Source organism: Lactuca sativa, chromosome 8 (genome assembly GCF_002870075.4).
Source record: "Lactuca sativa cultivar Salinas chromosome 8, Lsat_Salinas_v11, whole genome shotgun sequence".
Taxonomy (NCBI): Eukaryota; Viridiplantae; Streptophyta; class Magnoliopsida; order Asterales; family Asteraceae; genus Lactuca; species Lactuca sativa.
In genome coordinates this window covers 92,992,932-93,065,020 of record NC_056630.2, presented here as the reverse complement: position 1 = coordinate 93,065,020, position 72,089 = coordinate 92,992,932, and the positions used below count along the sequence as shown (strand labels likewise).

The 72,089-nt window shown below is 34.7% G+C and overlaps 4 protein-coding genes and 1 pseudogene across 4 annotated transcripts; 4 read left to right on the top strand and 1 right to left on the bottom strand.

Moving 5' to 3' along the window:
* The first annotated feature begins 23,352 nt into the window (after positions 1-23,352).
* LOC111908364 (heparanase-like protein 3) lies at positions 23,353-26,134 on the top strand. The gene is made up of 9 exons (XM_023904187.2): positions 23,353-23,859; positions 24,178-24,214; positions 24,297-24,480; positions 24,572-24,720; positions 24,812-25,042; positions 25,125-25,314; positions 25,394-25,519; positions 25,606-25,705; positions 25,775-26,134. The coding sequence occupies exons 1-9, from the start codon at positions 23,632-23,634 to the stop codon at positions 26,108-26,110; spliced, it is 1,581 nt and encodes a 526-aa protein (XP_023759955.1). The 5' UTR covers positions 23,353-23,631; the 3' UTR covers positions 26,111-26,134.
* A 3,626-nt stretch (positions 26,135-29,760) lies between these two features.
* LOC111908331 (uncharacterized) lies at positions 29,761-36,846 on the top strand (annotated as a pseudogene).
* A 781-nt stretch (positions 36,847-37,627) lies between these two features.
* LOC111908365 (protein SRG1) lies at positions 37,628-39,414 on the top strand. Its single transcript, XM_023904188.3, has 4 exons — positions 37,628-38,040; positions 38,133-38,380; positions 38,472-38,799; positions 38,868-39,414. Exons 1-4 carry the CDS (start codon positions 37,774-37,776, stop codon positions 39,102-39,104), a joined length of 1,080 nt encoding a protein of 359 aa, XP_023759956.1. The 5' UTR covers positions 37,628-37,773; the 3' UTR covers positions 39,105-39,414.
* Positions 39,415-40,051: 637 nt separating this feature from the next.
* Positions 40,052-41,820, top strand: LOC111908367 (codeine O-demethylase). The gene is made up of 4 exons (XM_023904189.3): positions 40,052-40,378; positions 40,672-40,919; positions 41,007-41,334; positions 41,423-41,820. Exons 1-4 carry the CDS (start codon positions 40,145-40,147, stop codon positions 41,657-41,659), a joined length of 1,047 nt encoding a protein of 348 aa, XP_023759957.1. The 5' UTR covers positions 40,052-40,144; the 3' UTR covers positions 41,660-41,820.
* A 117-nt stretch (positions 41,821-41,937) lies between these two features.
* LOC111908368 (pyrophosphate-energized vacuolar membrane proton pump) lies at positions 41,938-45,521 on the bottom strand. The gene is made up of 7 exons (XM_023904190.3): positions 45,015-45,521; positions 43,959-44,533; positions 43,496-43,875; positions 43,015-43,432; positions 42,546-42,956; positions 42,411-42,470; positions 41,938-42,337 (listed from the first exon to the last, which is right to left on the bottom strand). Exons 1-7 carry the CDS (start codon positions 45,259-45,261, stop codon positions 42,131-42,133), a joined length of 2,298 nt encoding a protein of 765 aa, XP_023759958.1. The 5' UTR covers positions 45,262-45,521; the 3' UTR covers positions 41,938-42,130.
* Between the last annotated feature and the right edge of the window lie 26,568 nt (positions 45,522-72,089).

Sequence of the window (72,089 nt, the reverse complement as noted above, 5' to 3'; positions counted from 1 at the left end):
TCCCATTAAAAGTATAACGCTATTAAAGAAAGTACTAAAACACTATTTTTCAAAATCCCAACTCTAGTTACTTTAGGAAAATGTGAAAAGTATGCTAATCCATGAAATTGCACATTATGCTTTATTGGTCGTTAGTGGAGCGTGTGTGGTTAACCGGCACACTAAAAGGCACTAATAAAGAGTAGTAATGGGTATCTTATAATTATCATTTTGATGGAGCGTGTGTGGTTTACCGGCACATCAATAGTTAATGATAAAGACAATAAGGTTACCAAGCACATTTGCAGGGTTATTCACATCTAGTTTGTGATCCTCGGTATCCCAGTCAAAAATAGTAGAGCATAATCCGAGATTAAAACATGCCATTAAATAGTTTTAATGTATCTCAAAAGAATTAGGAATTTCACTTCGTTTATTTTGTCTAATGGTGGAATTGGTGAATCGTCATTCACCTACCTTTATGAGATTTGAACTTGGATCTCGGCATCCCATTTCTAATTTGTAAATCGTCATAGTTGGGTCCTAACCTTGATATGATATCTTTGGGTTATTATATTGAGGTGTCTTGGAATCTAACTAAAACTATCTTTCTTTTCAGATGTCTACTCCTGGAAACACTTCTGCTTCATCATCCTCCAGCCACAACTTCTCTCTACTAAACATCTGCTCCAAAGTCGTTATGGATGGCTCCAACTATAACGATTGGATGCGTAACATCAAGATGGCGCTTAGATTCGAGGACAAAGAGTATGTCCTTGAAAAGGAGCTCAAAGAACTTGATGAGTAAAAAATCACTCCCTAAGAGTATGCTGCCTACAAGAAACATTGTGATGATGCTACCAAAGTGACATGCATCATGGTTGCAACCATGTCCCCAGAATTGCAGAGGTACTATGAGGACTACTGGCCTTTTGAGATGAACAAGGACCTTATGGAAAAGTACCATAAGCGAGCTCGTCAAGAAAAGTTTGAGGTAGTCAAGTCACTCATGGCTTGTAGGATGAAAGAGGGGGAATCGGTTGTATCTCATGTGCAAAGAATGCAACGCTACATAGAGCGTTTGGTCAAGCTCAACATTCACTTCGATGAGGAATTGGCCATTGACATGGTCTTGAACTCGTTGCCTGATTGTTATGGTCAGTTTATCTTAACTTACCATTTGAACAACACTGAGCAGACTTTGGCCCAATTGCACAACTTGTTGCAGACAGCTGAGGCAGGGATGAAGGGTAAAAGTATACCCTCCACACCTGTAAGTGACCCTGTCTTGGCCATTAGACAGGGAAAGGGGAAGAAGAGGAAAGGTCCTCCCAAGCAAAACTGGAAGAGCAAGGCTCAAGCTGTGTCATCTAGTAATGGCCCGAAGGCTAAGCCCAATGGTTACACTCCCCATGTTTCTTATCCAAAAGAGGCCATTTGCTTTTACTGCAATCAAAAGGGGCATTGGAAGAGATCTTGCCCACAATATTTGCAAGATATCAAGGATGGCAAAGTGAAGCCATCCTCGGCAGGTATTTACACTATTTCTGCTAATAACTCATTATCTTCTCGTTCATGGGTCCTTGATACAGGATGTGGATTTCATATCTGTTCTGATTTGCAAGGGCTAAGGGAAAGTGAGGAGATAGAGCATGGGAGAATAAACTTGATCATGGGGAACAGAAAGTGTTCACCAGTTACCAAGATCGGAGTTTATCAACTTTTGCTTAGTAATGATGTTAGATTAGATTTAATAAATTGTTGCTATTCGTTTGAGATGACGAGAAACATTATTTCATTTCATGCATTGTTCAGACAAGGTTTTAAATATTCTTTTAATGATTTGAATGGTTCAATTTCTGTTTATAAGAATGGTGTTTTTGTGTTTGAAGCTTTACCTTGTGATGGTGTGTATGAAACAATGACTTGTGTTGATAGCTTAGGAAAAAGTGTACTCAATATTGACTTGTCTAATAGTGTAGACAAGGCATGCTTGTGGCATTGTCGTCTTGGACACATTAACAAGAAACGCATAGCCCAACTACAAAAGGATGGAGTGTTGGAATCATTTGACCTAAAATCAGATGATATGTGTGAATCTTGTCTTTTGGGAAAGATAACAAAATCACCATTCACAGGGTCTTGTGAAAGAGGTGAAGGTCTATTGGATCTCATACACACAGATGTGTGTGGGCCCTTTAGATCAACCACAAGGGATGCTAATCGATTCTATGTGACTTTCACTGACGATTATAGCAGATATGGTTACATCTACTTGATCAAACATAAGTTAGAAACCTTTGAAAAGTTCAAAGAGTTTAAGCATGAAGTCGAAAATCAATTGGGCAGAAAGATCAAGATACTTAGATCTGATAGAGGCGGGGAGTATCTTAGTACCGAGTTCAACGACTATCTGAAAGAATGTGGGATAGTCTCACAATTGACTCCTCCTAGGACACCACAGTTAAATGGTGTAGCTGAGAGGCGTAATCGAACCTTGTTAGACATGGTTCGTTCTATGATGAGTCGTGTCTCACTTCCTATTCACTTCTGGGGGTATGCCTTAGAAACAGCCGCCCACATCCTCAATCTTGTCCCTACAAAGAAGGTTGCCAAAACACCTCACGAAATGTGGACAGGGAAAGTTCCCTCGTTAGCACATATTAAAGTCTGGGGTTGTGAAGCTTTCGTAAGACGAGAGACTCACGACAAGCTAGCAGCTAGAAGTGAGAAATGTGTTTTCATTGGTTACCCAAAGCAGTCTTTTGGATATTTGTTCTACAGACCTAGTGAAAACGTGGTGTTTGTAGCTCGAAGAGGAGTCTTTCTGGAAAGAGAGCTCATATTCAAAGAGGACAATGGGAGTACCATTGACCTTGAAGAGATTCAAGAGTCAACCAATGAAGGAACCTTATATGACACTAGCACTCAACCAGAGGAAAAAGTTCTTGTTGAACCGGTTGATAAATCATTACCTCTTCAAAGATCCACTAGGGTGAGTGTGCCACCTTAGTTGTATGGTTTTCATATTACTTCAGATGGTGACACATTCATAAGTGATAGAACAATGGTAAACTTAGATGAACCAGTCACTTATAAGGAAGCAATGGCAGGCCCAGAGGCTTCCAAGTGGAAAGAGGCAATGGACGGCGAGATTAAGTCCATGTATGACAACCAAGTTTGGAATTTGGTTGATAGTGCACCAGGTTGGAAGACAGTTGGGTGCAAATGGATCTTCAAGAAGAAGACAGACATGGATGGGAATGTGAATACGTTCAAGGCTCGACTGGTTGAAAAAGGTTTCACTCAAACCCCAGGGGTTGACTATGATGAGACTTTTTCGCCGGTGGCTAAGATTAAATCTATTAGAATATTGCTCGCCATAGCTTCCTTTCATGACTATGAAATCTGGCAGATGGATGTCAAGACTGCCTTCCTTAACGGGAAGTTGGCTGAGGATGTTTACATGAGTCAGCCAGAGGGTTTTGTTGATGCAAAGTTTCCCAATAGAGTATGCAAGCTTGAGAAATCCATTTATGGATTGAAACAAGCATCTCGCAGCTGGAATCTTTGCTTCCATGAGAAAGTCAAAGAGTTTGGATTCTCTAGAAGTGAAGATGAGTATTGTGTGTATATCAAGGTTAGTGGGAGTATAGTAACTTTTCTGGTGTTATATGTCGATGACATATTACTCATTGGCAACGACGTTCCAACCTTGAATGAAGTTAAGTCTTGGCTTGGAAAGTGTTTTGCCATGAAAGACCTAGGAGAAGCCGCCTATATTCTTGGGATTAGAATATTGAGAGATAGAAAGAAGAGATAAATTGGACTTAGTCAGAGCACATACTTGGATAAGGTACTAAAGAGGTTTAGTATGGAAAATTCCAAGAAGGGAGAGCTACCTATCCAGAGCAATACCAAATTGTGTAAGACTCAATGCCCGAGTACAAATGAGGAAATAGATGACATGAGTCGTGTACCTTATGCTTCCGCTGTCGGATCGATCATGTACGCTATGACATGTACTCGCCCTGATGTGGCATTTGCTTTGAGCATGGTCAGTCGCTATCAGGGAAACCCAGATAGAGCTCATTGGATAGCCGTGAAGAATATACTCAAGTATTTGCGAAGAACAAAGGAATGGGTCCTTGTACTTGGTGGCAATGATACTTTGAGAGTAGATGGTTACAGTGATGCCAGCTTTCATACGGATAGAGATAACTTCCATTCTCAGTCAGGTTGGGTATTCTTATTAAATGGAGGAGCAGTTACTTGGAAGAGTTCCAAGCAAGATACGGTGGCTGATTCTACTTGTGAATCAGAGCACATAGTAGCAAGTGAAGCGTCGAAAGAAGCAGCTTGGTTGAGGAACTTCATCGGAAATCTCGGAGTTGTTCCAACCATCCAGGAGCCTATGGAACTGTTCTGCGATAATGAAGGAGCGGCTGCCTTGACAAAGGAACCGAAAGATCATGGTAAAACCAGACATATCGACAGAAAGTACCATTTCATCTGACATAGAGTAGAATAAGGCCATCTTATAGTGAAGAGGGTGTCATCTGAGGATAACCCAGCAGATCCCCTCACAAAGGGTTTGAGTAGGGCTAAGCATATTCAGCATGCTCGGAGCATAGGACTGAAAGATGATATTAGTTTTAGTAGTTAGATTAATTTTCTGAAACTTGTAACAAAGTAAATGTAATTGACTTTTGGTGATTAAATAATAAAGTATTATTTATAAGTTTGGGTTCTACCTTTTGTCACTTGTTTATTATTGTGTTTCATTTTTTGCATGTTTTACTTCCCGAATAATAAGATTATTCAAACTCCACAGTCGCTCGTACTTTTGGAAGTAAGTAGTGAATCAAGACTGTCATGAACTGGATTGTAGATTGTCTAAGGATAGACATGGCAATGTATTTGCTGCAACGTTCATGAGTACTCAGAAATTGAGATTTGAGTATTGGATAAACCCTCGCTCAGAGTATTACTTCATGGAATTCATCACGAGTAATACTGAGACGATAATATCTTATAATCTTGAAACAGAGATATATGAGTTGTGATTTGCAAGTCGGCTATGCATTGGTGATACAAAAACGCATCGGTAACTTGGTGTTATAAAACGTATTATCATGTATGGTTTGATGAGTAAAAGATACAAGCATATAAGTCAATGTTTATTCGTTCCTTTTGCCCTAACGGGAAAAGCGATATATGTGGGGCCCTCGATGATTTGGTGTTGACTTGTGTGCTGGGCCCAGCCAGGACTAAATTGATGTGTTCAATTAGAAGTCCTACATCATCACAAATCGGGAATAGGGAAACATAGATTCTGGACAAAGAGGTTGATTGCATTCCATGTCTTTTGTCTAGGGATATCTAGCAGAACGAAGGATTATATGAACACTTATCTTAGGACACGTAACTGACTGGGTCAAAGTTCGGCAGCAGCTTTGTGGAAGCTACAATTTGCTGGTCAAATTTAGAAGGCATACTAGCAATTATAGTTACAGACTTATCCAAGTGGGAGACTGTTGGATTAGGTGTCTAAGCCCATAACTATAATTGGTATGTACTTGAATTGATAGCAGCACATTCCTTTTGGGTTGCCCTCAAACCTAGCAACCAGACAAGGAAATTATGAAATGAGAGATATTAATTTATTATAAGATTAATAAATTAATATAAATGAATTTATTAATATGTTAAAAGATTAATATATTAATAAGAAATCATTTTGTTTAATTAATTGTTAGCCAGAAATTAATTAGAATTAATTTTGGGGTTAAAAGAATTGATTATAAGGTGCAGGGACTAGTTTGCAATTATCTAATAGTTGAGTGGAAGGCTCTAGAACCCCCTTGGATAAGGGTGGACGAAATCTTTAGGGGGAAACCCTAATAATTTCGTCCATAGGGGCTTGGATAAGTCCCTTGGGTTTGCTTAGGCCCAAAGCAAAGGATAACTAGGGTTTCCCCTAAACCCTAGATCCCTCAGCTATATAAGGAGCCTCCTGGTTCATGTTTTGGTCACTCTCTTTCTTTTGAAGAAACCCTAAGGGCCGAAATTTTGCATACTCCCTCTCCCCTATCTCCTCTACTTTCCTTCTTGCTAGTTTGGGTGTGATTCCATTAGAGGCATTACACTTGTGGTGTTGAGCTTCCAAGAAGATCAAGATCAAGATCAAGGGAATTATCAATTGTTTACTATAACAATTGAAAGGTATGTAATTACTAAACCCTAGCTTGTTAATTTCGAAATTAGCCTCTCTCCTCTAGGGTTCTTGTTTTGCAATTCAAAGTTGTATGTTCAATAGTTAAAACATAGATCCAAAGTAGGTTGCATGTGAACTTAGGAATTGTTTTCTAGTTTATTTGTTTTACCTAAAACCCATCACATATTTCCAACTTTCGAATGTGATCCCCTTTGATGTCGAAATGGATAAAGTTTCCAACTTTATCCATTAGGAAACATCAAACAAGCAAGAGCTAAAGCCCAATATCACAAGATATCCAAACACACTTTTCTTCCTTCATGGAGTAAAGAAATCTCTTACACGCTCTATCTACTCCACCAAACGACCAAATATGAACCCAACATCAATCAAAAGCTCAAAAGTTCTCTAAACCTTATGCAACAAGCTTCAAAGGACCGAAATTCATTAAAATGGATCATAACACTAAATACTCATCGATCTAAAGAGAAATGTAACGTTTGGAACTTTATGACCTACAAAGGTCCAGAAGGTAGATGAAAATTAAGATCTTCAATTACCAAGCTTCAAGCAAATGGATATGCTATATTCTTCCGATGCATAGCAAAGATACCGTAAAATCAAACCGAACAATGATCCTCCAAGAAGACAATCCAGTTCTTCCCCACTTAGGGTTCGAACCACCGCCGACTGTCGTCCACAACCTCTAGGCCTCAGACTGGCTCAACCAGATACATACCAACCTTGACTCTCGGAATGCGCAACATAACACAAGACGATCCTCTAAATAATAATCAGCCAAATCTCAAGAAACTTTGCATCTTCGAAGGAGATCTAAGAACCTACTACCATATTGCCACCTCAATCTTATCAAAATCGACCCAAATACCATTTTATGGACGATGCACCTTACGAACTGAACCTTGCTCCATCAAAACTTGTATGATCCACAACTTCATCCTCCCATGAAGATTCAAAACTTGTATGATCCACAACTTCATCCTCCCATGAAGATTCAGAATAGAAGATATTATCGTTTTAGAATTACTTGTGATTGAATCCATGAAGTAATCACTAAACGTGGGTTTATCCAATACTTAAAATCTTGATTTTCAAAGTACTCATGAATATTGTAGCAATTCCGATTGCAATGTCTTAACCTCAATCGACAATCTACAATCAATTCTTGAAAGTCTTAATTCACTACTTACTTCCAAAAGTATGAACGACTGTGGAATTTTAAATAATATGAAAATTACTCGGGGAAGGAAAACATGCAAATTGAAACACAATAATAAATTAATTAACTATGGCATGATACCTATTGATTATAAATAAATCTTTATTATTTAATCACCATAAAAATTAGCAATTTATTCATTGTATAATATTTTGAGTAATCTTTATTATTTAATCACTCAAAAGTCCAACTATGGCTTAAAGCCCAACATATGGCCTAATTTTCCAAATTGGGCCCAAACCCCTACATGGACTTCCCTTAAGGCCCAATTGTTCAGTCCAGTCCAACATGTCTCATTCTAAGGGCCCAATATCATACAACCATCTAGGCCCAAACTATGGCCCAATTTTCTAAATTGGGCCCAATCCTTCATATGGGCCTTACCCTAAGCCCAACTAATTATTCTAGTCCATTTGATTATTCTTGGATGGCCCATTAATAAACCAATTACCAAAGCCCAATCGAAAGGCCCAACTCACTGCCCCAAGTGAAATTAGGGTTTCACATAAAATGAAGATTAAGGTTAAGTGTTTCTTACTTAACCTATTAAGAACTTAATCCATTAAGTACTTTACTCTACTAGATAAATGATATGGAGAAATTGGGCTTAATACACAATCCAATCTCAATGGCCCAAAAGTGGGTCCAAATAAGTCCAAGGCCCAAATACTCACAATTAGGGTTTTCCACCCAAACATGGCCCAATAGGCCCAAAATTAATCTTTAAGCCCATTAGGGTTTTGACTAGGTCCATTAGGGTTTTGCACCTCGAGTAGTGGTGGTCAATGGCGACACACGGAGGCGGCCACCACCTTACGGTGGTGGTTATGGTTCTTTTCATTAATCTTTTCTAATTACAATTACAATGCTAAATCCAAAAATAAACACACACACACACACAAACACAACCACACCGTGGTGGCCGGCGGTGGCGCTTGGCGGCAACGACTTTTTCCCGGCCAAATAAACACACACAACCCATACACACGTGCTCCTAATTTACGAGATGTATCCCAACCACCCACCTGGTGGTTCACGGAGGTCCGGCAGCAGCATGACGTCCCACAGCGGTACAACGACAAGAGAAGGAGGCAGATGTGGTGGCTAGGCTTTGGCAGCAACTTCTGGTGAAACAACCGCAAAGCGGCGCTGAAAATGGTTGTGCTAGCGGCAACAACGACGTCTACGGTGATGAGCATGAAAGGGAGATGCAACAGTGAACGACTCGACTATGGCCTACAACAGCCCCTGAAGTCGTCGATCTTCCAGTTCCAATATAGATGGAGGCGACATCGGGCTTGGCGGCGCAACGATGGATGAACTCGGTTGGGCGGCGACTGAGGAGATCCACAACCCTCTCGTTGACATTCCTGGCTCCGACTTGGTCGCCAATAGACATCCCGGCAGTAGAAGGAAGCAAGGTGGTCAGGCTCGGAGGTTTGAGGCTTTAGCAGCGGTGGTGGAGGAAGTATGGCGGCACCGGTGGGAGTCATAAGGTTGGTGGCTGGAGGATGAAAGGGAGTGGGGGTGACAGCCGACATCATATCTTTAGGGTTAGGGTTTGGCACCCGGTGATGTTGGGTTATATACCTGACTTACGAAACTTTGCCTCATAATGACAAGTTAAGCCCCTCCTTTCCCTCATTTCTTTCAAACTAATCCATATTTTACACTTTTAACCCTGCCTTCAAAAATCTTTACAACTGAATCCAAAACTTACCTTTTAAGCCCTTATCCCATAAATTTCTTTCATAATAGATCCCTAAATTACCAATAAACCCTTAAATCTTCAAATCTTTTTAATTTAAGTCCATAAATTACCAAACACACCCTGACCTCCGAAATCCTTTTCAATTTAGTCTTTAACTTACACTTTTAACTCCCAACTTTTAAATTCTTCACAAATTAGTTCGGGACTTACATTTACTAATTTATGTAAATAAACGGGGCGTTACACATTATAATGCATGCTTGTGATGTTTATTTTATGTTAAATGTATGTTATGTTTTATGTATGAAAATGGTTTTTACATGTCAAATAACATTTTTTTCATAAGATAATATCACTTGGAGTTTGAGTTAAAAATATTTAAAAGATAACATAAAATGTTTATAAATAGGTATTTATAAAAACTTTTTACCGGTTAAAACTCAATTTTTTGTTGAATATAGTTTTATTGTAAAACTTATAAATATCCAACTTTAAAATACTTGAAATGGTTTAAAAGATTTTTAAACTTTAAATAAACTCCATTTCTTTATAATAAATAAAGAGTTTTTATTAAAAAGACTAAAATCAGTTTATAACGTTATAACGGCATAAAATATCAGAGTAATCATACGAATGTGGAACAAAATAGTGTGTGCACTAGAATCACCCCGAACTCTTCCCCTTTGCACCTGAAGTACTTGAAACATAAACTAAAATCCGTAAGCACGAAGCTTAGTGAGTTTCCCCCAAATACCACATACCACACATATCAAACATATAATGGGCCCCGCCCTAACTCGCATTACGGACCCCGCCCACTAAGTATAACGGGCCTCGCCCTAACTTCCATAACAGGCCCTGCCCACTAAGTATAACAGGTCTCACCCTAACTCGCACAACGGGCCTCACCCAACATACAAACATACTAGTATAACAAGTAACAACATACAGAATAACCATTGATCCACGACCACTAAGCATACGAACACATACACATGCAAGAGTGACACATACATCTAGCACTAGGGGTGAGCATTTGGACCGGATCGAACCGAACCGAACCGGCTCTTGGACCAGACCGGTTATGGAGAATTTTGTGGACCATGGACCGGACCGGATGAGTCGTGTCCGTGTCCGTGTCTGGGTCCAAGTTTTCTAGTTTTTGTACCCATTTGGACCGATACAACTTTAATTGCATAGAGTATAAGTAATCTATATTGATGTATAATATTATAACTTGCAAAATTAATACGTTTCTGTTTCATGCATAACTAATCTACATTGATGCATACTATTATAACTTGCAATTTTCAAAAATTAATTTTCCGAATAAAAGCAACTAACATATAAATCAAGTTCACCAACAAAAGTTAAACAATTTTAAGACAAACATACAAAAGTATTACCGTAACAACAAAAATCATAGTTTAAACTTTAAAATCAATCAAACTAACAAACTTCATAAACTCATAATGAAATCTTCCATTGGCCTCTTCCCCATATCATTGTCATCCATATGTAACATATTTAAAGCTTGTGCAATCTCTACATAAACACAAATGAAAATGTTGTTAGTATTTAATAAAAAGTAATAATTGTATAAAAAAAGAACAAAGATTGTAATTTTTTTACCCAAAGCAATATCATCATCGTTCAGGATGTCATTGATGGGTTTTGAGCAAAACATCATTCCTATGGTGTACATGCAAACCCTAATAGCTTTTGGATCTAGTTTTTCTAATGAACATGCAATTGAATATCCAAAGCTATAAACCCTAGATCTAGCATACAATTAATCATATTAACATAAGATTGGGGTTTAGATCTTACCTTGATTGTTATGTAGCAATAACAATCTCAAATCCTCCTTTGTAATGGCTTTAGAAAGCTTAGAGTCACAAGTGTCACTCCTCTAATGGCTCACAAACACCAAGAGCAAGAGGATGAAGAATGATAAGAGATGAGGCACCCAAAAATGTGTAGAAACCCTAAGGAAACTCTTCACCACGTTTTTGGTGCTCTAGGAATCCTTAAATAGTGAGGTTATTAGGGTTATCTAACAAGGAAACCCTAATCTGACTGCTTAGGCCCTAAGCAACCCATGGACTCCATCCTTAGAGGCCTTGGACAATTTCTAATGGGTTTTCCCATAGAATTCGTCCACTCCATCCTCTATGGAGTCCATTAGCTTAATATTCAACTATCACACAATTGACAGTTCTAGTCCCCTTTATTTAATTAATCTCTTTTAGCCACAAAATTAATTCTTATTAATTATTGACTAATATTAATTAAACAATATGATTTCTCCTTTAATATATTAATCTCATAATATATTAATAAATCATAATTAATCCTTTCTCTCCATAATTCATCCTACCAAGTTGCTTTGGTGAAGGCAACCCAAAAGGACCATGCATAATCGGGTCAAGTACATACCAAAATAGTTATGGACTTAGACACTAATCCAACAGTCTCCCACTTGAATAAGTCTAATAACTATTCTGCGAATGGCTTCAGATCCTGATCTGCAATCGTAGCTTTCAAAAACCGTTGTCAACTCTGATCCTATCAGAAGCGTGTCCTTTAGATAAGGGATCATATATTCCTCCATTCTAGATATCGTATAGACTTGAGGCATGGATTTAAATCATTCTCTCTGTCTATGTGTTGTTTCCCGATTTCCGATTTACGACGACTGACAACAAACTACAATTGAACACATCAAATTAGTCCCGGCTTGGCCAAGCGCTTAGGTGCCATCACTAAATCATCGAGGGACCCACAGATATCGCTTTCATCCCACTTTGGATAAAAGGAACGGATAAACTTTGATTCAATGCTTTCTTGCACTCACTCACCGAATCACACACAACAATATGTTTTATGACACCAAGTTACTGGTGCGTTTACATATTATCAATGTATAACCGACTCGCAAGATACAACTCACACATCTCGGTTTCAAGAATATAAGATATTATCGTCTCACCAATCACTCGTGATAAAATCCATGAAGTGATCCAAGTGAGTGTGGGTTTAATCCAATGCTCAAATCATATTCATAAGCACGCATGAACGTTGTAGCAAACATTTGCTTATGTCTAATACACTTTAGACAATCCACACACCAATTCACGACAGTCTTCATTCATACCTACTTCCAACATATGAACGACTGTGGTCCGTTCGAATAATTTGATTGTTCTGAACCAATTTAATTATTTAGGAAGTCAAAACATGCAAAGTGAAACACAAGAATAATACGAATCCCATATGGCCCCAAACTCTGGGTATAAATAAAACATTTTATTTAATCACCATATTGATTACTCATTATTTGTTGTTTCGGGTAATCAACTTCTTACTTGAATTATTACTACACTTGTCCCATGCTCTCAACATGCACACAATGTTTACCTACGATCCTTACTTTGTGAAATAGATCAAATGAACACATTTCCAATCATACTCATTTCACAACTCCCAATCCTTATCATAAGTATAAGAATATCAAATTCTTGTTACTTATGCTAGATTCTAACATTTTTGCAATGATTCTTTCGTAAAGTCATAGCTCAAAATCATCAAGATTTGACTAATCTCTATCAGAAACAATTCTATAGATATGATGTCTCTCACTCAAATTACATTCCTTTGAACATCCTTCTTATATAAAAGTTTCTAATCTAGATATAGATTCTCAATATCCAACTCCCAATATGGAAACATTTCCATATTTGCCATATGACAATTCATTTTTTATAGAATCTTATCTATTCATAATAATGTCGATATGGTCCATCCAATACCATACTTCCAACTACTCACAAGCAACCAATCCTCAGCGAGCTTTGGATCATCCTTTGATAGTTGTTTAATTATCTTAGTCAAAAACCGATTCTTGTCCTTTTTCCCTCTTAATGAGCTAGACAATTGGAAAATTTTAGAATGGTCAAATTTTATAGCATCTGCAATCGATCCTTTACCCGAAGCGTATGGGATACGATACATAATGTCTTACATGCTATGTATCCTTGACTAAATTTATTAACATTCCACAACCTAATCCTTTAGATTTGAAATGAAGCATAATATTCTCTCCCTTAATTATAGCAAAAGAACTATTCAATCCTTACGATTTTGCAAAGTATAACTCTTGTTTTCTATAATCAATATTGCTAACATGCAATACTTGCCTTAATAATCATACAAGCACAACATTTATGCTCCCACTATCATGATCATTATTATCATATAAACATAACACTTATGCTCCCACTATCTTTGACATGTATTCAGATTACAACTTAACTTCAAGAAAACAATACCTATTGAATTTCTTAAGTTCATCTTTCTAATACCTAATGCTTTGATAATCCTTTATCTAAGCTTCTCAAACTTATACACATTTGCCTTAGATAGCTCATATGTGTGTCTAAACAATTCAGACTAATTGCCAAATCTCACAATTCGAATTTTGGAAAGGGATACCGTAACCATAATCGAATTCGAGAATACAGTTTTCACAATTACTATCTTCTTAAAATATCTCTTAGCAAAAGCATTTCCTCACAGTCATTTTCATGAAGGAGGGAATCTTATGACACTTAGATTTTAATGGTGTATGTGTTCCTATCCATGCGAATTTGTCAAAACCAAAGTTTGCGACAAATCCAAACTCATATGGACCGAACTTTCTCAATCTTGATTTCTTGCCTTATGGTGACACGAGTGCCCACCATGTCTTCCAAGTAGTTAAGCAGCTTACCCTTTCATATCAATGTACTTTTCATTGATCAAGGTGCTTGCCTTTTATGCGTTCAAATGAGAACTCGTAGAACTCACATGCATAATTAACTCAATTGGAATGGCACAGAAACAAAATAGTGTCAACACGATAGGTTGTAAACCTCAAGTCGTGTGCTAGTGATGATCGATAAGGTTTATTCTTGATTTGTTCTTGAAACCTTTCAAGACCATTGAGACTCCCACTGATTTCTTGACATATAAGATTCTCTTGTCAAGAAACATTCCAAGACAAAACAAATATTCAAGAGTTAGTGTAGTTCTTATCAAAACACTTCACATAATTGGTCCTAGTTGGTCTTTGTCTTATCCAAGACAGCATAACTTTGCAATTTCAAATGTACAAGAATAGGAAAACCTTTTCAAATTCCACATTTGATGAATGTTATAAACATTCTTAAGACTTGTCACTCAATTCACAATCATAACTCTGAGACTTGTTTTTGGAACGAAGTATGATTGACTTCTTGATTTAACCATTTCTTCAATTTTTTTGATTTCTCTTCTTAGACATACAATTGTACTAAGACTCACTTAGAGGATCAATTAAGATATGGTTCTTAATCATTAAGACCTATCATAAAACATAATAAAAGGTACTCTCCCTTCTTCTTAGAATAGAGAAACTTTTATCTTTTTGCCTACTTGATTCTTCTTATTCGTTCTGCTATTTATTGAAACTCTTTCAATCAATTGAGAATTACACTTAATCTCATAAGTATAATCATATTTACTTAACCTTAGTAAATCATGACGAATATCTTTGTTACTCTTGTGGTGGACTTGATCAACACACAACCTTGTGTACTTGATCTCCTAGTCCTTCACTTGACACTTTGTCAACGAATTAGTCTAATTTCCAAATATGTAATTTCTCATTTATCATGCAATTAAGTTGTACGATTCCAAGTTTCTATCCAATCGAAACTTGGGTGATGAGAAACTTTCCCTATTTGGTAAATTCTTGACCTTTCCACAAATAACATAATTAATAATCAAATCCATTATTGCTAATAATAGAAACTTACAAACATCAATTTTTCATACACGCCATTGCAAGGATAAATAAATAATATAAAACCAAAATTTATTTTATTGCGGAAAAAATTGTCCTTACAATGTAATTCAATTGAAAAACTATGTTAATACATATTTCTTAGCAATCTATTCTAACTCCAAGTAGTAGCTAATAATTCTAATCTTCAAGCAATGCGATCGAAATCCATTTCTTCTCGATTAGATTCAGCTCACTTCTTCCCTTAAGCTTCCTTTCTTTTCTTCGATCCTACAAAACATCAAAATGTAATCTTATCACATCATGTATTAAGAATCTAGAATAGGAACTTAAAAGAGTTAGTTAATGGATTTTACCTAAAGTAGAGCCATACGTTTTGACTCTCCCATCTCTTAGATCTCTTAGGTAAATAGGGCAGCTTCGTCTCCAATGCCCCTTCTCTTGGAAATAAAAGCAAACTGACTCTTTTGGAACAGCACACGGAACTACTTCTGACTTTGCCTTTCTCTTATGATCAAACTTTTCGATCATGGCATACCTTTCGTTGCCATTGCCTATATCCATAGAGGTCTGGAAGGCAGATCCACCAATCAACTTTGCTTTTCCTGTGCGCCAAATCATTGCTAATTCGGCAACAATAAGCATATAGGTGAGATCGATGAGGGTTATGTCGTGGTTCATCATATAGTACTCTCTTACGAACTCATTATATGAGTCAGGAAGTGACTGAAGAACCCAATCAACAGCCCGCTCCTCACAGACAACAGATCCCAACATTCTTAACCTATCAATGTGTGACTTCATCTTTAGGACGTATGCACACACTGACTTTCCTTCTTCATGTTTACTTTCCAAAAGGGCTTGAGTGAGTTTGAACTTTTCAATCTTTTGAACTTGTGGGTTAGGGAGAACAATATGAGGAGGTGGAGGAAGTGAAGCATGATCTCTTGTTCCCCGATCAAATCGTGGAATGTCATCTTCATGTGGAAAGCTTGTTCCACGGGATTTGGGAAGACCATAGTTGTCATACTTTGACATCTACAAAACGGGAGAAAATTCAAGATAAGTTGATTAGAATCCTCGATGTGACACCCAAATGAAACATCGAGGCTAGGATCCAACACAATACTCTACAACCTAGAAGAGGGATGCCATAATCTAGTTGTAGAATATTTGAAGGTAAGTGAATGACGATTCACCAATTTCCACCATGAAAAACGAAAAATAAATTTAAGTTTTAAATCTATTGAAAATTCCTAGATCTTTTGAGAATCATTGAACATTTCAATGGCATGTTTAAATGTCGATATGCCCCTCGATTTGTGACTGGGATGCCGAGGATCACAAAACAGGGTGTGAATAACCATGTAAACTTACATGGTGCCCCCAATGTTACAGTCACATATTCGATGTGCCAGTTAACCACAAATGCTCCACCGAACTATGACAAACATTGAGTCACCATTTGCTACCTTTGCTTAGAACCATTTAGTGTGCCGGTTAACCATACACGCTCCACTAACGTCTTCGCAAGGGCACAAAGTGTAATTTCATGGAATTGCATCAATTCACTTTTGCCTAAAGTAACTAAGATTGGGAATTTTGTAAAAGCATTTAGTTACTTTTGTACTTCATTATACTTATAATGGAAGGTTTCTGTCCTATCCTACCCGTTCGGCTAACGACCCTCCACTAGTCAAGAGTGCGGTGGGTAAGAGTGGATACCCATTCAATCGTCATTTTATAGTCAATTTCCTTAAACACCCCTTATAGACTTGCTTCATGAATGAGGCCTACTAGCGGTAAGACTGATTGTTTACTCATCCATATATAATACTAGACTTTTAATGTTATATATAGTATAGGGTGTATTTTACACTTTTAAAATACTAGGTGGTTTAATTTAATAAATTATACTTTTAATTTAATTAAATGTAAACCAAAACATTATGGGTTTATTAAATCTCTTTTAATTATACACCTTAATTAATTAATAAAACCATAAGGGTGTGATTTGAGCTTTTCAAAACAATACTAGGGTTTTAGAATTTAACATTTCTAAATTAAACTTTTTAATCAACTTTTAAATTCCAAAACTTGAGGGCAAGTTTTGAAACATTTCAAAACATTAGGGTTTAACTTATTTAACTTTCAAAAATAAAAATTTTAAGTTCAAATTTAAACTATAAAACCTAAATGGATTAATTTGAAACTTTTCCAAACTTTATCAAGAATATTCTAGATCACAAAATTTAAATAAGGCAATTAACAATTAATTGGTGGTTATCTAATTTGACCTAGTCCAAATTATTGCAAGACAATTCACCAAATAATTCAAATAATTAAATCTAATCATATAAGAAAATAATTATTTAACTAATATGAAGTTATCTTTAATTTTGGCAAAGATAATCACCCAATATCATAAAAATCTGATTTATATCAATAAAAAACGTTTTGGTAATTATCCCACAGCCAAAAAAGCACAAAATCTCGATTTTCCCTCTTTCTGACGAGCTGACTCGTCGAGTTAGGCATGGACTCGGCGAGTTAAGCCCCCAGAAACCCTAAATTTCGAATTTTAAGCAAGGATAATTCACAATAGCATCAAATACATCAAACAAACAACCATGGCTCTGATACCACTGATGGGTTTTGAACAAAAAATCATTCCTATGGTGTACATGCAAACCCTAATAGCTTTTGGATCTAGTTTGTCTAATGAACATGCAATTGAATATCCAAAGCTATAAACCCTAGATCTAGCATACAATTAATCATATTAACATAAGATTCGGGTTTAGATCTTACCTTGATTGTTATGTAGCAATAACAATCTCAAATCCTCCTTTGTAATGGCTTTAGAAAGCTTAGAGTCACAAGTGTCACTCCTCTAATGGCTCACAAACACCAAGAGCAAGAGGATGAAGAATGATAAGAGAGGAGGCACCCAAAACGTGTAGAAACCCTAAGGAAACTCTTCACCACGTTTTTGGTGCTCTAGGGATCCTTAAATAGTGAGGCTATTGGGGTTATCTAACAAGGAAACCCTAATCTGACTGCTTAGGCCCTAAGCAACCCATGGACTCCCTCCTTAGAGGCCTTGGACGATTTCTAATGGGTTTCCCCATAGAATTCGTCCACTCCATCCTCTATGGAGTCCATTAGCTCAATATTCAACTATCACACAATTGACAGTTCTAGTCCCCTTTATTTACTTAATCTCTTTTAGCCACAAAATTAATTCTTATTAATTATTGACTAATATTAATTAAACAATATGATTTCTCCTTTAATATATTATTCTCATAATATATTAATAAATCATAATTAATCCTCTCTCTCCATAATTCATCCTATCAAGTTGCTTTGGTGAAGGCAACCCAAAAGGACCATGCACAATCGGGTCAAGTACATACCAAAATAGTTATGGACTTAGACACTAATCCAACAGTCATCAATGTTGTCAACTATCAGATTTGTAGACTTTCTCACCCAATCTTGGGTGCATAACACAACTTCAACTATCGACGTCGATAAACTAGTCTGATACTCACTTACAAATCTACCACATGTGCTAAACGCGGACTCGGACGCTACACTTGAGATTTGTATCACCAATATGTCTAACAACAAAGAATTAAATTTTAACAACATTAATTTATAAAGAAACTATGAAAGACTAAAAAAAGTAATCACCTTTCGCCATCCGAGCAATTGTTGGGAACCTAATCGTGTTTACTCTCCACAACCCAACAATTGAGAAATCTTTTTTATAATGAACTATACTCTCTTTCAAATAAGTTCGTAACTCGTTATTCGTTGGATCCGAGTTGCTACCTCCCGTACAAAGAAAATCACCGAAAAAATCGTTATAATCATCAACATCAATGACTATTTGACTCGCTTCTTGTTGAGACGATCCATCGTTGTATAATCGTTCCAAGAAGGTCATAAATAAATTCTCCATCTTATTCTCAACCTCTCGTACCATTTGATGTGGTTTTATGGCTATGCGTGCGGGGGTCAATGACGGTTCCATGTACCTGATCATTTTTTTAAAAGCATGTAACAAAAAAGGTGATTTGGTGGTAGGATCAAGTAAAACCGCAAAGTACATAAAATCGTTCATCTTGTTGTATGCACCCCAATACTTGTCGTATTTTGTCTTCATATCTTTTACCATATCGAGAAATATTGGTTTGGTTGACCATTTTCTTAGATGTATGTCCACATCTAAGACTTCCCTGATAAAAAGAAATACCAAAGGTTTTGATGTAGCCAAAACAAGCTCCGTTTTTGTTTTGAATTTTTCAAAGAACTTCACCATTTCGGTTACAACTTCAAAGTCATAATTTTCCAGTACTCTACCGAGATCCCTTTCATATGATTTATCTGTGAAAGATACATAAAATTCAGAAGTATAGTATAAAATAATACTAAAAAGCTGAAATATTTCAACTTTGATAACTCTACTTTGAAGGATTGTAACTCAGTGAATATAATACCAAAAAAAATTATAGTTAAATTCATCTACAAACTATAAACTAAATCTTAGAAAAAACCGGAGGTCAATCCGACTTAAAACGAATGAGTTATGGGTGTTTAAAAAACGTCATATACTACAAAATCTTGATAACTCTACTTTGAAGGATTATAACTCAGTGAATATAATACCAAAATAACCAAAAATATAGTCTAAATTCATCTACAAACTGTAAAATAATTGTTGAAAAAAATCTCAGGTCAATCCGACTTAAAACGAATGAGTTATGGGTGTTTAAAAAACGTCACAGATTACAAAATCTTGTTGAAAAGCTGAATTTTTTCAGCTTTGATAGCTCTACTTTGAAGAATTGTAACTCAGTGAATATAATACCAAAATAAACAAAATTATAGTCGAAATTCATCTACAAAATGTAAACTAAATGTTGGAAAAAACCGCAGGTCAATCCGACTTAAAACGAATGAGTTCTGGGTGTTTAAAAAACGTCAAAGAAATTCGAAACATGTCCAACCGGTTCTAAACTCAGTAAAAACCGGACCGAACCGGGAAAAAAACCGGACCGGACCGGATATAGTGGCACCAAAATGATGTTACAGCTAGTTGCCCACACCTAGTGCTCACGAATCACAATAATTTAATTAAAGGGAAATATATATATATATATATATATATATATATATATATATATATATATATATATATATATATATATATTACAAGAGATTACAATACTAGGCCTGTCAACTGGACTGTACAACATTGGCCTATACAAATAAATACATGGCTAACTAATATACATCAATACACTCTCGCAACTAGAGGGGGATAGTGATTGCGAGTGCTTAAACTTGATCTAAAATCGGAAAATAAAGTAGATGGGAGTCCCTTCGTGAAGATATTTGTACACTAATGACTGGAAGTGACATGAAGAGCACAAATTTGTCCAGTAACCACCTTATCCCGAACAAAGTGAATGTCAATCTCATTATGTTCCGTACGTTGATGCCAAACAGGATTAGTGGAAAGATAAAATACGTTGACATTATCACATTAGATAATTGTGGAATTCAACAATAGACAGTGAAGCTCTCGTAACAAATTGTGAAGCCAACATGTCTTTATAACAACATTAACTATGCCTCTGTATTCTGTCTCGGCACTGGAGCGGGAAAGTATCAGCTGGTGTTTGGAAGACAATGATATAAGGTTGTTGCCAAGGTAGATACAATAGCCACCAGTTGAACGATGATATATTGGGCATCCCCTAGTCGGCGTCAGAGTATGCAATGAGGCCCACAGTGGAAGAAGGATGTATATACAAACTGTAGTCAAGAGTACCTCGAATCTACCATAGGATTCGATTTAGAGCATGAACATGAGGTTCTCTCATGTTATGTATGTAAATACATATATGTTAAACGACAAAAGAGATGCTTGGATGGGTAAATGTAGGATACTGCAAACCACCAGCCAGGCTACGATATAGCGTGGGATTTGAAACCGGAGGACCAAAATTATCGATCTTTGCTTGAGAGTCGACTAGAGTGTGGCAGGGATTACAGGTTGACATGTGAGATCGCTCTAAAATTTTCAGAGCGTATTTATGCTAGGAGAGAAATATACTTGTATTATCCCGAGTGCTTGAGATGCCTAGAAAATATGACATGTCACTAAGATCAAACATGGAAAGCTCATTTGAGAGAATAGGGATGATGCGCCACAACATATCGATCATCAGAGGAAACCATTAAAATAATGTAACCGACATATAAAAATAGGTAAGTCATGACATCCCTTTTGCTGAGGATAAATAGAGACGAGCTAGTCTTACTGTGAGTGAAGCCAATCCTGGTAATGTACTCAAGGACAAGAAGAATGAAATCCTTAATGTTAATGATTACTTAGGGTTTGAGATTTTCATTGGAGGTATTGGCATTGTGGACTCTAGCCATAATGAAAAACTAAGAAAAATAGAAGAAATAAGAAGAAGGACCGACGAAGAAGGAGAGATGTGTCGGCGTTGATGAAATTAACAGTTTAGGGTTAGAAGGTAAGGGTCTCTGATACCATGAAAGGATACATATTTCCCATGAATCACAATAATTTCATTAAAGAGAAATATATAGTACAAGAGATTACAACAATGGGCCTATCAACCATACTGTAAAACATTGGGATATACAAATAAATATAGGGCTAACTAATATATACTAATAATCATTAGAGCTTTTATGTGGATTCTTTGGTCTTACAGGAATGACATGTGCTTCAAGAGCACTTGTAAAAGTATCCCCCCATGTATCTTCATAAGTGTTATTTGTCTCATTTTTATGGTGCAGTGTTAGAACTAAAAGGGTTGGGAGCTTAAAATGGGATATGTGGATGTAATGTTTTACACTTGTACATTTTCCTAGCTCCTCACTAATTTATTTGAATTCTTTTAATTTTGTTAGAAAAAAAAAGATGGTATGCATACCGTACGTTTCTCACCATTATCATACTCTTTGCTTTTTTATGATGCATATCATATACATGTTTGGTAGCCCCTATGGTTTACTCCAATGTAATGAAAATATGCATTATACTTGACACTCTAAAGATAACCCTATTGTAAATTGGTCAATCTTTGACAACTCATTAAGTACCAATGTGAATGCAAAGCCCATCTTGTTTACAAAGATGGTTGTATACTTATCGATGTATATCTTCTTATTTTGATGATTAAAAAAGTGCTTCTCCATCATGATCATATATGAAATGCACAAAACTTATGCTTTAATTTTCAATGAAACTAATATGAATACAATCTACTCAAAGTTGCATGAATGATCGTATTCCTCATTGTAATCTACTATCTTACAACATGACCTCTCAATCTTTTCATAATAAGTTGGTACTCTATCAGTAAGTGCAACAGCAAGCCTTAAAGGCCAGATTTTTCTCAGCTACCCAATCATCTACCATAATCGAATCAATATTATACTTTTAGGTAGGTGGCTGAAATCCTAACAAGGACTTCAACCTGCAACCCCTCTTGGTGAAACCATCAATGTGCAAGAGGTTTGTATCACATCAGTTTGACCACATACACTAAATATTACTTTGAACAAGAGTGAAAATACATTAGACGATGGTGGCCGAATAAAAGAAAAACCCACATTGGCTTCCTTCTTTATTGATAAGATTCAAATAGGATGATTGGAAAAGACCAAAATACCCTCATATATAAGTCGCACGAATGGGCTTAACGAGTGGTGGTGATAGATGTTAGGATAATGGACTATATGTGCTACAAAGGTTTCAAATAGGAACCAAATATGCAAAAAAAATGTATCTACTTTAATAAATGAAGTTTTTTTTTTTTTTTGCCATATGTTACACTCTAATTCAATTTGTTAAATGTCATTTTGTGGTTATTTTGAATTAATTTCTTTTTCATATGTCATTTTATAGGTTTTTCTATTTTAATAAATTCCACATAATACTTTAGTGTAATAATTACAATAAATTTAGTAATAAATGAATATCAATTTCATTACTAGACTTAACTTTTTATTTCAAAATTTTCAAATTACAACTCATTAGCTTATTTTGTTTATTTATTTAAATTTAAAAGATGAAAAAATCAATTTTAATGATTTATTATTATTTTTTTTCTTATAAATCCAAAGTTCTTAAATATTTAGACCTTTATATTTAATTTTTTTAATTAATTCATATAATATATAGGTTTTACACCTAATTATTTATTTATTATGGACTACACATAATACTTGTGATTGTGAAAAACTACATGGACGAAACATGTAATTTAGTCTAATAAAATACTCGTAAAATGAATTTGTTAATACAAAAGATGATATCATCCCAAGCAATACGTCAGAGCATAGCACAAAAGGTGCCAACTACCATCGCCACCACTACTCCCTCCTCTTCTTCACTTCATTCCTAAATTCGAAGCCCCCATTTCCAAACCCTAAATCAACCACTTCTTCTCCACAGTCCTATATCAGGAAGGGAAGAAAATCCAGACAAAATTCGATCTTTTTATTCTTTATCAATCCGTCCATCTGTTCCTGCTCCTCCACTGAGACATGCACTTCTTTGATCATTGAATTTTGTAAATCATCGAAAAAGCTAAAAAGCTTTCAAGATGGGTTCTTTGTCTTGGCAGATAGGTGTATATATCTGGGTTTTATTGATCACATGCATCTGTATTTTTATGGATTCAAAAGTTCAGAACGGGAATGTTTTCATTGATGGGGAAAGAGGAATTGCAGAGACAGATACTGATTTTATTTGTGCTACAATGGATTGGTGGCCACCGGAGAAATGCGATTATGGTTCTTGTAGCTGGGGTTATGCTTCTCTCCTCAATGTGGTATGATCTTCTTCGTTCTCCTTGTTTTAAAGGATCCCGATGATATATGTTGTGACAAGATTCTTTATTACTTCTTAAAATTAAACAATAATGAAACACTTAATCATTTGATCACATACGTTGGATGAATTCACCATAATTTTCCGAATTTAGGCTCTTGAGATGTGTCAGTTCCGATCATGTATCGTTGCTATTTCGTGGGTCCAATTATTCCGATCATAAATGTTGACAAACAAATTCCTGTTTTCCTAATTTTGGCTTTACTTTGTGGGGTTCATTTATGTTTATTCGCTAATTTTTGGATTTTCTTCTTTGCAGGATCTTAACAACACAATCTTTCAGAATGCAATCAAAGGTGAATATTCCTCCCTTTTCTGGATAGTCCACTGTTCTCTTTTCCAATTCCTTTGACCCCAAAAGTCAAACTTTTTATGCAGCCTTTTCACCATTAAAGATTCGATTGGGAGGAAGTTTGCAAGATGAACTTGTCTATGAAACCGAAGATCAAACTGAAACCTGCATCCCATTTTCCAAAAACACCTCCGCATTATTCAATTTTAACCCAGGCTGCTTACCTCTATCCAGATGGGATGAACTAAACACCTTCTTCAATGAAACAGGGTAACCAAAAACACCCTTTTATTTCATTCAATTTTCATAATTTGAAAACTAAAAATCACCTCATAATTCATAATCAGTCTTTTATCTTCAGGGCTGTAATTATTTTTGGATTAAATGCTCTTAATGGAAGAAAACTGCAAGCTGATAGTTCAACCATTGGAGCTTGGGACTCCACCAATGCTGAATCTTTGATTCGTTATACAGTTAAAAAGAATTACACCATTTATGCTTGGGAACTCGGTAATTGCAAGAAATAACAAATTAGTTTTCATTTATTTGTTTATCATAGCATGTTGCTATTTCATTTCTCCATTTAATGCATAATTTATAGGGAACGAGTTAAGTGGAAGTGGAGTTGGAGCAAAAGTAACAGCATCTCAATACGCAATTGACACAATTACCCTCAAGAACATAGTAGAAGAAATTTATGATGGGATTGAACCTAAGCCACTAATTATCTCACCAGGTGGATTCTTTGATGCAAAATGGTTCAAAGACTTCATAAACAAAACAACCGAAATTCTTGATGTAGTCACTCACCATATATACAATCTTGGCCCAGGTAAACAAAAGATTGAAATAAAACAGTTGTAATGTTCAAAAAGATTGTAAAGTTTGGAACTTTATATTCTTTTTTGCAACAGGAGTTGATCAACACCTTGTTGAAAAGATTCTTAATCCCTCTGTTCTTGATAACGAGATCGATACCTTTAAGCAACTCGAGAACATTCTAGAAGCTTCCGGAAGTTTAGCATCTGCTTGGGTTGGTGAAGCTGGTGGAGCTTACAATAGTGGCCACAATCTTGTGACTAATGCATTTGTGTTTAGTTTCTGGTATGTAAAGTACAACCCTTGATGCATAAGGTACAAACATAAATATTGTGTAGTCATAATGAGCAACTTAGTTGTACAGGTATTTGGATCAGCTAGGAATGTCAGCTGTTTACAACACAAAGACATACTGCAGACAATCTTTAATTGGAGGAAATTATGGTTTACTTAATACAACTACTTTTGTGCCAAATCCGGATTATTATAGGTACATTTTGACTTTCAAGGTCAAACCTTTGACTTACTAAAAAAAGTTGAAATTTTGATATGTGATTTTGTTTCTCTTTGTATTAGTGCTCTTTTGTGGCATCGACTAATGGGAACAACAGTTCTTGCTACAGACTTTAGTGGGAGCAAAAAAATCAGATCCTATGCACATTGTGCTAAACAATCAGTAAGTTTGTTAAATAACTAACATGTTTCCAGTTTTTGATTTCATAATCTTATTGAATCTTTCTTTTAGGATGGAATAACACTTCTACTCATTAATCTAGACAAAACCACTACATTTAATGTAAATTTGTCGATTAAGATGTCAATTGAAATTCAAATGGTGAGGGGTGGATCAAGAACACGAGAGGAATATCATCTGACAGGTAAAGATGGAAACTTGCATAGTCAAACAATGGTGTTGAATGGGAAAGATTTGATTTTAAATACTGAAGGTGAGATACCTCTGTTAGAGCCTTTGTATGTAAGTTCTTTGAAGCCAATAGTTGTGGCTCCTTATTCTATTGTATTTGTGCATATCCCATATCTTACTTTGGATGCTTGTAGCAATTTGGTCATGGAGTTATAAGTGTTCAGAAATTTATTTGGTGTATACTTTCTTGTTCTTTTTGCTTGTTTTAAGATCAAATGCAGTTTTGTTGTTGGTGTTTGAGTGATGAAAAAAATGTATGCCATTGAATCTCAAGTTCAAGATTGATCGACTCAAAGAAATCACATTTTGGTTCGTATTGATGCATAATCAAACAAAGAATATCAGGGAATGCAATTTTCGACTTTTTGAATAAAATATCAAACAATATTGCTTACCATTGAATAAAATATCAAACAACACTATTTTATATAAATTTTATATAAAAATCTAAGACTTAGAGAATAGTTTTGATGCGTCAAATATTAATAATCAACTCTATTCTGTTCTTACCATTTGGACGATTTATTTTTGGGGTCAGCAATACAAAATGTTGTTATTATGCTACGATTAATCTATTTGTGTAATAATGTTTTATTTTAACCTTTTTAACATTTAAAATTTTTTATCTATTGACTTTTTCTTTCGTTTTAATCTATAATTAAATTTTAAATTTATAAGTCATATTATATTTTTATTATTTATTTTTTTTATAACTATATACTGATGTCATCATCTTTTTAATTATTTAACAATATTCATCATTTATGACATTTTATTTTAAAAAAGGCATTGTTAGTGTCATTATATGTCAAAGTCTTCAAAGAAATTTTAAAAAATCTCTAAATATTATTAAAAAAGAACTTTAAATTCACCACTGAAGCAATCAGGGCTTTTAATTGTATTTCAATCATATGTTTTTCACCATTAGATCAAATTGATGACATCATATTTTCCAAATAAAATTCAAATACAATTACATTTAATTATATAATATTTAAATTCAACAAATATATTATCAATTGAAACATATCATTCTATTTATATAGAAGATATCAATTTCTATAATTAATATTGTTTTTAATTTAACTCCCTTATTTATAGCTTTTGGCTTCAAATTTTAAATAACTCTTTAAATAAGCAAATCATTAATTTGGTTAACCTATAAAATCTAATCTAATCCAATTAAATCTGCAAAATATTTGAGAGTCAAAATTAAAGTCACTATCATTCATAATTTTTCTGACAGAATATCCCACATAAATTGAATTGATTTGAGATAATGATTTGAATTTTAAAACTCATAAAATAAGCAAGTCAATTAATTTGTAAATTTGAATCAATATAATTGATTTCTTTTTTTTTTTTCTAGATTAATAGCTGGAAATCTCTAAGATGATATCTTAGGATCCTATTTTTTTAAAAAGATAATGATTTGATTATTCAAAAACACCCTATATATACAATTAGATTGAAGTTGTTATTCTTACGATTTTCGATTGAGTCCTACAATTTACAATGTTCTTCTTTAGCAATTTTCTTCTTTAATTCTTTTTTCTAGGTTCTTTCTTTACTTTGTTCTCCTTCTCATTCTCCAATTTCTTGCATTTACTTTCTCTTCTTATTACATGTTATTACTATATTCATGTTGAGAGGTCATGAAAAAATTAATCAATCTACTTTAAGCATATTAGTTTCATTCATATCTAAATATCATTAGAAAAGAACCCTTAATTCACAAATAAAACAATCAGGACCCTTGATTGTATTTCAATCATATGTTTTCTACCCTTAGATCAAATTGTTGATATCATCTTCCCCAAATAAAAATCAAACACAATTACATATAATTATAGAATCTTTAAATTCAGCAATTATGTTATCAATTGAAACATAATTCTATTTATATACGAGATATCAGATTTTATAATTAATATTGTTTCTAATTTAACTCCCTTATTTATAGCTTTTGGCTTCAAAATTAAAACCCTTTTTTAAAAAAAAAAAAACTCATTAAATAAGCATATCAATAATTCAGTTATTAACCCACAAAATCTAATCTAATCCCATTAAATCAACAAAATATTTGTGAGTCAAAATTACTGTCAATATTATTCATAATTTATTTCCCAGTATATCCCACGTAAAATGAATCAATTTGAGATAACGGTTTGAATTTTAAAACTCATTAAATATGCAGGTTAATTAATTTGAAATTTTGAATCAATATAACCGATATCTTTTTTTTCCAGATGATAGTCGAAAATCTCCAAGTTGATATCTTAGGATCCCAATTTTTTGGAAGATAATGATTTCCTTATTCAAAAATACTATATATATATATATATATATATATATATATATATATATATATATATATATATATATATATAGAGAGAGAGAGAGAGAGAGAGAATTACATTGAATTTTTTATTCTTACGATTTTGGATTGAGTCGTACGATTTATAATGCTCTTCTTCAATGGTCTTCTTCTCCATTTCTTTTTTCTAGGTTTTTTTTTACTCTGTCTCGTTCTTCTTCTCTAATTTCATGCATTTACTTTGTTCTTATTACCTGTTATTACTATATTCCTGTTGAGATGTCATAAAAAAATTAATCAATCTACTAGAGGAAAGATACGTACTAACATTTTGAATTTGTATTGTCCTCTAGAAACCAACCGTAGTCTCATAAACCGTTCTCACATATCTTAATAGGTCTTAGCATTCCCCCAAATTCAGCTACAAGAAGTCATGGATGTACTTCTTGAATAAATCCTCTAAACTGAAATTCATTTGTTAGTTAGATGCAGTGACCAAAATGCAAGATTTGTGAAAGTTCATTATTAGTTATTAGTGTTAATCTTTGGCAAATTATGAAACTAATATTATACTTTTGTTCATAACAAGGCTTATTTTGTAATAATTTCTTTGATCGGAAGATATGTATATATGATTAGGTGTAGCCTAAAAAATTATATTTTATTCTTATAAGGAAAAGATACTTTAGAAATTGACCAAATTACAATGTCTAAGTTTGATGTTTATGGCTATAGCAATGCACTTTAATTGTATTTTTTTTTATCAAATTTCTTTACAGAATTTAACGTTGTTGGTACATATAACAACTTATTATTGTTTTTGGTTTTACGTGACCAATATGAAAAGTGTCATATGAGCCTCCATGGGGGTTTGTATACCGAACAAAATCAATTTATAAAGCTACGACACAACATGTTTTAATCAATGAGTCACATCATGTTGTGATAAAACAAATATCACGTGGATCATTTATGTTAAAAATTACTGTATTAAAACATTAAATTGCTCTAATATAAATATTAAATATTTTTATTTAATAAGTTTGGTTCAAAAACTCAAAATGAATCTAACTAACATTTTTTATTATAATTTCACTTAAAGCAATACCATCTACTAATGTGATGTATATTTAATTTATTTTCTCCGCGTTTAACGCGGGTCATAATCTAGTATATTATATGAAAGAGAAAATGACTTTAAAAGGTTAGTGTCATTGTATGTCAGAACAAATGTTACACATGAAATAGATAATCAAAGTCTTCAAAGAAAATTTTAAAAATATATATATTATATGAAAGGGAAAACGACTTTAAAAGGTAACAAAGTTTCAAAAATATCTAAAAATGACCATTATTCTTTTTTTAGTGTAAAAAATACCATTAAATTGATGCATTTGTACAAAAAAACACCAACAAACTATACATAAAGACTTGTGGTAACCTGAGGTAACCAGTTACCTCAGGTAAAATAACGACTTGGGGTTATTTAATGGACATTTACACCTTCAACTACCAAATTAGGTGTCACTCCACCGGAAACAATCTCCACAATGGCGAAGACGATGACGGTAGTTGCCCTTCTCCGAGAATGACGATCTCCTTCTTCTGCGGCTCAGACAATCTCCTTCTTCGACTAGATTTCTAGCAAACCATCACCGCAAGTGGGTTCTAAAACCCTTCACGGTGGCGGCGACATTTCGCCATCGCAGTTTGGGTTTTTTCTACACCACCATCTTCTCTTTTCCCTTTTGTGCATTTTGGCTAGGATGTACGCCAAATTAATGTCTTCGGTCCGTTTTATATACCGGGTGCGACTGTTACATTCCCGATTGGATTCAATGTTGGAGATAATAGTGCCTTAACGAATGAGTTGTTGACGACGAATAGAATTGGGTTTTAGGCAATCAAGAAGAAAAAAAAAATTCAACATGCTCAGGAGTGTAGCGAACATACTTCTCATTATTTTAGGGATAACTGAGCATATAATGGCTATCAAGAAGAAAAAAAAATCTAGGGTATTGTTTGAGTCTAAATTATCTCTTTTTCTTGATCTCATAAACGGTGTATATGTGTGTATTTGATCGCATAAATGGTGTATGTGTTTGATCTATGGTGATCGTGGGGACTTTTAGAAGCAAATATGGGTGTGTTTTGATTCTATAGTAACGAAGGAGATGAAAAACGACGATTAATGATATATGTTTAGAAAAATGATGAACATGTGTGTGATGGCCAGTGATCAAGTTTAACCGGGTAACCTACAATACCCGGTAAAATGATATTTTTTACCCTAAAAAAATAATGGTATTTTTTGTAAATTTTTTGAACTTTTTTACCTTATTAAGTCATTTTCCCTGTATGAAAATAAGCAAGATATGACTTGCGAACAATTTGTGTATAATCACATGTGTGATGAGATAAAAATGAAATATGGACTTTCGATTTAGTAGTATTTATTTTAATTTTGTATATTGTAATACATTGATTTTATGTAGTGTTATTGTTATAAGTTAACAATTTGGATGAAAACACTTTATAAAATATTTCACAAAGATAAGGTTAACATTCATGGCTCTAAATAATGTTTGGTGTGATTTGGCGGCAATGTCAAGTTTCAAGCTTTTACGAGCCGTGACGAGTCATGTCGTTTATAAGGTGTGATTTAAAGCGGCAATTTTGTGTGTGTGTGTGTGTATATATATATATATATATATATATTAATACTAGTCTTTTTTATATACATATATGACTTAAGGTGGCATGTTATTAAAACGTAACGTCAAGTATAAGTCTTGGAGTCATGACGCACCATGACGAGTTTTTTAGAATCTTAGTAACATCACATAATTTATATATTTTTTTAGTTAAATGGTCAATAATTGAAATGGGTTTTAATTTATTAACGTTTTGATTGACAAAGTTTATGGAAAGATAGCATGATAAACAAATATTTGAAACGTCCCAAAATTAGATTAAAATTTTTCATTTTTAAAACATAACTCCATAGTTCAATAATTACCAAAACATTGTTTTAAAAACCAATATAAGTCAAATTATCATATCATAGTATCTCTCAATCATAAAAAGTTAGATGACGTGTACAATCACGTCTTCGCTTTTCCCTGCTCGTCAGAAATACCCAAAACATTGAAATTCAAATTGTAAGCCATAACATACTGAGCTTCCCAAAATACGACACACCACAGATAATACATAGCATGCATACAGGGTTTGTTGGTCCTTGACCTCACCCCAACCATACCGGGTTTGTTGGTTTACAGCATGGAGCAGCAACACCTCAACCCAACCATCTAGGGTTTGTTGGCACGTAACCTTAACCCAACCATCCAGGTTTGTTGGCACGTGGCCTCAACCTTACCATATCGGGTTTGTGGACCTCCAGTCTCAACCCAACCACCCAGATGTCGACATATACACAAACAAAGCATACATAGGACTATCATAGCAATCCTACATCCTAGGATACATAAAATCAATAAATGGGTTGGCCTTGGTGCCTTAGACCCATTGGCATAGTGAGAGAACTTACCTTATGATCAAGGATTAACTGCACAGAACTTTGTAACACATACACCAGCTCTACTGTCCGCCTAAACAATAAACTCAGACCCGATTCGTAATGTTAGTCTATAATACTCCCAAAATACCCAAAGTCAAACTTGGTCGAAAGTCATAATCAATGTCCAAAAAGTCAACGGTCAGAAGTTAACATATACCGAGTACGTCTAGCGTGCTCGGCTCATACGCCCTGCGTACTCTTGATCTTGGTCGGGCTTCTAACGGCGTACGCTCAACGTACGTCCAGGTATGCCCAGAGTACGCGATGGCTCAAAAATTCAACTTTTAAGGGCTTAATCCCTTAAGTCATTTTGTCCAAGTCTCAGATCTAGTCTTAAAACATATCCCAAACCATCAAGTTTCCAACTTTATGGTTTTACATGCCAAGAACAAACCCAACAACAAAACCCTAACTCTTTTTAACCACTAAAGCTCTTAATGACTTGCATGAAAGAATCTTAGGGGCCAAGATCATATTTTTATGACTCAAGACATGGAAAAACATCCAAAAGGACAGCCCAAATATTCTATAGCATGTCATGCACAAGAAAGTCATAATTTGAGGACAAAAGCTCATAATTCAAAACATCACCATGCAAGCTAGATCTAACAATTTAACCATCAAGGTGGGAACTTTTTAGCTTCTGAAGATGGAGAATGATGCAAGAATTTCATATCCAAGCTTGCTTCTAGATTCCAAACTTCACCACCACCTTTTTCTTCCCTTGGAACACACAAAAACACACCCCAAGGTCTCAAAATGCACTAAAGGGGGATAGGGTTTGCAAGAAAACGTCTCAAATGATGGAGGCTAGAAATGGGGTGGGGTGATGGGCCTTAAAAATCAATATATATATGGTCTAAACCCCCAAGATTAGAGTTTTCGTCCGGATCGAGTACACCCAACGTACACTAGTGTACGCCCAGCGTACTCCAAAATGGCGACGTTTTCCTTTAATGAACCTTACACCCAGTGTACCATCCAGGTAAGCCCAACGTAAGGACCAAAATTTCAAAATTAATTAAATAGAGGATAGGAAAGGGATCTAACCAGGGCTTAGGCTTAGGTGTAACAATATCTGTAAGGTCGATGATTAACGGATATTAATGTTAAAAAAAAAAGGTTTTAGTTACACTGGTGTGGTGGTTAGTTCCCGATTGAACTTGTTCGAACGTCGAGTCAACTTGGTTTTCAAAATTAAATAATTTTAGTACCAAATAGAACTTACATAATTTTAATACCAAACCGAATTATAAAAGTTTCGATACCAAAAAGCTTCAAAACAATTACCAAACATAATCATAAAGTTTCATGACATTTACCATTTTTAGTGACAAAACCACTCCACTTAAGCTATAAAGAAAAACTTATCGAAGTTCCAATAAATAAGAGTTCTTAATCATATTGAGGGTTTACAAATTTGGTCAATATGCGCATTAGAAATCAAGTCAAATGTTATATGATTATCTCATATTCAAAGGCTTTCTCATATTGACTTTATAAAATTGCAAAAAATGGATATGCAATGTCGGCCCAATGGAGGTTCAAACAGTGCCCAAGAATAGGGCCCAAAAAATCATAGGGCCCAAAAATTATTTAATAATTCTTGTATACTAGGTTCAATCGACCCAAAAAAATTAGGTTAATTTTTATTACTCACCAGAAGAAGGAACGCCACCTAGAAGAAGGAACGGGAATGAACTTTCGAGAAACAGAAAACCCTTCGGTTTCTTCTAATCTTCTTCATTGACGCAGACATTGGTAATAACAAACATCATTTCAGGAGCAGGAGGAACGGTAATATCTATTCAATCATTTCTATTCCAATATTAAAGACACGATTTCAGTTCTTAATTTTGTTTCTTCTTCTTCTTCTTCTTCAGCGATAACAACCAACCAATTCAGTCTATTCTTACTTCTATTTCTTCTAATCCTCTTGTTCTTCATTGAGTCTCAAAAGTTCAGAACTATCAAGCTTCAAATTTCGAATAAAGAATCATCAAATTTCAAAATCTGAAGCTTCAAAATCTTACCTGTTTGACTGTTTGAGCCTTGAGGTTTCGAAATCAAAGGTAACTTTAAACTTTAGTTTTGTTTTTCATGGTTTGTTATTTTCTAATTGAATAATTTTTTATCAATCTTTTTTCTGATCAAATTTCGAAATACAAGACCATCAATATCAAATTATCAGTTTCTGTAATCAAAAGAAACAAGGGTCAAGGAATGTAAATTCTCCTTTCAAGTTTTTGATTTTTTCTACTTTTTTGTTTCTGAAAAATCACAAATTCTTATTTTCTGTTTCTATTTACTTCTTATTTGTAAGGACTAAGAACTATATTTTGATCTCAAATAGCAGGTTTTCTGAATTTTTTTTTTGGAGCATAACATTGTTTTCTGATTTGAAGTGTCAAAATATAAGGTAATTTTTGGATTATGATCTGATATGATTTCTTTAATTTTTCTTTTCTGATATGTTATTTGATTTCTTATTTGGATTTTTATTTTTATTTATACTTTTGGTATCTTCTCTTGGTGATTTGAAGTGTGGAAAATCTAAAACGAAGAAGAAATCTACAAATCTCAATTCGCAAATAAGGTCGTTTCTTTCTTTTCTATAATTTACAATGCCTCCTAGATTAAAAACATATGCATCTTGATTTGAAAAACGTAAAAAGAAACAAAAAATTGAAGAATATAATAAAGCTCAAGCAGGTTCTATGGATAAGTTTATAACAAAAAAAAAACACAAAATTTTTCAGAAAGTGAAACACAAATTGTTAATGAAGATAATCTTGATAATAATGATTATGTTGATGTTGATGTTAATGATAATGTTAATGACAATGTTGATGCTAATGATAATCCTAATGTTGATGTTGATGATAATGTTGATTTTCACACTTTCGATATATTTGGTCCAAGATATTGGGATGTTCTTGATTCTAATATGATAAATATATTAGCATTGAAAGGTCCTAAAAGAGATTTATCCATTATAAAAGGTCCTAAAGATAAATATTTAAGAAGATTTTATGCAACATATTACACTAAAACTTTACTAAATGGGGAAATATATGATAGAGATTGGCTTGTTTATTCTAAAGAAATTGATAAAAAAAATTGTTTTTGTTGTAAATTTTTTCGAAAAGGGTGTGGAAATGGTCAATTAGCAAATGAGGGTTTTAGAGATTGGATACATCTTAACACTAGAATTAAAGAGTATGAAACTAGTATGGAACATGTTAAAAATATAAAAACTTGGTATGATTTGCATTTAAGATTACAAAAAAATAAAACTATTGATAATGCAGCTCAAAAACAATTAAAAAAAGAAAAAGTTCATTGGAGACAAGTTTTGTTGAGAATTATCTCTATTGTGAAATTTCTTGCTAAACATAATCTTGCTTTTCGTGGTACTAATGAGAAAGTGTATGAAGATAACAATAGAAATTTCTTAGGCTTATTTGAAATGTTGGCTGAATTTGAAATGGTTTCGTATGAGCATATGCAACGTATTACAATTGAAATTGGTATCTATAAACATTATCTTGGGCATAGGATACAAAATGAATTAATAATTTTGCTTTCTTCGAAAATAAAATCTATGATTATTAGAAAGATAAAAAATGCAAAATATTTTTCTATAATACTTGATTGTACTCTTGATATAAGTCACCAAGAGCAAATGACTATTATTTTAAGATATGTGGATGTTTCATCAAATGTTGTTTGCATTGAAGAATCCTTTTTAGGGTTTTTAGATGTAAATGATACAACCGGCCAAGGACTTTTTGATGTTTTACAAAATGAATTGAATTTGCTTGATCTTGACATTAATAATGTGCGTGGAATAGGTTATGATAATGGATCAAATATGAAAGGAAAACATCAAGGAGTGCAAAAAAAGCTTTTAGATATAAATTCTAGAGCTTTTTATACTCCTTGTGGTTGTCATAGTTTGAACTTAACTTTGTGTGATATGGCTAATACTTGTGGTAAAGCTAAAGGTTTTTTGGAACAATACAACGTATCTATACAATTTTTGCAAATTCCACTAAGAGATGGCAAATTTTAAAAGATGATGTGAAAGGGTTAACTCCTAAATCTTTGTCATCCACTCGGTGGGAGATTCGTGTTGATAGTGTTAAAGCTATAGAGTTCTCAAATTTTTGACATACAAAAAGCTTTACTTCAAGTAGCCAAAAATGATAATGATCCAAAAATAACAAGTGAACCTAAATCTTTAACAAAAAATGAACTTGGTAATTTTGAGCTTATATTGGCTTTAGTAATTTGGTATGAAATGTTAAATATTGTTAATTTAGTTAGCAAAAAATTACAATCAAAAGATATGCTTATTGATGTTGCTATGTAAAAAAATAAAAAGGTTGATTTCGTTTTTTAAAGAATATAGAGAAAATGGTTTTTTAAATGTTTTAGAAACTGCAAAAGATATTGTCTTGGAAATGGGTATCGATCCAATATTTTCTAAAAAAAATAAAAAAACATTTTGATGAGATTTCATCCCATACTTCTTGTAGTGTTTCACAATCCGCACAAGAGAAATTTAGGGTTAAATATTTTATTTATATTGTTGATCAAACAATTACTTGTTTAACTACAAGGTTTGAACAATATCAACAATATGATAAAATATTTGGTTTTTTGTTTAATTCAGAAAAACTACATTCATTAGATGATATAACCTTAAAATCTTGTTGTAAGTCTCTTGAAACTTCACTCAAGAAAGATGAGCAATCGGATATTGATGGAAATGACTTGTATGTTGAGTTAAAATTACTTCTACATCTTTTGCCCAGAGAAAAAATGACAACAATTGATATTTTAAACTTTTTAAAATGTGTTGATTGTTTTCCTATTACATCTATTGAATATAGAATTATGTTGACTATTCATGTTATTGTTGCATCTGCAGAACGAAGTTTTTCAAAACTGAAGATTTTGAAGTCCTATTTACGATCTACAATGACTTAAGAACGATTTAATGGATTGGCTTTGATGACGATTGAACGTAACATGTTGGACAAAGTTACATATGAAAATGTTATTGAGAAATTTATTTCAGGATGACAGTTTTAAAGTAGAAACCAATTTCTTTTTTGTTTATTATTTTGAATGAAATTTTAATTTTATGTATTTGCAATAAAAAATTAAGATGTATATTTTTTTGCTTTAATTTTGAGATATTTCAAATTTTAGGGTCTATTTTTCGTTAAATCGCACAGGGTCTCTAAAGTCTCGGGGCCGACCCTGTATATATGTAATTGGTTATCAAATAAAAGATATACATAAATATACGAGAAATCTAAACATAAATGAAAAACACCACAATGTCCAATTACATCACTTCAATGTGGATTTTAATATTTCAGTTTAACCGATTTGTTTCAATCCAAAAATAGACATAAAATTAGTGATAGCTGAACCGTTCTATTCTTAGATTTCCAATCCAACCAATTTAACCGACCGATTCGAACAAAACCGTTTATAAAACATTAGCGTAGATGTTCAATTTTTCTAATTTTAAAAAGCATATTTTATATCCATTAAAGAGATTTTTCTATTTATAAATATATTACATACAATAAATTATCTATTTTAATTGGTTGAAAAGAAGCTCATGACAACAAAATTGGTTAATTAACAGCTCTTGAAAAAGAAAAACTTTGATTGAAAAACTTCATTAATGTTTTTTTCAAAAAGGTTTTTGAAAAGCTTAAGATTGTCAAAAGTCTTTGCTGTTTGTCGGCCTGTCAGTTCAGCTTCAGATGATAAAAATCCAATTTTTGCTCAACAATCAATGCATATACATCTACAGTACGGATTGCTATCACCCAGAGCATCAACACGTATACAGGTTCAGTTGCCTGCTGATCATACCGATCAACGCCTTGATACACCATGGCTGAATCCCAGGCGACGTCGGCGACCGCTGTGGAGAACCACGATTCACAAACCAAACAAGTTCAAGAGATAGCGGCGGACTATAACCACCCGCCGGAAAGATATATCCGTAAGCAAGATGAAGAGTACGGTAACGTTAGCAACACCCCTGTATCATCTCCGATGAGTGAGGTGGTTCCCGTTATTGATATTAGCCTCTTAACTTCATCTCTTTCGGAGCTCCATAAGCTTAAATCATCTGTTAGCTCTTGGGGCTGCTTTCAGGTCTCTCTCTCTCTCTCTCTCTCGAGCATCAACACATATATAGGTTCAGTTGCCTGCATGTTCTCACGAAACTCGAATGGATTTCATTTCAGGCAATTAACCATGGAATTGAAGGTTCATTTCTGGAGAAAGTTGGAGAAATCAGCAAACTGTTCTTCAGATTTTCAGGGGAGGAGAAGAAGAAATACTTGAGAGCAGAAGATAATATTGAAGGATATGGGAATGACATGGTTCTTTCAGAGAATCAGACTCTTGATTGGAATGATAGACTTTATCTTAATGTTCTTCCAAAACAGCAACGAAGGCTTCAATTTTGGCCCCAAAATCCCTCTAACTTCAGGTAAAATCATTAGTATATGTTGAATATTGATTTACAGAGATTATTTGTTAGAGTTGTCTTGAAATTGCTGAATACAATTATGATGTTTCAGGGAGGTTGTCGATGAATATGTCTCCAAAATAGAGTTGATTAATGAATTTCTCCTAAAAGCCCTTGCTAGATCATTAAACTTGGAGGAAAATAGCTTCTTGGATCAATATGGGACAAGTGCAACAATGGAGGCAAGGTTTAACTACTACCCTCCATGTCCATGGCCAGACAAAGTGTTTGGAGTAAAACCACACGCTGATATTTCAGCACTCACATTTCTGTTGCAAGACAAAGAGGTTGAAGGGCTTCAAGTCTTGAAAGATGGTCAATGGGTTGGAGTTCCTATTCTTCCCGATGCTTTAACAATCAATGTTGGTGATCAACTTGAGGTAATCCTTAATTAGCTAAAAGTTTTAATGATGATGTAACTTGATTTGAAGAATATGAAAATGTGTAGATAATGAGCAATGGGATTTTCAAGAGCCCTATGCATAGGGTGTTGATCAACTCCAAAGATGCAAGAATGACTGTGGCTTTGTTTTGCATGCCTCAAACGGAAAGGGATATTGGGCCTGTGGATGGGCTTGTTACCGATGAAACACCGAGGCTATACAAGAACGTGACCTTTACTGTCGACTCATTTTTCAAGTATTACCAGAAAGGTAGGAGAGCAATCGATGTTTGCAAGATTTGACTATGTTCACAAGATGGTTGGTTCATAACTTCATCGTCCCTTCCACTTATTATGTATTTATGTTCTGTGTTTTTGTTATTTTGTGTGTGTCATCCAAATAACATTAGAAATCATAGTAACATGGCATGATGGCACAAGTAATGTATGTGTATAGTGTCTTTTTATGTCTTTGTCTATGTGTATTTGTATGTATACATACATATACACATCGACAAATTAGTAACGGGAATTTCATGACTGGTCAATAATGTACATTTAGCAACGAAATAGTGCATAACGTTAAAAGATGGAAACCGATCTAAAAGAGTAATATAGTTCTCATTTTGTACACGTTTAGTTGGTATTGATATTAGAATCATTATGGCTAATATAAGTTCTTCGCGTGATGTAATGTAATTGATATTGCTATTGAATGAAGTTGTTATTGATATTAAATTTAGTTGGTATTGTACTATAACAACTATTAATATCAAAGGTACAATGTTATTAATGATATATGATTCTATTGTCCGGACTAGCCACATATGAGAACAACTCATTAATGATTGACATGAATAAAACAGGAAGAAATCATTCATAAGGACTGGATGGATGTGTATAAAAACAACAAAGACTTATTTGCAAAGAAAAATAATAATAATTAAATGTATACAAATTGAAAACTTAACGTGAAATAGCTTGTCATAAGGTTTGAATGTGAAAAAAAAACATATATAATTATTTTACAAATTAAAAACTATATTATTTTTTAAAGTCGTTTTTGACGCCAAAGATTTTAACGATGTTGCAAGTACTTCAATGACATAATTTTCTAGCAGTGAACGCTGCACGAATTTTTGCTAATGGGATTGTAAATATTAAAGTAAAAAGTTTAAATTAATTAAAAAAAAAAAAAAAAAAGTGTTATGATATTATATCCATGACTTTGACTGTTTGACATGCGTGCCGTTGACCAAAAACATCTTAGAAGAAGAACATCAAACAGGTAATCGAATTCTGTTGGCTCCCGATACAAATCAACGCTTTGCTACACCATCGCCATGGTTGATTCCCAGTCTCAAACCAAACAAGTTCAAGAAATAGCGGCGGACTATAACCACCTGCCGAAAAGATACATCCGTAAACAAGATGAAGAGTACGGTAGCCTCAACAACACCGGTGTGTCGTCTCCGATCACTGAGCATATCCCTATTATTGATATTAGCATCTTAACTTCATCTCCTTCGGAGCTCGATAAGCTCAAATCAGCTGTTAGCTCTTGGGGCTGCTTTCAGGTTTCTCTCTCTATCTCTCTCGATATCATATATCTTGGCCCCGAACACTTGATCTGCGGGATAACTATCTGTAATTGATCCATCGATCGACATGATATCTGCAACTGTAGATCTAATTCAATCCACCGGTTGTAAATTTAGGGACGATTTTAACATTTAGGCTTTATCAGTTTGAATGTAACAACCAGTTTCAGATTTGATGAATCGATTTTTTATTTAGGAACCAATCAATCTGGTGCCATATCTTGTAAATTCTTTTAAAGAAATTTTTTTGAAACTCAATTGGTTTTCAGGCAATTAACCATGGAATTGAAAGTTGGTTTTTGGAGAAAGTTAGAGAAATCAGCAAACTGTTCTTCGGGTTATCAATGGAGGAGAAAAAGAAATACATGAGAGCAAAAAATGATCTCGAAGGGTATGGAAATGACATGGTTCTCTCACATAACCAGACTCTTGATTGGACTGATAGGCTTTACCTCACTGTTCTTCCAAAACACCAACAAAAGCTTCAATTCTGGCCTCAAAATCCCTCTCACTTCAGGTAAAATAAACATACTTGATCTCAATTGCTGAAATGGGATTTTGACTTATTGTAATAATATTATGTAATTGCGATGACATATCTCAGGGAGGTTCTTGATGAATATAGCTGTAAGATAGATTCGATCAATAAACTTGTGCTTAAAGCCCTTGCTAGATCATTAGATTTGGAGGAGAATTGTTTCTTGAATCAATATGGGACAAATTCAACAATGAATGCAAGATTTAACTACTACCCTCCATGTCAATGGCCTGAAAAAGTTTTAGGAGTGAAACCACATGCAGATGGGTCAGCAATCACAGTTTTGTTGCAGGATAAAGAAGTTGAAGGGCTTCAAATCTTGAAAGATGATGAATGGGTTGGAGTTCCTATTGCCCATGATGCCCTAACCATTAACATTGGTGATCAACTCGAGGTAATAAATGAATTTTGATGGATTTTGTATGATGTACGAAGTTTGATTTTGAGAATGATATATATGATTTGAGAAAATATATGTGTAGATAATGAGTAATGGGGTGTTCAAGAGTCCTGTGCACAGAGTGTTTGTGAACTCAAAAAGTGAAAGGATGACTTTGGCGATGTTTTGCATGCCTCAAACGGAAAAGGATATTGGAGTTGTTGATGAGCTTGTTACGTGTGAAAAACCCAAGTTATACAAGAATGTCACGTTTACTGCTGACTTTTTTTTCAAGAATTATCAACAAGGTAGAAGAGCCATTGATGCTTGCAAGATTTGAAACAAATGGAATCCATCAAAATATTAAAGAAATTAAAATTGTCTTTGGTTTGGTTGGTAGAGTATAAAATGTTATTTCCATTTTGTTTGTTTTGTTGATGTCAAAAGAATTGAATTATAAATTATACTTGTTAATTAATCAAAATACTTGTTTTTCTTTTCTTTCTTGTTTTTTAGAAAGATATTGATTAGACAAAAAGACAAATCAGAGAAATTTTGAGCAAATGGGCTGAGGAAGAGTGATAATTACACCTAAAATAAATATACCAACAAAAGTCACTTGCTATTCTCATTCCAAGTACGGAGAAAATCGGATAAATTTGGGTTTATATCTTATTGCTAAGGTTTCAAATTGGTATAATGAAAAAGTCTAATAGCTAAAACAAAAATATGTTTAAAAAAAACAGTTTCAAGAGTCTCTTAAAATATATATATCCGAGTGTTATAAACTCCAAAAAAAATAAAAAATTATTTAAAAAAACTTGAAGAGAAGACCACCATGAGTAGCAAAAAATGGTGCAAAAACGAGGGATTCAACAGCCATGAGTTTGATAAGGATATTTAGCGACGGCCCGGAAGTGTCCTTTAAAGGGTCGCCAACCGTGTCACCAATCACAGCCGCCTTGTGTGGGTCCGACCCTTTGGGGCCCAGTGTTCGCGCATGTTCAGAAGCACCAGCCTAAAACAAAGTTATCCACTTTTTCTTTAAAAAAAAAAAAAAGGAAAGGATGTTTTTATAATTTTAATAATACCTCGATATATTTCTTGGCATTATCCCAAGCACCACCGGTGTTTGATGCAGATATAGCAATCTATATTAAGTTAAAAACACATGAGAAATGCATGATGAGTAAAAACGTCATTTGGGTAAAATGACTAATGATAACCTGAACGCCGGAGATAAGAGATCCGGCAAGAAGACCGGAAAGCGTTTCGACACCAAAGAAGATCCCAACAATGAGAGGAGTAAGCATAACAAGGGCGCCAGGTGGAATCATCTCTTGAATGGATGCATCGGTTGATATTTGAACACAAGTTGCATAATCAGGTTTTGTAGTTCCTTCCATGAGTCCTGGAATTGTATTGAATTGCCTCCTGACTTCCTCCACCATTTTAAGCGCTGCACTTCCAACACTCCTCATTGTCATGGCTGAAAACCAGTAAGGAAGCATCGCTCCCACCAACAAACCAATGAAAACTTTCGGTGTCAAAACATCAACCGTTATGATCTCCGCTCTGCTCACAAACGCACCGAATAGAGCCAACGATACAAGAGCCGCTGACCCGATTGCAAAACCCTACAAATAACCCGACAAATTAATCGCTAAATTAATGAAGGAATACTTGAATTGCTACCTTTCCGATGGCGGCAGTGGTGTTTCCGGCGGCGTCAAGGGCGTCGGTACGTTCGCGAATCCGGTGGCTCATCCCGGCCATTTCGGCGATGCCGCCTGCGTTATCACTGATCGGACCGTATGCATCGATGGCTAAACCGGTGGCGATGGTGCTCAGCATTCCGAGGGCGGCAACGGCGACGCCGTACATGGCGGCGAAAGTGAAACTAACATAAATACTGATTGCGATTGCGAAGATCGGAATGATACATGACTTGTACCCCAAAGCAAGCCCGAAAATTACATTTGTCGCCGCCCCTGTACGGCATGAATCCGCCACGTCCTGGACCGGGCTGTATGCGTTGCTGGTGAAGTATTCGGTTACAAACCCGATTATAAGCCCGGCCCATAAACCGACACTAACACATAAGAACAATTGCCTGCAAAACCCAGAAAGACATGAAATTTTGTATCCAATTTGTGAGACTAAATTTGAAAATTACCAGTTGCGAACTTCTTTCTGGATTCCAAAATTGAAGATGGTGAAGGAGGGAGGAAGGGCAACCCAACTAACGAGTGCTATACCCATAGTCATCAAGATGGTGGAAATTATGAGTTGGTATTTTAAAGCGGGTTCGATTTCTTTAACAGTTTTGATTTCGAAAAAGTCAGTGGCGAAAAGGGTAGTGAGCAAACAAACAAGAATACCAATGGAACTCACAAGGAGAGGATACATCATTGAAGTGAAATCATGATTGTTACCAAATGAGGAAATGGAAGCAACTACAAGAGCTGCACATGATGACTCAGCATATGACCCGAAAAGATCGGATCCCATACCAGCAATATCCCCAACATTGTCACCAACATTGTCTGCAATAACCTGCAACGAAAAGATTTTTAAGCCATGTTAATTTGAAGATAGATGGGTGCTGAAATTAGATTAAAAAGTAAAGACTGACTTACTGCAGGGTTTCTTGGGTCATCTTCTGGAATGTTCCTTTCTACCTTGCCAACAAGATCTGCCCCAACATCAGCGGCTTTGGTGTATATTCCACCACCAACTCGACCAAAGAGTGCCATGGAAGATCCACCAAGTCCATAACCAGTTATGGCTTCAAAAAGGCCTTCCCAATCATCACCATAATAAAGTTTAAACAAGTTGATGGTGATATACAGAACAAGGAGACCATTTGCAGCTAGGAGAAACCCCATGACAGCACCAGAACGAAAAGCAACAATAAAAGCCTTCCCTACTCCCTTTCTTGCTTCAAGGGTAGTTCTGGCATTTGCATAGGTAGCAATTTTCATTCCAAGGTAGCCAGATATGACTGAGGTGATGCCACCTAGTAGAAAGGATATGGTGCTGAAGATGGCAGTTGCGAGTGCAGGTTTACAGAGCTTGCTGCTATCGTATGTGCATTGTTGGTCACTGGTGCTGAAACCCTCAATGGAGCCCAGGAATACAAAGATTAGAACAGCAAAAACAGCCATGAAAACACTAACGTATTGGTATTCAGTGAAGAGGAAGGAAGTTGCTCCTGTAATAACAATAAATGTCTATAAGGAAACATACACTTGTAACAATTCAACACCACACGCAGACTCTAAAAAGCTAGAGTATGTGTAAACTAGAAAGCTACATCAGAATCACATCCTATATTGCTTAGTAGAGAATTCATCCACAGAAAAAAAAATTCATGCAAGATGAGCTTGTCGAAATAAATTAAGAAGTATAACTAGAGATTTATGATTTATGATGTAAAATGGAAAGAAAACAAATATAACGCATGGAAGAGAGTGCTATAAATGAGTATAAAGGAAGAATAAGGAAGATTTCTTCTAATCATGATGTAAAACTCATTTGTAGATGAAATTTACTAACGTGGAACATGATTACACAGAGAGAATAAGAATAATGATAACAAATCATTCCAGTTTTCGAGATTTGATCGAGAAATCAAAATCACCGAGATTACACCAATAATTAACGATCTATAGGAAATAAAACAATCGCAATACCTTCGGCAATAGCGTTCTGAATTTCGGCACATTTACGAACAACGGTGTGGTCATTGACGCCTTCTTCTTCCTCGATCAAGGATTCAGCGTACCCATGCCTGCCGCCACCGGCGAAAGGCTTCTCCGGCGAGAGCTTGATTTTGGCGACAAGGCACCATTGGATGAGAGAGAAGAGAATTCCTATGACGGCGCAGACTGGGATTACGATTTCGGTGCCGAGATCTGGGAGAATTGTTGACGTCCCCATGGCCGTGATAGCGGAGGAGGACGGATCTCCGACGAGAAAAACGAACAAAATGAAATTTGGTAAAAGAGACGAAAACTGAAGCAAAATGAAGGCCGGGTGGATGGGTGGCAATGCAGGTTCCGGCAAGGAAGGTTAGATGGAGACGATGTTACCGTGTATATATAGATACAGATATATGAATGTATAATAAATTCAGAAAAGATAGAAAATCGAGCGGGTATGAAATTGATGTCTGTTCATGCTATAACTCTTTACATCTATTGGGATGTTTACCAAAACAGTCCCTATCAAAAATAAATTTACAAAAATGGTCTCTCTAAATTACACCATGATCCCTATTTTAATAGAAAATTACATAAATGACTCCTACATAGAAAACAATTTACAAAAAAAGGTCTATATGATTTACAGAATGGGTCCCTCCTGTGCAGAATTATTTTTATAGGAATAGTCCCTCCCTAATAACAAATTTATGAATATAGTTCCTAAGTTTCATAAGTTATAGATATGGTCCCTTTCTATTATCAAATTTACATAAATGGTCCTTATTTTTCACAAAATTATAAAAATGTTTCCAACTTTTAACAAAATTACATAAATAATCCCTACCAAAAGGATATTGCTCCTACATTTCACAAAACTACATAAACACTTAGTGTCTAATAACATTTTACATAAATGTTTCGTGTCTAATAATAAATTTACAGAAATATTTAATACTACATCCGTCCTAAATTGATAGTCCATTTTTGACTTTTGAAGTTTTTTTTCTTAAACTTTGACCTTAAATATTTTTGTGTTTGATAGATAATATTTGATGCAAAATATATGAATGGATTGTATATATTTTAAATGTTTTTTCATTGTTATAAATTTTATCCAGTAATATATAATACAAATAAAAATATTTAAGGTCAAAGTTAAAGAAAAAAAAACTTCATAAGTCAAAAGTGGACTATCAATTTGGGACGGAAGAAGTATATAAGAGTACAATAGAAAAATTATATGAAAATTATAAGATTTATAAACCCAATACAAGGCCACTCCTCTAGTTACTCTTCTTTATATGAGAATAATTACATAAAATAATGTAATATACCTTTTGCTTCACTATGTAATATGATTTTTTTTTTTATTTTTTTTTAATTTATTATCTGAAATTTGATCATAACTATTGGATATATTTTAAAAAAAAATACAAAAATAGCCATTTTTCTTTATTAATTTAAAAAATAATAATAATAAAATTTTTAGGCAAATGAATAAAATAACCAACGAAATCGTAGTTTATCTAACCTAACCTACGATTCCATTAAAGGGGTTGCGATTTCATGGTCAATTAGCTCGGGATATCTAAACCCTTAGAAAAAATTTCAACCTCATTTTTCCACTTTTCAAGGGTTAGGAAATCCCTTTGATATCTACATATGAATTTCCTCTTAATATGTAACACAATGTTTCGATTCGTTTCATAATGCGGGGTCGTGACCCGAAGATCAAGTATCATAAGGCTTCAGGCTTTGGGAAAGAGATGTTTAGACCCATTTGGATGTGCGTAATGTGGATTATGGGATCCAAGAGTTTGGTTTATGTTGGAGTCAAAGGGTAAAATAGCAAAAAGTGATTTTCAGACTTCTTAATATGGATTTTTGTTTGGGAATTATTTAGTCAAAGATATCCAAATAATATTGTAAGGCTCTTTAATACCTTTATGTGGATATAAAGATCGTCGAATACGGAGTTGAAATGAAGAAGTTATGATCGTTTGAAGTTATGAATGTTTTGGGCTTAGTCTAGTACGTTGGACGTACAGGATGTACGATGGGCATACTAGGCAAACTTGGAGTACATTAGGCATACCTGGAGTACGATGGGCGTACATGACTAGTACCTAAACCCTATTTTTTCGTGGTTTAAGCCATATTTAAGCTCCTTAACTTCCCTAAACCCATTCTATTCTCAGCCTCCACCTCTCCAACACCCTCCCATGAAACCCTAACCCTAGTTTGAGCCATTTGAGAAGTGTTGGTTGCATTAGATCTTGTAGATCCAGACTTTGTTCACCTTGATCTTTCTTCAAGAGGTATAAAGCTTGAATCTTGATGATGCATTTGTTAGATCTAGCTAGTTTTGGGTGTTATGAGCTTTAGGTCACTTTAGTGTATAAAGTTTAGATCTTGAAAGTTGGCGACCTTGTTATGGATAAAGTTGGAAACTTTATCCATCTAAACATCATATTGATTCAGATCTAAAGGTTGTAGACTTCAACTTAATGGATTAAGTTGCAAAAGACGCACTTTTGGTCCCTTTGAGATTTAAAGACTAGATCTTGGTTGTTTGGACCATTCTGAAACTTTATCCATTATAGAGTTATTAGGAACCATAAAAATGTAATCTTGGACCTTAGTTTCCTTCCATGCATGAGCTAGGTTGTCTTAAAGAGTTAAGAAGTTAGGATATTTGGTATTGAGCACTTAATAACCATTTAAGATCATAAAGTTGTAAACTTTATGATTAAAAACATCATTTGAGGGCTAGATCTAGATTTTTGGACGAATGAGCTTAAGGATTAAGCTCTTAATGTGAAGAAAGGGTGGCAGTTGCGTACGTTGGACATACCAAAGGGGACGCTGCACGTACCCCTCGATTCTAGTCAAACATGTAGTACGCCCCTCGTACCTGTTGGGTATGCCCAATGTACTCACCGAGTTGACCCGATTGACTTTGACTTTAACCAGGAGTTTGACCAAGTTTGACCTAGGGGTATTTTGGGTATATTTATTATAAGTTAAGTTTGGTTATGCTCTAATGAGTAGGTGACCAGTAGAGCTGATGTTCTAAGCAATTTCATGTTCAACGATCTTTCCGGTTGAGAGGTGAGTCTCCTCACTAGATTCATGGGTCGAAGGCACCAATGCCAACCCATTACTTTGTTATGTAGAATGCTAGTCATCTGTGTGATACTTGCATGAAAGACCAGGATCTGAACCCTGACAATTGTATGAAAGACTAGGATCTGGTCCTGGAAATTCTATGAAAGACCATGATCTGGCCCCTAACACTTGTATGTAAGACTGGGATTTGGTCATCGACATTGCTAGGAAAGACCATGATTTGGCCCATGGTAGGAAATGATTGTAAGACTATGATTTGACCTATAGCATTCACTTTCTTATGTATGGTATGTGGTATTTTGGGGAACTTACTAAGTTTTGTGCTTACAGTTTTATGTTTATAGTTTCAGGTACTTCCAGTACGAAAGGGAAGGACTCGACGTGACTATATCGCATCCACCAGAGTTTTCCGCATTTGGCAACTTTCAGTATTTACTATGATGTTTAAATAATATATTCACTTTGATCGGTTTTGGAACAACTTGTTTCTATGGTTTATTGTTTTAAAAATGAAAATCTCACTATGAATTTTTGGGACGTTACAAGTTGGTATCAGAGCCTTGGTTTGAGGGATTCAGACACACTCTTGGGTATATTTGAACTCAAAATGAGAAATTGGTAATCTTTTGAAGGAAAATAAGTTTCTAAAAAGATTTTTATAAAGAAAATAAGTTTCTGAACAGATTTTTATAAAGAAAAAAGGGGGTGTGATGTGTGTAATCAGTCGAGCTCAAGTAAGTTGTCACACCCCAAAACCAAGAACGGCGGAAACGTTCCGGGGTGGAGGACGTCATGTGAAGTATCATAACAGTGTAAAGTAGTAAACAAGCAACAACATCATCCATTGCATTAAAAGTAAAGTTTTAATACATGTGTGTTCTTTCATAATGTACAATAATAAAAATGAGTAATCAAAACATGACGAGTCTTGATTGTGCTCCGTCTTCTCAAGGCCTGGACATCGTACCTGTCTAACTGGTGACCTGAGAATACAAGTTATTTTGAAAGCGAGTATCAGCCTAAAGCTGGTGAATTCATAAGTATTTAAGTGTCATTGTCTTGTTTGGAAAACTGTCATGATTGTCTGGCAAATCTTTAAATGTAACAATTGATATAAGTTTGAAAATCCTAGAAAATCCCTTATTTCCTACAAGTATGAAATGTAGTCTTCTACCAAGACCCGAATGTTCTGTAAGTAAAATGATAGTTTTTCCTTTCTATTGACTAGTAATAAAGTACTTAGTCTAACTCCTCGTTTATGTGAAAGTATCACAAAATAAAGTAAATAGGAAAAAGTATATGATAGTCTTCTACCAAGACTTAAATGTTCTGTAAGTAAAATGATAGTTTTTCCTTTCTATTGACTAGTACTAAAGTACTTAGTCTAACTCCTCGTTTATGTGAAAGTATCACAAAATAAAGTAAACAGGAAAAAGTATAATCATGTAAGTGTTAGCCGGAGGTACTGGTGCTAACAAGTACTTAGTCTAACTACTCGTTTATGTGAAGATATCACAAAATAAAGTAATAGGAAATATGTAATAATGTAAGTGTTAGCCGGAGGTACTGGTGCTAACAAGTACTTAGTCTAACTACTCGTTTATGTGAAGATATCACAAAATAAAGTAATAGGAAATATGTAATAATGTAAGTGTTAGCCGGAGGTACTGGTGCTAACAAGTACTTAGTCTAACTACTCGTTTATGTGAAGATATCACAAAATAAAGTAATAGGAAATATGTAATAATGTAAGTGTTAGCCGGAGGTACAAGTGCTAACAATACATCACGGTAAGCGAAATAAATAACCTACTGAACATCCGAAGATTGTCCGATTAACCTCTATAGCGAATAGTAGGTTCCAGGAATGGTTAGTCCCGTAATTGGCCCCTAATAATAGTAATAACAACCTAATGAACATCCGAAGATTGTCCAATTAGCCTCTGTGGCGAACAGTAGGTTCCAGGAATGGTTAGTCCCGTAATTGACTCCCGTTGACCAGGGATAGGCAGGACGATTTACTGAAGGTACTAATAATTCATCCTAAAGAACCAAGGTTCAAGTATTCATGTAAGTATACATAGGTAATTGTATCTACGTAAAGGTATTCATGTAATGTGTTCATGTAAGCGTATTCATGTATCATGTAAGCATATGTAAAGGTACTCATGTATCAGGTAAGGTACTCGTAAAGACTCATGAATGAACTGACTCTTGTGTGATTCCTTGTAATAGGAATAATGTTTGATATCTTCTAACTATCCCTATGATAATTAACTGGAAAGTAATTGGTTGTTCAAGTAGTTTTATACACCCTTACTATACAAGAGTGTGGGAAGAACCGGATGAAAGATGAAACTATAATCTCAAAACATTTATATGAACATAAGTGTGTAAGTATAGTTTTGATCAAGTAGGTAAAAGAATTGGTTTTGTAAGATATCTAAGAGTTTTGAAATTATAATAAAGAGTGACTTTATGTCATTTTAAATAAACATTTCAAAGTAATACTTTTGATAACGTGTTTTTAAGATAGGAAACCATTTCATGTATCACCTTTTGACGTTTGTGAAATCTACTGAGTGAAAACACAGTTATAAAATACATATGATTGATTTAATAACATACTGTTTTCTACTTGTATTCCCCCCCCCCCCATTAAAGCATTTAAAATCATTTAAAACATTGATTAAGGGGTATGAACTCACCTGTTGCGGGTGATACGAATGAACTGAAGAGGTAGGACTGCTAGGTGTCAAGTGAAGTCTTGAACACACTTACGATCCTAGTTAACATATAATTTCACATATATGTAACAAATTAGTCTATAAACAACTAATAAACAAGTCAAGACACCCTAGGACATGCTAAACACCTTTATCAAGTGTTATTAGCCTCTAGGATTGCATCTAAGTGTTTGTAGGGGAAGCTATTGTGTGTAGGGCTCAAGGAATACTCCACCATGAGGTTCACGACCCTAATGACCCTACTAAGTGAGTTTACGGTCGTAAACTCATGAGTTTACGGCCGTAATCTCACACTTATGTTACCATTTAATGTTTGATGCTCTATAAGGCCCTAATAAGCATTTCTACTTAATGGCTTGGTCTATGGAAGATTTTAGGGCATAATATAACTCCTTTTAGGAGTTTACGGACCTGGGACCATATTCCCTTGGAGTTTACGGCCATAAACTCCCTTGGAATGATGTTTTTGATGCTTTCAAGTGTTGGATAAGGTGTCTAAGTCCATAACTTATTTGGTATATACTTGACCCGACCGGCATGGTCCATTTGGGTTGCATCTCATCCAAACTATTATGGATAATTTTATGAGAGTTATACACATATGTTTATTAATATATTATGAGTTATAATATATTAATATGAAGTTACGTTATTTAATTAGTTTTAGTCTTAAATTAATCATGGATTAATTTAGAGATTAAAAGGAATACTAATTAAATTATGGGCTATTTGTTTTATATAGTGTGGGCTAATACTCATTTGTTAATGGGCTAGGCTTATGTGGAAGTCCATGGATGATACATGGAGCTTTTAACCCATGGATCCTTGGAAAAGGAAAAGACATGGGTTATTAGGGTTTCACCCTAACCATGCATACTATATAAGCATGCTTATGGAGCATGAAATGAAGCCTAAGATACACTAAGAGAGAAAGCTAGTGATCTAGTGTGTGTGTGCATGTGTGTGGCCGATTTATACAAGGTGTATATACTCTCTCAAAGTTTTCCAAGAGTTTGTGGTGTTTGTGATTCCATTTGAGGCATTCACACTATTGGTGCTTGGCCCTCAAACTCCTAAGAACCCAACACACCAAAAGGTATGTAATCTCTTCTAACTCTTTCATGTTGAAATGTTCCCCATGCCATGTTAGATAGGTTATAAACCTTGGAAAATTATTATTTTGCATGTATTTAGACAAACATAGATCCAAGGTTTATTAGGGTTGCATGCACACTTAGGAAGTGTTAGATTGCTCAAAACCCAACAGTGGTATCAGAGCCTAGGCTTGCTTGTTTGATACTTGATGCAAAATAGTGAAAAAAGTCGAAATCGTTGCTGTCTGCATGCTAGACTCGCCGAGTCCATTGGGGGGACTCGCCGAGTCCAAGGCAAACTTCAACCTACTCGACGAGTCCGTTCGTGCACTCGGCGAGTAGGATCGAAAGAATGCAGAATCTCGACTTTTGCTGCTGGAAATGGACTAGAAACATTACCCTAAATTGTTTTGGTGTTGTAAAACTTATTTAGTTGGTGTAATGGTTGTTCTAATCCATTTACAATAGCATATATCAAAATTCCATGATTTTATGTGTATATATATTTCTTGAATTTTGATGATCATGTTCATGTTCTTATGAATTTAGAAAATGATAGGAATTATTTGCTGAATTGTTTAGGATTAATTCTTTATCATTTATGTGTTTTAATGGAGTCCATAATTTGTCCTCAAGTTATGGATTACCAAAGGTCACTTTCATTTAACACACACTTAAAACACATAAGTTACATGAAAATGAAGAGTCTTCATTTTTATGAACCTTTAATTCATAAGTTATGAAATGAAAAGTCTTGGATGGTTACAAAAGATGAAGAGTCTTGTCCTTAAGTTATGGAGGTTCAAGAGTCACTTCATTAATAAATATATAAATAAAGTGTAACCTTAATTAATTCCATAAGTTATAAAAATAAAGAAAAGTAATTCTTTTATTAGTTTAAAGTCTTCCATAACTTGTCCTCAAGTTATGGAACTTGAAGAGTTTTTGGATTAAAACTACTTTAAACACATAAATCATGGAATTAATTAGTTTTGAATAGTTTCAAAACTTGCCCTCAAGTTTTGGAATTTGGAAAAGTTTCACACACTTTAATAAACTTTAATTCCAACACTTAGAATTTTAAAAGTTAAAATTCAACACTTATACTATTTATAACATTAATGGTTAATTATTATATATATGTATAAGAACAAGTCGTTTTACCGTTAGTAGGCCTCATTCACGAAGCCGGTCTATAAGGTGGGTATAAGGTTGTTGCCTATAAAATGGCGACTTAATGGGTGTCCACTCTCACCCACCGCTTGCTTGATCGGTGGAGGGTCGTTAGCCGAACGGGTAGGACAATGACTTTAAATTCTCCCTTTCATTAAAAGTATTAATGATAAATACTAAAGTAACTAAAATCTTAATAATTCCCAATCTTAGTTACTTTAGGAAAAATGTGAATTTGGTGCTAACCCATGGAATTCACACTTTGTACCTTACCAAGTCGTTGGTGGAGCGTGTGTGGTTAACCGGCACACTAACTTGGACTAGTAAGGACTACGAAGGGTGACTTAATGTTTTTCATAGATCAATGGAGCGTGTGTGGTTAACCGGCACATTGATTAGGTGATAATATTAAGGGTACCAAGTGAATTGGTATGGTTATTCACACCTTGTTTTGTGATCCTCGGCATCCCAGTCACAAAATTTGAGAGGGCACACTCGAGATTGAAACATGCCATTGAAAAGTTCAATGAATCTCAAAAGATCTAGGAATTTCAAATCCAATTAAAACCTAATAAATTATTTCGTTTTTCATGGTGGAAATTGGTGAATCGTCATTCGCCTACCTTCAAATATTTTATAGCTTGGATTACGGCATCCCTCTTCTAAGTTATAAAATAGTTTGTTGGGTCCTAGCCTTAATATTTCATATTGGGTGTCATATTAAGGACTTTAAATCAACTATCTTGAATATCTCCCAAAACATGTCTGGTTTAGACATTTATGATCTTCCCAAATCTCCTGAAGATGATGTTCCTCAACATCATGCTTCACTTCCTTTATCTCCTCCAAATTATTCTCCCTCACCCACAAGTTCTTGAAAAGTTTAAAGTCACTCAAGCCCTATTGGCAAGTTAAGGTCTTGGTGTGGTCACATCTTGGAGATGTAGTCACATATTGACAAGACGGGAGAGTTGGGTGTCAAAGTCTCGTGAAAGTTGGATGTTCAATCACTTTCTTAGTAACATAGCGGGTCACTTTGGGACTACTATGAGACAGACTATGACACGAGCCTTAATGATCTTATCTATTTGCTTTGTGCTGTGGAATCAGTAATGATTTGGAACACTAGTAAAGCAAATTTTGTTAGAAGATCAACTTCCCAAACCTTAAATGGACATTGGCAATGGTAGCATTGGATATCTAGAAAAGCATTTCTCTTCCCAATGGAAAGGGATCGGCCATAGTCAACTCGGTTGACCAAATGGTAAAGAGAAAGGCTAAGTCTGAGATAGTCTCATGTGCCATTATCAAAGGGTCTACATGTGTTTTGTTGCCAAAGGAAGGGGCATTGGTTGCAAAGCCGCCATAATTTACCTAAGGATGTTAAAGTCGATAAGTTTGACTCTACTTCAGGTAAAGTCCACTGTCTAACTCTATTAAGTTTCTATTATGAGATTCTTGATACATGATGTGACTGGGTCACATGGTGATGTTTTAAGAATCAAAAGAAAAGATAGGAAGCTTAAAGAAGTATATGCTGATTTTGATTGCGAAGATGGGTTTCGATCGCATGGTTCGGTAATCAGAATTTTGAGCTGTTGCTTAAGAGTTATAATATATTGCTTATGAATAGATAACAACAAGTTTTTCATGTAGATTGTAAGGATAAGTTTTTCTGCAAAGTTATAAAAGGAAAAAAAGGTTTTAATTTTATTTATTTTAAAAAATATCCTTACAATGGCATCGGTGGAAAATTGTTGCTTATATGTTTCAAGTAATAGCAATATTGGAAAGTGGATTTGATTCTTTCATTTGTGGTAGTGTCTGAATGAAGAAAGTTTTTCATCACCCAAGTTTCAATTGGACAGAAACTTGGAATCATACAAGTTGTATTGTATGATGAATGAGAATTTTCATCTTTGAAAAATTAAGACTAATTCTTTGATCACATGTATATGTGAGTCAATTGAAGGACTAAGGAATTAGGTACACTGGGTGTGCGCTGGTCAAGGTCCACCACAAAGATTGATTTGTCATGATTTACTAAAGATTAGTAAATATGATTGTACTTATAAGGTTAAGTATAATTCTGTAACATTGAAAAGGTTCCAATGTATGACAAAACAAATGAGAAGAATCAAATTAGGCAGAAGGATAAAAGTTTCTCAAAAGATGGGAGAGTACTTTAGTATCAGCTTTGTGATCATCTTAATGATTAAGAAACCATATCAAAATTTGTTCTCTAAGAAAGTCTTAGTGCATTCTTATGACTAAGAAGAAGGGATCTTGTAATTGTTGAAATGGTTAAATCAAGAAGATGAATCATATTTCGTTCCAATACAAGTCTTGGAGTCATACTCCAAGATTGTAATTTGAGTGACATGTCATAAAGTAAGGTTTAAAACACTTATCAAATGTAAGAGTAAAATGTTTTCTACTCTTGTACATTTGAGATTGGTAAGTTGTGATGTCTTGGATGAGACAAAGACCAACTAAGACCAATTGTGTGAAGTGTTAGTCTTGATAAGAATCCGCACTATCTCTTGAATATTTGTTTTATCAAGGAATGGTTCTTGACTAGAAAAACTTATATGTCAAGAGGACAGTGGGAGCCTTAAAGATCCTGAAAGAGTTTTAAGATTTAATCAAGAGTGAAACCTGTAATTTATCACTAGCACACGAATTAAGGTTCGCAACCTATCGTGTTGACATAATTCTTATTTCTGTACCTACTTCAAATAAGTTGAATTTACATGTGAGTTATCAGAGTTCAACTTGGAAGCATTGGTGGGCCTTGTGCTACCAAGGTGACAAGAAACTAAGATTGAACAAGTTTCATCCGTGTAAGGCTGAATTTGTCACTAACCTTATCTTGTGATTATGGTTTTGACAAATTCGCATGGATAGGAACTCATACACTATAAAATCTAAGTGTCATAAGGTTTCTCTCCGATTCATGAAAATGATGGTGAGGAAACGCTTTCACTAAATAGATTTTAAGTAGATATCAATTGTGTCATTTGCATTTTCAAAAGTCATTAGTGGAGCGCGTGTGGTTAACCGGCACACTAATATGGACTTGTGAGAAATGGCAAATGCCTAAGCAATTGAGACTATGATTACGGCATCCCTTTTCATAGTTCTGAAAATTGTTTAGACATACATGTGAGCTATCTAAGAAAGGGTGTATGAATCTAAATTTCACAAGTCCAGCAGATTTCTGGAAATATGTCAGAGCTAGTGGGAGCATAAGTGTTATGCTGATAATCATCATGTTAGTGGGAGCATGATTATTATGATTAGTATTGCAAGCTAGCAATGTTAATTATAGAAAACAAAATTTCAATTTGTGAAGTTGCAGGGGTTGAAAAGTTGTTTTGCTATAATTAAGGGAGAGGAAATTATACTTCATTTCAATTCTAAAGCTTAGATTGAGATTTTAAGCATTTTTAGTCAATAATATATATGAATTTCATGTTGGAATGGTTCAAACTTGAGGAAATTCTATATATATTGCGTTCTCAAAATTCAATTATGACTACGGCATCCCTCTTCATAGTTAAATTTTGAGAACATGGCAAATAAAAATATTGTAGCAAAAGACTAGTCTAGTATCATGTCTTTATGTCAAACATCATGAATCGTGTCCCATATGCTTCGAATATAGGATCGATTGCATGTGCTATAATATTCATCTTTTCTAAATTTTCCAAATGCTTAAGGCATTGAGAAGGGAAAAGTCTAGAACTGGATATGACTAAAAGTGATTAAGCAATTGTCGAGGACAATCTGAGGTTTGCCAAAGATTGGTTTCTCAAGGATAATTGGAAGTATAGTGTTAATTTTAGCAGGACCATATTGACATTTTCTGAAAAGAAATAACTCTTGTTCGGAAGTGATATTCAAAATGGGACTATGGAAATGTCTCCATAGTTAGAAATTATTCAATCTATGTAAGATTATGAAACTTAATGCAAGAAGGATGTTCCCAAGGAGCTGATCTCCTTTGGAATGCTCTGTAATGGTTATTGTCAAGTCTTTCTGACTTCGTGCATAATCATTACAAGAGGATCAATGCACATAAGTTTAGAAGCTAACAGATTTCAGTAAATGACATGAATTTGGAATTCTTGCATTTACAGTAAGGATTTGGGATTGTGAAATGAGTATCAATGGAATCATGTTCAATTGATCTACATGACAATGTAAGGATCATAGACAAACATAGTGTGCATACTTTGGGTATGGCATAACTATTGTTTAGAAAAATAAAGTGTACATGCTAGGAGCATGGGACGACTGTTGTTTTTTTTATTCAAGTCTTAAGTTGATATTTGAAACATTGAATAATGTGTAATCAATATGGTGATAAATAAAAGGTGGTTTTATTTATATTCAGAAGGGTTCTGAGACCATATTAGATTCGATTATTATTGTGTTTCACTTTGCATGTTTTGACTTCCAAAATAGCTAGCTTATTCTTTCTGAATGACTAAGTTATTTAAACACTCCACAGTCGTTCATATGTTGGAAGTAGGTATGAATCAAGACTGTCATGAACCGGGTTTGTAGATGGCTAAATGAGTTTAGTCATGGCGATGGTTGCTACAACATTCATGAGTGCTCATAAGTTATGAGTATTGGAATAAACCCACGCTCACTTGTATCACTTCATGGAATTTATCTCGAGTGATCGTGAGACGGTAATATCATATAAATCTTCAAACCTAGAGATATGAGTTGTTACCTATGAGTTGGTTGTGCATTGATTGCACGTAAACGCATCAGTAACTTGATGTTATAAAACGTGCCTTTGTGTACAATTCAACAAGTAGTAGAACAAGCATATGAGTCGAAGTTTATCTGTTCCTTCTAGAAATAGAAGCGATATCTGGGCCCCTCGATGATTTTGTTGTGACCTCTGTACCGGCCGGTCAGAACTGAATTGATGTGTTCGATTAAGTTCTTTGTCAAACAAATCGAAAATCGGGAAACAAACTGCTGGACAATAAGTACGACGTTGTTCCATGTATTTGTCCGGCTGATATCATGAGAACAGAGGATTATGTGATCACTTATCTAAAATGGCGCTTCATAGTTCGACAGAGTCTTCACGGTTCGAGGGAGTTTTCGAGAGCTACGATTGTTGGTTGGTTCCTGAAGTTATAGGCAAATATAGTTATTAGACTTATCCAAGTGGGAGTCTGTTGGATAAGGTGTCTAAGTCCATAACTTATTTGGTATATACTTGACCCGACCGGCATGGTCCATTTGGGTTGCATCTCATCCAAACTATTATGGATAATTTTATGAGAGTTATACACATATGTTTATTAATATATTATGAGTTATAATATATTAATATGAAGTTACGTTATTTAATTAGTTTTAGTCTTAAATTAATCATGGATTAATTTAGAGATTAAAAGGAATACTAATTAAATTATGGGCTATTTGTTTTATATAGTGTGGGCTAATACTCATTTGTTAATGGGCTAGGCTTATGTGGAAGTCCATGGATGATACATGGAGCTTTTAACCCATGGATCCTTGGAAAAGGAAAAGACATGGGTTATTAGGGTTTCACCCTAACCATGCATACTATATAAGCATGCTTATGGAGCATGAAATGAAGCCTAAGATACACTAAGAGAGAAAGCTAGTGATCTAGTGTGTGTGTGCATGTGTGTGGCCGATTTATACAAGGTGTATATACTCTCTCAAAGTTTTCCAAGAGTTTGTGGTGTTTGTGATTCCATTTGAGGCATTCACACTATTGGTGCTTGGCCCTCAAACTCCTAAGAACCCAACACACCAAAAGGTATGTAATCTCTTCTAACTCTTTCATGTTGAAATGTTCCCCATGCCATGTTAGATAGGTTATAAACCTTGGAAAATTATTATTTTGCATGTATTTAGACAAACATAGATCCAAGGTTTATTAGGGTTGCATGCACACTTAGGAAGTGTTAGATTGCTCAAAACCCAACAGTGGTATCAGAGCCTAGGCTTGCTTGTTTGATACTTGATGCAAAATAGTGAAAAAAGTCGAAATCGTTGCTGTCTGCATGCTAGACTCGCCGAGTCCATTGGGGGGACTCGCCGAGTCCAAGGCAAACTTCAACCTACTCGACGAGTCCGTTCGTGCACTCGGCGAGTAGGATCGAAAGAATGCAGAATCTCGACTTTTGCTGCTGGAAATGGACTAGAAACATTACCCTAAATTGTTTTGGTGTTGTAAAACTTATTTAGTTGGTGTAATGGTTGTTCTAATCCATTTACAATAGCATATATCAAAATTCCATGATTTTATGTGTATATATATTTCTTGAATTTTGATGATCATGTTCATGTTCTTATGAATTTAGAAAATGATAGGAATTATTTGCTGAATTGTTTAGGATTAATTCTTTATCATTTATGTGTTTTAATGGAGTCCATAATTTGTCCTCAAGTTATGGATTACCAAAGGTCACTTTCATTTAACACACACTTAAAACACATAAGTTACATGAAAATGAAGAGTCTTCATTTTTATGAACCTTTAATTCATAAGTTATGAAATGAAAAGTCTTGGATGGTTACAAAAGATGAAGAGTCTTGTCCTTAAGTTATGGAGGTTCAAGAGTCACTTCATTAATAAATATATAAATAAAGTGTAACCTTAATTAATTCCATAAGTTATAAAAATAAAGAAAAGTAATTCTTTTATTAGTTTAAAGTCTTCCATAACTTGTCCTCAAGTTATGGAACTTGAAGAGTTTTTGGATTAAAACTACTTTAAACACATAAATCATGGAATTAATTAGTTTTGAATAGTTTCAAAACTTGCCCTCAAGTTTTGGAATTTGGAAAAGTTTCACACACTTTAATAAACTTTAATTCCAACACTTAGAATTTTAAAAGTTAAAATTCAACACTTATACTATTTATAACATTAATGGTTAATTATTATATATATGTATAAGAACAAGTCGTTTTACCGTTAGTAGGCCTCATTCACGAAGCCGGTCTATAAGGTGGGTATAAGGTTGTTGCCTATAAAATGGCGACTTAATGGGTGTCCACTCTCACCCACCGCTTGCTTGATCGGTGGAGGGTCGTTAGCCGAACGGGTAGGACAATGACTTTAAATTCTCCCTTTCATTAAAAGTATTAATGATAAATACTAAAGTAACTAAAATCTTAATAATTCCCAATCTTAGTTACTTTAGGAAAAATGTGAATTTGGTGCTAACCCATGGAATTCACACTTTGTACCTTACCAAGTCGTTGGTGGAGCGTGTGTGGTTAACCGGCACACTAACTTGGACTAGTAAGGACTACGAAGGGTGACTTAATGTTTTTCATAGATCAATGGAGCGTGTGTGGTTAACCGGCACATTGATTAGGTGATAATATTAAGGGTACCAAGTGAATTGGTATGGTTATTCACACCTTGTTTTGTGATCCTCGGCATCCCAGTCACAAAATTTGAGAGGGCACACTCGAGATTGAAACATGCCATTGAAAAGTTCAATGAATCTCAAAAGATCTAGGAATTTCAAATCCAATTAAAACCTAATAAATTATTTCGTTTTTCATGGTGGAAATTGGTGAATCGTCATTCGCCTACCTTCAAATATTTTATAGCTTGGATTACGGCATCCCTCTTCTAAGTTATAAAATAGTTTGTTGGGTCCTAGCCTTAATATTTCATATTGGGTGTCATATTAAGGACTTTAAATCAACTATCTTGAATATCTCCCAAAACATGTCTGGTTTAGACATTTATGATCTTCCCAAATCTCCTGAAGATGATGTTCCTCAACATCATGCTTCACTTCCTTTATCTCCTCCAAATTATTCTCCCTCACCCACAAGTTCTTGAAAAGTTTAAAGTCACTCAAGCCCTATTGGCAAGTTAAGGTCTTGGTGTGGTCACATCTTGGAGATGTAGTCACATATTGACAAGACGGGAGAGTTGGGTGTCAAAGTCTCGTGAAAGTTGGATGTTCAATCACTTTCTTAGTAACATAGCGGGTCACTTTGGGACTACTATGAGACAGACTATGACACGAGCCTTAATGATCTTATCTATTTGCTTTGTGCTGTGGAATCAGTAATGATTTGGAACACTAGTAAAGCAAATTTTGTTAGAAGATCAACTTCCCAAACCTTAAATGGACATTGGCAATGGTAGCATTGGATATCTAGAAAAGCATTTCTCTTCCCAATGGAAAGGGATCGGCCATAGTCAACTCGGTTGACCAAATGGTAAAGAGAAAGGCTAAGTCTGAGATAGTCTCATGTGCCATTATCAAAGGGTCTACATGTGTTTTGTTGCCAAAGGAAGGGGCATTGGTTGCAAAGCCGCCATAATTTACCTAAGGATGTTAAAGTCGATAAGTTTGACTCTACTTCAGGTAAAGTCCACTGTCTAACTCTATTAAGTTTCTATTATGAGATTCTTGATACATGATGTGACTGGGTCACATGGTGATGTTTTAAGAATCAAAAGAAAAGATAGGAAGCTTAAAGAAGTATATGCTGATTTTGATTGCGAAGATGGGTTTCGATCGCATGGTTCGGTAATCAGAATTTTGAGTTGTTGCTTAAGAGTTATAATATATTGCTTATGAATAGATAACAACAAGTTTTTCATGTGGATTGTAAGGATAAGTTTTTCTGCAAAGTTATAAAAGGAAAAAAAGGTTTTAATTTTATTTATTTTAAAAAATATCCTTACAATGGCATCGGTGGAAAATTGTTGCTTATATGTTTCAAGTAATAGCAATATTGGAAAGTGGATTTGATTCTTTCATTTGTGGTAGTGTCTGAATGAAGAAAGTTTTTCATCACCCAAGTTTCAATTGGACAGAAACTTGGAATCATACAAGTTGTATTGTATGATGAATGAGAATTTTCATCTTTGAAAAATTAAGACTAATTCTTTGATCACATGTATATGTGAGTCAATTGAAGGACTAAGGAATTAGGTACACTGGGTGTGCGCTAGTCAAGGTCCACCACAAAGATTGATTTGTCATGATTTACTAAAGATTAGTAAATATGATTGTACTTATAAGGTTAAGTATAATTCTGTAACATTGAAAAGGTTCCAATGTATGACAAAACAAATGAGAAGAATCAAATTAGGCAGAAGGATAAAAGTTTCTCAAAAGATGGGAGAGTACTTTAGTATCAGCTTTGTGATCATCTTAATGATTAAGAAACCATATCAAAATTTGTTCTCTAAGAAAGTCTTAGTGCATTCTTATGACTAAGAAGAAGGGATCTTGTAATTGTTGAAATGGTTAAATCAAGAAGATGAATCATATTTCGTTCCAATACAAGTCTTGGAGTCATACTCCAAGATTGTAATTTGAGTGACATGTCATAAAGTAAGGTTTAAAACACTTATCAAATGTAAGAGTAAAATGTTTTCTACTCTTGTACATTTGAGATTGGTAAGTTGTGATGTCTTGGATAAAACACTTATCACTGAAACTGTTCTAACTTCTATTGGCTTGATATGGTTTGTTCAGAATGGAAATTTCGGGTTGTCACATAAGTGATTCTCACAATACCCATACATGTTGATAGTATGTGATATGAATGTTTACATGCTAGGATAAAGTTAGGGATACTTTCAGGAATTGCATGATAGATCAGCCTGATATGTGATGCCTTGTAGCCTAGGAGAATTGGATGGTATGCTAGATTTGGAATCTATATTGGTAGAAGTGATTATTATGTTTATGTTTTAAAAATTATATACGACTAGGATCATATTTCCTATATTGTATATAACTTGCATGCATAAGGCAAACAGTAGTGATGATAGAGGTTCCTAGCATGTTAGTAGTAAGTAAGCTTGAGATGTCCTTTCATTGTTTTGTGGCTTGGAGTGTGACTGCACGAATGTTGCTTGCTTTGTGCTTTGTGGGAACCCTTAGTGATGGGAGTTAAATATTAAGTTGCATGCTATAAACGAATAATAAACTCAGAGTTATGGATTTGACCCTATTGTGTTGCTCTTGTCTGAGTTCAACCGTTATAGGGATTAAGTCTTTTAATCGAAGGATTATTTAAGCTTTGTTGCATGTGATTGTATTCGTGAAGTAGTTAGCTGACATTAGTGGGAGTTCTTCACCAGCTGGCGGTAGGGTGAGTTCAAGAACTTAGAAGAGCCTAGGAAGTGATTTAGTAGGTTGGGTTGCGTTGTTTAGCAGGTGCTTGGAGTACCGATTTGAGAAGGTGACTTGGAGGATTCGGGATAACTCTTGAGAAAAGTATGGGTAGGTGTGGAAGGTAGTATTGGACCCGTACTACTAAAATAATAAGATCCATACTCGAATCGAGGGGAGTCACGAAGGATCTAAGAAGCCTGAGGGATGAGGATTCTTTGAGTATGTTCTAATTATTGTATGGTCGCTTGTGAGTATGGTGGTGAGCACTCGTGGCAAAGGATCTGGCTCAGACTTAGTTGTTGGCACTGATCTGATTGATGAGTAGATACGGGATTTCATCTCGTCGGAGATCACCCGCAGTACTTTGGAGCAGACTCATGTGATCTTTAGTACGATCAAGGAGGGGATCATGGAGATTATGCATGAGCGTCTGGATGTGTACCGTTCTAGGATTATGGAGTTGTTAGATGAGCGACTTGGGGCTTTTCAGTTCGACATTGTGGCAAGACAGTTGGGAGCGCGGACTCCCTCATTTCGGGAGTTTAAGGTTTGTGAAGCTGCAGAGTTCTTTGGGGATAAGGACCACATTGTTATCCACTGATGGATTGCTGACATGGAGAATGCTCAACGGACAAGCTTCTGCCCTGAGGGGGGGCGAAGGTGGGTTTTGTTGGATTAGTGTCTAAGTCCATAACTATTTTCGTATGTACTTGAACTGATGGTGCATGGTCCTTTTGGGTTGCCTTCACCAAAGCAACTTGATAGGATGAATTATGAAGAGAAATGATTAATTATGATTTATTAATATATTATGAGAATAATATATTAAAAGAGAAATCATATTGTTTAATTAATATTAGTCAAGAATTAATTGATAATTAATTTTGTGGCTAAAAGAGATTAATTAAACTTAAGGGACTGGAACTGTAATTATAAGATAATTGCATTTGGGCTATGGATCACCTTGGAATAATAGGTTGGACGAATTCTATGGGGAAACCCATTAGATATCGTCCAAGGGATATTCTAAAAGGGTCCATGGGCTGCTTAGGGCTTAAGCAGTCAGATTAGGGTTTCCTAGTTGAAAACCCTAATAACCTACATGTATATATAGTACCCTTAAGCCCTAAAAACGTGGATAAGAGTTTCACTAGGGTTTCTGGACGGTTTTGGGCAGCCTCCTCTCTCCTTATTCTTCATCCTCTTGCTCTTGGTGTTTGTGAGCCATTAGAGGAGTGACACTTGTGACTCTAAGCTTTCTAAAGTCATTACAAGGAGGATTTGAGATTGTTATTGCTACATAACAATCAAGGTAAGATCTAAAAACCCATTCATATGTTAATATGATTAATAGTATGCTAGATTTAGGGTTTAAAGTCTTGGATGAATTGCATGTACAATAGAGAAACCTAGATCCAAGCATTAGGGTTTGCATGAGCACTTAGGATGTTCTTATGGCTAAAACCCTTTAGTGGTATCAGAGACTTGATTGGTTTCTATTGTATTGATGCCTAGTACATTCATTCTTGTTGTAAAATCGATTTTTTGGCTCCCTGACTGATGAACTTGGCGAGTTCCAATGTGGACTCGGCGAGTTGCTCCAACTCGGCGAGTCCATAGAGGAACTCGACGAGTTCGAGCGTCAGTAAGAGAAGATTTCGGGATTTCTTGTTGTTTTGCTTGAGGATACTTGCCTTAATTTTTTTGGGTCTTTAATATTCGAATTTTATCTTATATTTGATTATATCCTTGATTAAACAAAAGATAATTACCAATTGATTAGATAATAACTTCCTTATATGATTAAAGATTGATTATTTGTATTAATTGGGTAACTTATCTTGCAAGAAATTGAAATTAGGTCAAATATAGAAAATGACAAAATTAATTGTTTAATTTCTATTATTTGTTATTTGATCCTTGTGTTATGAAAAAGTTTCATTCGTGCCCATGTAAGTTTTATGGTTTAAATTTGGACTTAAAGGTTTGTTTTGAAATTTAAATAGTTGAAACCCTAATGTTTTGAAATGTTTCAAAACTTTCCCTCAAATTTTGGAATTTAAAAGTTGATTAAAAGTTTAATTTAGAAATGTTAAATTCTAAAACCCTAGTATTGTTTTTGAAAAGTTCAAATCACACCATTATGGTTTTATTAATTAATTAAAGTGTATAATTAAGAGAGATTTAATAAATCCATAAAAGTTTTGGTTTACAATTTAATTAAATTAAAAGTATAATTATTAAATTTGACCACCTAGTATTTTAAAAGTGTAAAAGACACCCTATACTATATATAACATTAAAAGTCTAATATATATGTATGAGTAAAAGTCAGTCTTACCGTTAGTAGGCCTCATTCACGAAGCTGGTCTATAAGGGGTGTTTAAGAAAATTGCTTATAAAATGGCGATTGAATGGGTATCCACTCTTACCCACCGCACTCTTGACTAGTGGAGGGTCGTTAGCCAAAAGGGTAGGATAGGACAGAAACCTTCCATTATAAGTACAATGAAGTACAAAAGTAACTAAATGCTTTTACGAATTCCTAATCTTAGTTACTTTAGGCGAAAGTGAATTGATGCAATTCCATGAAATTACACTTTATGCCCTTGCAAAGACGTTAGTGGAGCGTGTGTGGTTAACCGGCACACTAAATGGTTCTAAGCAAAGGTAGCAAAGGGTGACTCAATGTTTTTCATAGTTCAGTGGAGCGTGTGTGGTTAACTGGCACATCGAATAGGTTATTGTAACATGTGGGGGCACCATGTAAGTTTGCATGGTTATCCACACCCGCTTTGTGATCCTCGGTATCCCAGTCACAAACTAGAGGGGCATATCGAGATTTAAACATGTCATTGAAAAGTTCAATGAATCTCAAAGGATCTAGGAGTTTTCATAGATTTAAAACTTAAATTTCTTTTTTCGTTTTTCATGGTGGAAATTAGTGAATCGTCATTCACTTACATTCAAATATTCTGCAACTAGATTACGGCATCCCTTTTCTAGGTTGTAGATTATTGTGTTAGGTCCTAGCCTTAATATCTCATTTGGGTGATTTATTAAGGACTCAATCAATCAACCAACTTGAATTTAATTTTTCTCCCGTTTTATAGATGTCAAAGTATGACAACTATGGTCTTCCCAAATCCCGTGGAACAAGTTTTTCACATGAAGATGATATTCCACGATTCGATCGAGGAACACGAGATCATGCTTCACTTCCTCCACCTCCTCCTATTATTCTCCCTAACCCACAAGTTCAAAAGATTGAAAAGTTCAAACTCACTCAAGCCCTTTTGGCAAGTAAACATGTAGAAGGAAAGTCAGTATGTGCACACGTCCTAGAGATTAAGTCACACATTGATAGGTTAAGAATGTTGGGAACTGTTGTCTGTGAGGAGCTAGCTATTGACTGGGTTCTTCAGTCACTTCCTGACTCATATAGTGATTTCGTAAGAGAGTACTATATGATGAACCACGACGTAACCCTCATTGATCTCACCTATATGCTTATTGCTGCTGAATCAGCAATGATTTGGCGCACTGGAAAAGCAAAGTTGATTGGTGGATCTGCCTTCTAGACCTCTATGGATATAGGCAATGGCAACGAAAGGCATGCCATGATCGAAAAGTTTGATCATAAGAGAGAGGCAAAGTCAGAAGTAGTTTCATGTGCTGTTCCAAAAGAGTCAATTTGCTTTTATTGCCAAGAGAAGGGGCATTGGAGACAAAGCTGCCCTATTTACCTAAGAGATCTAAGAGATGGGAGAGTCAAAATGTATGGCTCTGCTTTAGATAAAATCCATTAACTAACTCTTTTAAGTTCCTATTCTGGATTCTTGATACATGATGTGATAAGATTACAATTGATGTTTTTTAGGATCGAAGAAAGGAAAGGAAACTTAAGGGAAGAAGTGAGCAGAATCTAATCGTGAAGAAATGGATTTCAATCGCATTGCTTGAAGATTGGATTCTTGAGCTACTACTTAGAGTTAGAATAGATTGCTAAGAAATATGTATTGACATAGTTTTTCAATGAATTGCATTGTAAGGACAAAATTTTCCGCAATAAAATAGATTTTGATTTTATATTTATCCTTGCAATGGCGTGTATGAAAAATTGATGTTTGAATGTTTCTGTTATTAGCAATAATGGATTTGTTTCTTAATTATTTTATTTGTGGAAATGTCAAGAATTTACCAAATAGGAAAAGTTTCTCATCGCCCAAGTTTCAATTGGATAGAAACTTGGAATCATACAACTTGGTTGCATGATGAATCAGAAATTTCATATTTGGAAATTAGACTAATTAATTGACAAAGTGTCAAGTGAAGGACTAGGAGATCGAGTACACAAGGTTGTGTGTTGATCAAGTCCACCACAAGAGAAACAAAGATATTCGACGTGATTTACTAAGGTTAAGTAAATATGATTATACTTATGAGATTAAGTGTAATTCTCAGTTGATTGAAAGAGTTTTAATCAATAGCAGAACGAATAAGAAGAATCAAATAGGCAGAAAAAATAAAAGTTTCTCTATTCTAAGAAGAAGGGAGAGTACTTTTATTATGTTTTTTGATAAGTCTTAATGATTAAGAACCATATTTCAATTGATCCTCTAGGTGAGTCTCAGTGCAATTGTATGTCTGAGAAGAGGAATCAAGAATTGAAGAAATGGTTAAATCAAGAAGTCAATCATACTTCGTTCCAAAACAAGTCTTAAAGTTAAGATTGTGACATTGAGTGACAAGTCTTAAGAAGGTTTATAACATTCATCAAATGTGGAATTTGAAAAAGTGTTCTTATTTTTGAAATTGGAAAGTTGTGATGTCTTGGATAAGACAAAGACCAACTAGAACCAATTTTGTGAAGTGTTTTGTCTTGATAAAAGCTACACTAACTCTTGAATATTTGTTTGTCAAGAAATGTTTGTTGACAAGAGATTCTTATATGTAAAGGAGTTAGTGGGAGTCTTAACGGTCTTGAAAGGTTTCAAGAACTAATCAAGAATAAACCTTATCGATCATCACTAGCACACGAGTTGAGGTTTACAACCTATCGTGTTGACACTATCTTGTTTCTGTGCGGTTCCAATTGAGTTAATTATGCATGTAAGTTCTATGAGTTCTCATTCGAACGCATAAAAAGGAAAGCACTTTGATCATTGAAAAGTACATTGATAGGAAAGGGTGAGCTGCTTAACTACTTGGAAGACATGGTGGGCAGCTGTGTTACCATAAGGCAAGAAATCAAGATTGAGAAGGTTCGGTCCATATAAGTTTGGGTTTGTCGCAAACTTTGGTTTTGACAAATTCGCATGGATAGGAACACATACACCATTAAAATCTAAGTGTCATAAGATTCCCTCCTTCATGAAAATGATTGTGAGGAAATGCTTTCACTAAGAGAGATTTTAAGAGGATATTGATTGTGACAATTGTATTCTCGAATTCAATTATGGTTACGGTATCCCTTTCCATGATTCGATTTGTGAGATTTGTCAATTAGTCTGAATTGTTTAGACACACATATGAGCTATCTAATACAAAGGTGTATAAGGTATTAGAAATATAGAAATTCAATAGGTATTGTTTTTCTGGAAGTTAAGTTGGTTTCTAAATACATGTCAAAGCTAGTGGGAGCATAAGTGTTATGCTTATATGATAATAATCATCATGATAGTGGGAGCATAAATGTTGTGCTTGTATTATTATTAAGGCATGTATTGCAAGTTAGCAATATTAGTTATAGAAAACAAGAGTTATACTTTGCAAAGTCGTAAGGGTTGAATAGTTGTTTTGCTATAATTAAGGGAGAGAATATTATGCTTCGGTTCATATCTAAAGGCTTAGGTTGTGAAATGTTAACAAATTTAGTCAAGGATACATAGTGGATTCTCAAAATTTCGATTATGATTGTGGCATCGCTCTTCATAGTTCGAATTATGAGAATGTGACACATAAACTATTATGGCAGAAGATTGATAAAGTATCGTATCTTTATTATGCATCGTATCCCATACGCTTCAGGTAAAGGATCGATTGCAGATGCTATAATATTTGACCATTCTAAAATTTTCCAAATGTCTAGCGCATTTAGAGGGAAAAAGGAAAAGAATCGGTTTTGACTAAGATAATTAAACAACTATCAAAGGACGATCCAAAGTTCGTTGAGGATTGGTCGCTTGTGTGTAGTTGGAAGTATGATATTTGATGGACCATATCGACATTATTATGAATAGATAAGATTCTATTAAGAATGAGTTGTCATATGGCAAATATGGAAATGTTTCCATATTGGGAGCTGATTATTGAGAATCTATGTCTAGATTAGAAACTTTAATGCAAGAAGGATGTTCAAAGGAATGTACTTTGAGTGAGAGACATCATATCTATAGAATTGTTTCTAATAGAGATTGGCCAAGTCTTGATGATTTTGAGCTATGACCTTACGAAAGGATCATTGCATAAAATGTTAGAATCTAGCATATTCTATAAGTGGCAAGAATTTGATATTCTTACACTTGTGATAAGGACTAGGGGTTGTGAAATGAATATGATTGGAAATGTGTTCATTTGATATGTTTCACAAAGTAAGGACCATAAGTAAACATTGTGTGCATGCTGAGAGCATGGGACAAGTGTAGTAATAATTCAAGAAAGAAGCTGATTACTCGAAACAACAAATAATGAGTAATCAATATGGTGATTAAATAAAATGTCTTATTTATACTCAAAGGTTTGGGACCATATAGGATTAGTATTATTCTTGTGTTTCACTTTGCATGTTTTGACTTCCTGAATAATTAAATTGGTTCAGAACAATCAAATTATTCGAACAGACCACAGTCGTTCATATGTTGGAAGTAGGTATGAATGAAGATTGTCGTGAATTGGTGTGTGGATTGTCTAAAGTGTATTAGACATAAGCAAATGTTTGCTTCAAAATTCATGAGTGCTTATGAATATGATTTGAGCATTGGATTAAACCCACGCTCACTTGGATCACTTCATGGATTGTATCACGAGTGATTGGTGAGACGATAATATCTTATATTCTTGAAACCGAGATGTGTGAGTTGTATCTTGCGAGTCGGTTACACATTGATAATATGTAAACGCACCAGTAACTTGGTGTTATAAAACATATTATTGTGTGTGATTCGGTGAGTGAGTGCAAGCAAGCATTGAATCAACGTTTATCCGTTCCTTTTATCCAAAGTAGGATGAAAGCGATATATGTGGGCCCCTCGATGATTTAGTGATGACACTAAGTGCTTGTCCAAGCCAGGACTAATTTGATAATTGTAGTCTGTTGTCAGTCGTCATAAATCAGAAATCGAGAAACAACACATAGACAGAGAGAATGATTTAAATCCATGTCTCAGTCTATACGATATCTAGAATGGAGGAATATATGATCCCTTATCTAAAGGATCCGTATCCGATAAGATCAGAGTTGACAGCGGCTTTTGAAAGCTACGATTGCAGATCAGGATCTGAAGTCATACGTAGAATAGTTATTAGACTTATCCAAGTGGGAGACTGTTGGATTAGTGTCTAAGTCCATAACTATTTTGGTATGTACTTGACCCGATGGTGCATGGTCCTTTTGGGTTGCCTTCACCAAAGCAACTTGATAGGATGAATTATGAAGAGAAAGGATTAATTATGATTTATTAATATATTATGAGAATAATATATTAAAGGAGAAATCATATTGTTTAATTAATATTAGTCAAGAATTAATTGATAATTAATTTTGTGGCTAAAAGAGATTAATTAAACTTAAGGGACTGGAATTATAATTATAAGATAATTGCATTTGGGCTATAGATCACCTTGGAATAATAGGTTGGATGAATTCTATGGGGAAACCCATTAGAAATCGTCCAAGGGATATTCTAAAAGGGTCCATGGGTTGCTTAGGGCTTAAGCAGTCAGATTAGGGTTTCCTAGTTGAAAACCCTAATAGCCTACATGTATATATAGTACCCTTAAGCCCCAAAAACGTGGCTAAGAGTTTCACTAGGGTTTCTGGACGGTTTTGGGCAACCTCCTCTCTCCTTATTCTTCATCCTCTTGCTCTTGGTGTTTGTGAGCCATTAAAGGAGTGACACTTGTGACTCTAAGCTTTCTAAAGTCATTACAAGGAGGATTTGAGATTGTTATTACTACATAACAATCAAGGTAAGATCTAAAAACCCATTCTTATGTTAATATGATTAATAGTATGCTAGATCTAGGGTTTAAAGTCTTGGATGAATTGCATGTACAATAGAGAAACCTAGATCCAAGCATTAGGGTTTGCATGAGCACATAGGATGTTCTTATGGCTAAAACCCATCAGGTTTTGCATCTTGTATTTTGAGGGATCGACCCTGTGATTGGTAGGAGGATGCCATTAGGGCATTGGAATCTATGGTTGTAATTGCCATGTCTTGGGAAGAGTTTGTCTCAAGATTTTAGGAAGATATTGCAACGGCATTTGAGGTGCAACAGATAGCGAGGGGGTTTTAGGGCCTTTTCCAAACTACCGAGACTATGGCAGAGATCACTGCCAAGTTTCAGGACAGAGCTTTGTTGGCTCCTCCGTATGCATAGGATGAGGAGATGAAGAAGGTGAGGTATCATGATATGTTGTGACATGATATTAGGGAGTTTGCTTGCTTTTCAGCTTGTCGGACTTTGGAGGACATGATAGCTAGAGCTTGAGAGCAGGAGAATGATTTGGAGCACCTCGGGAAGA

Coding starts and splice junctions, on each gene's coding strand:
- LOC111908364 (XM_023904187.2), top strand. CDS start 23,632: ATGGGTTCTTTGTCTTGGCAGATAGGTGTATATATCTGGGTTTTATTG. Junction 25,043..25,124: donor TATATACAATCTTGGCCCAG/GTAAACAAAAGA, acceptor TTTTTGCAACAG/GAGTTGATCAACACCTTGTT. Junction 25,315..25,393: donor GCATTTGTGTTTAGTTTCTG/GTATGTAAAGTA, acceptor TTAGTTGTACAG/GTATTTGGATCAGCTAGGAA.
- LOC111908365 (XM_023904188.3), top strand. CDS start 37,774: ATGGCTGAATCCCAGGCGACGTCGGCGACCGCTGTGGAGAACCACGAT. Junction 38,381..38,471: donor CAAAATCCCTCTAACTTCAG/GTAAAATCATTA, acceptor ATGATGTTTCAG/GGAGGTTGTCGATGAATATG. Junction 38,800..38,867: donor ATGTTGGTGATCAACTTGAG/GTAATCCTTAAT, acceptor GAAAATGTGTAG/ATAATGAGCAATGGGATTTT.
- LOC111908367 (XM_023904189.3), top strand. CDS start 40,145: ATGGTTGATTCCCAGTCTCAAACCAAACAAGTTCAAGAAATAGCGGCG. Junction 40,920..41,006: donor CAAAATCCCTCTCACTTCAG/GTAAAATAAACA, acceptor GACATATCTCAG/GGAGGTTCTTGATGAATATA. Junction 41,335..41,422: donor ACATTGGTGATCAACTCGAG/GTAATAAATGAA, acceptor ATATATGTGTAG/ATAATGAGTAATGGGGTGTT.
- LOC111908368 (XM_023904190.3), bottom strand. CDS start 45,261: ATGGGGACGTCAACAATTCTCCCAGATCTCGGCACCGAAATCGTAATC. Junction 43,433..43,495: donor CAGAAAGAAGTTCGCAACTG/GTAATTTTCAAA, acceptor TGGGTTTTGCAG/GCAATTGTTCTTATGTGTTA. Junction 42,338..42,410: donor ATGCCAAGAAATATATCGAG/GTATTATTAAAA, acceptor ACTTTGTTTTAG/GCTGGTGCTTCTGAACATGC.